General features: G+C 41.9%; 3 protein-coding genes across 4 annotated transcripts; 1 reads left to right on the forward strand and 2 right to left on the reverse strand.

Annotated features, from left to right (window-relative positions):
• The first annotated feature begins 15,214 nt into the window (after positions 1 to 15,214).
• Positions 15,215 to 31,747, forward strand: ZDHHC13 (zDHHC palmitoyltransferase 13). Its single transcript, XM_084207233.1, has 17 exons — positions 15,215 to 15,251; positions 15,828 to 15,961; positions 16,335 to 16,457; positions 16,868 to 16,945; positions 17,381 to 17,525; positions 18,821 to 18,885; positions 19,463 to 19,625; positions 20,472 to 20,597; positions 20,899 to 21,032; positions 21,834 to 21,934; positions 24,336 to 24,460; positions 25,966 to 26,028; positions 26,400 to 26,493; positions 27,883 to 27,966; positions 28,567 to 28,724; positions 29,917 to 30,014; positions 30,525 to 31,747. The coding sequence occupies exons 1-17, from the start codon at positions 15,231 to 15,233 to the stop codon at positions 30,658 to 30,660; spliced, it is 1,848 nt and encodes a 615-aa protein (XP_084063359.1). The 5' UTR covers positions 15,215 to 15,230; the 3' UTR covers positions 30,661 to 31,747.
• CSRP3 (cysteine and glycine rich protein 3) lies at positions 31,594 to 45,669 on the reverse strand. Its single transcript, XM_084207234.1, has 6 exons — positions 45,545 to 45,669; positions 39,369 to 39,499; positions 35,448 to 35,616; positions 33,911 to 34,046; positions 33,354 to 33,447; positions 31,594 to 32,283 (listed from the first exon to the last, which is right to left on the reverse strand). The coding sequence occupies exons 2-6, from the start codon at positions 39,478 to 39,480 to the stop codon at positions 32,204 to 32,206; spliced, it is 591 nt and encodes a 196-aa protein (XP_084063360.1). The 5' UTR covers positions 39,481 to 39,499; positions 45,545 to 45,669; the 3' UTR covers positions 31,594 to 32,203.
• Positions 45,670 to 49,115: 3,446 nt separating this feature from the next.
• E2F8 (E2F transcription factor 8) lies at positions 49,116 to 59,136 on the reverse strand. Of its 2 annotated transcripts, none has more exons than XM_084207793.1 (12): positions 58,914 to 59,136; positions 58,410 to 58,566; positions 57,057 to 57,308; positions 56,206 to 56,367; positions 54,656 to 54,793; positions 54,141 to 54,350; positions 53,534 to 53,618; positions 52,781 to 53,264; positions 51,702 to 51,920; positions 50,734 to 50,863; positions 50,319 to 50,641; positions 49,116 to 49,604 (listed from the first exon to the last, which is right to left on the reverse strand). In XM_084207793.1, the coding sequence occupies exons 1-12, from the start codon at positions 59,013 to 59,015 to the stop codon at positions 49,431 to 49,433; spliced, it is 2,436 nt and encodes an 811-aa protein (XP_084063919.1). In that variant the 5' UTR covers positions 59,016 to 59,136; the 3' UTR covers positions 49,116 to 49,430. The 2 variants fall into 2 exon arrangements, with proteins under 2 accessions (XP_084063919.1, XP_084063918.1); XM_084207792.1 differs by having other exon boundaries at positions 57,003 to 57,308.
• Positions 59,137 to 70,585: the final 11,449 nt, after the last annotated feature.

Below are 70,585 nucleotides of genomic sequence, written 5' to 3' on the forward strand. Positions count from 1 at the left end.
TGGGGGCTTTTGGGCAGCTGGGGGGCTGTGTGGGTGGTGGCGTGAGGATCTGGCCGTGGGGTGGCGGTTCCCTTTGGGAGCAGGGTCTTGCCAGGCCTGAGCGTGTCGTCGTGCATTGGCAGAAGCCGTGGGACGCCGAAGCAAGAGCGGCGGCATCTTGGCGCTGCTGAAGAGTGCAACGGCGAGGCAAGAGCGAGCGTGGAGCTGAAGAGGGAGACGAGGGGCCCTCTGGGCAAAGGGCTTTTCCCGGCCAGGGCGCCTTCAGGGTGCCGCGGCTGGCTTTGCGCTGGGCGACCTCCCTGCGTGCAGGGCTGGGTCTTTGTTGTGGCTGGCCTTTTGCCCTTGTGCTCCTTTGGCTGCCCGGAGAGAGGGGCGACCCTGTAAAGGAGGGCGAGAGCCCCTGTCTCGGCACCGGAGGGGGGAAACGGAGCTCTCCCGGCCCCCAGCCCGGCCGCCCTGTAAGCAGGGCAGGGCTTTTCCCCAGCCCCGGCAGCTTTCTGCCTGCTGCTGGCCCCTGGCCAGCGTGACCCCCTGTACTCGGGGCGTGTCACAGCCCGTGTCCCTGTGCCAGGCCTGAAGCGCTTCAGCGCGTCGAGGCCCCTGTGGCCTCCTCTCAGTGCACGGGCAGGTCGGACGCTTTCCTCTCCCGCGCAGCGTTAGGGATGGCTCCCTAGAGTAGGTTGGCTGCACAGAACTTGCTCCCTCTTCTGGGACTGTCTGTCTCCCCCTCCCCTGTCTTCCCCTTAGTTGGTGTGAGTGAGGAAGTGTGTTTGTGCTTTGGCCCCCCCTTTAGAAAGAGAGCAGTGTAGCTTCGACTTCCCAGGAGGGAAAGAGGAGCTCTGTGCAGCCAGGGGCGGGTGCCCAAAATGCACGGGTGGAGAAAGCGTCCGGCCTCGCCCCTGCTTTCTGAGGACGGTGCGAAGCCGCTTAGCGGCAGCGTGGGGAGCACGACCCGCCTGTAGCCAGGGCCTGGGCGTGCGCCTACGCTGCCGGTGGTGCTGGTGAGCTGCCAGCGTGCGGGCCCTGTACTCGGGGCCCGTGTCAGGACCTTGGCGGCCCCCTTTGTCCCCAGGAGCAGCCCCGCCCAGGTCCCTGTAAGCAGGGCTGGGGGGGAGGCTGCTGTAGCCAGGCGACAGGAACGAGCGCTCCCGGGCCCTTGCCAGGGGGTGGCTTGCAGAAGTGCTGTGCCGCAGGGCACGGTCCCGCCTTTGGCCCTGCTTCGGGCTGGCGCCACATCCCCGGCGGCCTTGTAGAGGAGGCCGCCGTGGCTCTGCAGACGGCTGCGTTGCCGTGCTGCCGCGCTGCGGCCGGGCTCCGGCCCGTCCCTGAGTGGGGCGCAGGCGGGAGCCTGTGCTCCGTAGTGCTTGTTGGGGGGTGCCGGGCAGCAGGGGGCGGCCCCGTAAGTGGGGTTCTGTGCGTCCCCTGGCCTCGGCGGGCGGTTGGAGGGACCCCCTGTAATCAGGCGGGTGTCCCTGGCCCCGGTCTTTCAGAGGCGTGGGGCCAGGAGTCATGGGGCCGGGCGTGTGCCCTCCCTGTCGTCGGGGCTGGGCTCGCGGCCCCTCGGCTTTAGGCCGTGACTTGGACTGCCTGACTCTAGAGTCTGGTTCCTGTTGCCTTGGGGGAAGGCCGAGCTCCGTGGCTCCCTGGGTGTGGACCGGCCTGTAAGCAGGCTGCGGGTCCGGGAGCCTTAGTGCTCCCTTCAGCGTGCAGCCTGTGTGGGGCGCCCGCCCCGTTAGTGGGGAGCGCCCCGGAATCGGAGAGAAGGAGCCTCCGTAGGCCCTGGGGACCAGAGCCGCCCTGTAAGTGGGGGCCAGTGCTCTGGAGTCCCGGGCACTTTGCCGTGCAGGCAGCGGCTTGAGCCCCCTGTAAGCAGGGGTGTGCAGCCTCTTGGCCGCTGCTTTGCGTGCCCAGCTTCCTTTGCCCAGAGGGCCCTGCTCCCAGCACGGCGTGGGACTGCGCCGGACGTCGCGATGGTGAGTCAAGCTGAACGTGGGGGCTTTTGGGCAGCTGGGGGGCTGTGTGGGTGGTGGCGTGAGGATCTGGCCGTGGGGTGGCGGTTCCCTTTGGGAGCAGGGTCTTGCCAGGCCTGAGCGTGTCGTCGTGCATTGGCAGAAGCCGTGGGACGCCGAAGCAAGAGCGGCGGCATCTTGGCGCTGCTGAAGAGTGCAACGGCGAGGCAAGAGCGAGCGTGGAGCTGAAGAGGGAGACGAGGGGCCCTCTGGGCAAAGGGCTTTTCCCGGCCAGGGCGCCTTCAGGGTGCCGCGGCTGGCTTTGCGCTGGGCGACCTCCCTGCGTGCAGGGCTGGGTCTTTGTTGTGGCTGGCCTTTTGCCCTTGTGCTCCTTTGGCTGCCCGGAGAGAGGGGCGACCCTGTAAAGGAGGGCGAGAGCCCCTGTCTCGGCACCGGAGGGGGGAAACGGAGCTCTCCCGGCCCCCAGCCCGGCCGCCCTGTAAGCAGGGCAGGGCTTTTCCCCAGCCCCGGCAGCTTTCTGCCTGCTGCTGGCCCCTGGCCAGCGTGACCCCCTGTACTCGGGGCGTGTCACAGCCCGTGTCCCTGTGCCAGGCCTGAAGCGCTTCAGCGCGTCGAGGCCCCTGTGGCCTCCTCTCAGTGCACGGGCAGGTCGGACGCTTTCCTCTCCCGCGCAGCGTTAGGGATGGCTCCCTAGAGTAGGTTGGCTGCACAGAACTTGCTCCCTCTTCTGGGACTGTCTGTCTCCCCCTCCCCTGTCTTCCCCTTAGTTGGTGTGAGTGAGGAAGTGTGTTTGTGCTTTGGCCCCCCCTTTAGAAAGAGAGCAGTGTAGCTTCGACTTCCCAGGAGGGAAAGAGGAGCTCTGTGCAGCCAGGGGCGGGTGCCCAAAATGCACGGGTGGAGAAAGCGTCCGGCCTCGCCCCTGCTTTCTGAGGACGGTGCGAAGCCGCTTAGCGGCAGCGTGGGGAGCACGACCCGCCTGTAGCCAGGGCCTGGGCGTGCGCCTACGCTGCCGGTGGTGCTGGTGAGCTGCCAGCGTGCGGGCCCTGTACTCGGGGCCCGTGTCAGGACCTTGGCGGCCCCCTTTGTCCCCAGGAGCAGCCCCGCCCAGGTCCCTGTAAGCAGGGCTGGGGGGGAGGCTGCTGTAGCCAGGCGACAGGAACGAGCGCTCCCGGGCCCTTGCCAGGGGGTGGCTTGCAGAAGTGCTGTGCCGCAGGGCACGGTCCCGCCTTTGGCCCTGCTTCGGGCTGGCGCCACATCCCCGGCGGCCTTGTAGAGGAGGCCGCCGTGGCTCTGCAGACGGCTGCGTTGCCGTGCTGCCGCGCTGCGGCCGGGCTCCGGCCCGTCCCTGAGTGGGGCGCAGGACAGGTAGGGATGTAACTATCCATTTTGTTTCAGCTAGTTTGAGCTATAAAGTATGAGACACACATTTTAGTTGAATATTCTAATACATAAATGGAGTACGCCATCACTAATAAATGGGGATTCTGGACAAAGGAGCAAATGCGGATTAATTTCAGGGAAGGTGATTATTGGAGAGCTAACTGTAGTACCTCAACTTTACAAGAAATGATGTCTATTAAATCCCAACCAAAATCATATTGAACTCCATTTTGAAATGTGTTGCGTCTATGGTCTTCTGTTCTTCCCAGATGAAAAAACTCTGTTTTGAGTCGATCTTCAAAATGGTATGGCTAAAGACCTTAGATGCCCCCTTTTTTTTTTTTCCCCCAGAAATATCTGTCTCAAAACCTCTGACTTTTTCCCTTAAGATGCCATATTTTAAAAGAGCACCTTGACATTGAACAGGATATTCCAAACATCATTGATAAATTTACACTAAAAGTAACTTTCTTCCTTGTCATCTTTCTTTTTTTGCAGCTCGGTGCTAACATAGGAAGCAAAGAAGAGAACAGACCACAGGTCTTCCTGGAGCATCTTGAACAAATGTCCTTGTTTATGTTCTAATCATTCACTTTGCCAGAATACCTAACGATGAATAAAAGTTTGTGAAGGTGTTACTAGTAGTGTTATATGGCAATGTCTAGGTGTGATTTATCAAGCAGAATTTGTTTCACATAGATGACACTTGGCAAACAGCAAATGAAGGGGTTTCTTCAGCTCCCAGACTGATGTTACATGTCAGGAATTTAATAAAAAGATAACAAGAAGGATTTTTTTAACAGTGAACTTAATTGCACCCCTACCGTGGAGGTCTGAATCTTATGAATACACAGTGTCTGATTTAGAAAAAAATACATAATGATCACACTTTAAAGAAACATAGGATCATAAATAATTTGCTGATGGAACACAGCCTATTCATTGGCTGAAATGAAGCTGGTAGACAGGACATATGAAAGAGTTTTTTGTGGATCAATCCTTTTTTTTCTGAAGTGATGCTGACAGATGGTGAACTCACCAACTTAGATATTGCATGGTCCATAAGGGTACATAACTTGCTCCATCAAGTTATCCCTTGGAATCATCATCTAAGGGGATTTTCCCCTGCATCTGTGAAAATGTGCCTACCTTTTTCACAGTACTTTTGTATCAGCATTGTTAGGCCTGATCAGCTGGTATGGAGGGTGAATTATCAGCAGCAAGGTGACTGGCCAGGTAATTTGCTTCAATGGATTTTGATGTACTAGATATTTGGAAGACCTGCTTTCGCCCAGTTTGTCAAACACAGCCTTCAAATGGTGCTAGACAATTGTTCAGGCTGTGGATCACATGAAAAAGTACTTTCTGGTGCCTGTACTGGGCCATATGCTCTTTATTCTCTCCCTCAACTTCTTCATCACCTCTCGTGTGTTTCACATGAGCTATATTCAAGGTCCACAGGATGCTTTTCACAGAATCTTCAGGCCTGATGCAGTAAGAATGGTGAATGAAACACAGCTGGGGTGAATTTTCCAGTTTGGAGAATTGTGCACACAAATCCAATGAGAAGGTGTTCTCCCTATGCCTGGAAAAGCCTTCACTAGTATTAGTGTTCTATGTAAACCGCAATTTAGTCTGAAATCAAAGCTTTTTATCTGAGAGGTTTGTATGAAGCACAGATATCTGACATATGCAATTTTTAATATCAGAGGAAAAAGAAAATGTAAGAAGTTTTTAGTTTTACTTGTTTTAATTTTAAATTCCATGCACTTTTTCAAAAAGTCTCAAGCTCAAATGCCAATTGACATATCTCAGTCATCTGTAAGTTAGTATTCATAGAAAATGTGTTTCAAATCAAAAGAGTTTCAAATTTTTTCCCTCAAAGCTTATATGCCTAGATTTATTATTTCTGACATATATTAGATGAAAAGAAGACATTTTTTTACTGTGGGGGTTCGGGAATGCTGGAACAGGTTGCCCAGAGAAGTTGTGTATGTCTTATCCCTTAAAGTATTCAAGGTCAGGTTGGATGGGGCTTTGAACAGCAACAAATGAGATTTGATGGTAGAGAAACAAAGTTTGAATATAGAAGAAACTCAGATTGAAGTATAGGAGCAAGTTTTCTCTCAGCTCTTGGGGGAAATTCAAAGTTGTACAAAATTGCATTTATCTGTGATTTTCACTACTGTAACAGAAAAGTTAACGAAAACTATGCAGAAGATACCAAATTTTAAGATAGATAAGAACTACAGCAAAAAACACATGGGATGGGTTTCAACATGGGACACTCTCTAAGAGAAGATCTCTGCATTTCAACACTTCATCCCGTTAGGATTTCATGAAGGGCCAAAGAAGGCAGCAAAATATCATTCAGGACATTATTTCCTGTAGGTCAGCCTGGCCATTACTAGGAATTGGTGTTTGAACTAATGTCGGTATACCACACACACTTTCCATGCACTGAAAAATTACTGTTTGCAATGAATAAGCAATGAGGATCAAAATGGATTGAAAGCATCTTAAAAATGTCAAGTATTTCAATGTACGTGATCTATGATCAAAATACTTTTTCCACCTTAGTGAGGGAGAAATAAATTCTTCCATATCATCATGGTTTAAAATTGTATCAACCAATGTTTTCTTCTGAAAAGATATCATCAAATTTTTTCTAGTTTTAGAAGAAAATATTCCTAGACATATAGCATGTGAGAACTAAGTCATTTTAAAGAAACAAATGAAATGAAAATATTCTGCAAATATAATTCAAGGAAAAGCTAGGTTTTCAACATGAGGTAGATATTAAACAGAACTTTTGTACCAGATATTTCAATGATGGTACCAGCTCTTTTGCCCACAAAGAGTGGTATTTAGCATTTCATTCTTTTCCAAGTTGTTCATGATCTGCTATGCTGATCTCTGGATGTGCCTAGGTGTGTGTGGAAGGGGGGGGCATGTGAAGGGGAGTGTGTATGTTTGCTGAACACTTGTAGTGGCAGATTCATGCCTCAGCTCCATCATTTTTTTTAGAAACTTCACAGAGAGTGGATATGAAGTTTAATATCCAAAAGAGATTAATTCCCCAGTCCTCCATTTTACTCTACCTTATAAATCATATGCTTTGGTGCATATTTTATCAAATATACTTTCAAGCCACATGGTGGAATGAGAATGTGGAGAATCCCTCCAATGTCTTGCAACTTTGATGCAAACAGATTTTATAGAAAATCATCATTTCTCTTTTAAATACCCCTGGCACAGGCACAATGGTGGTGTCAATCTGTTGGAGTTTTTGTTGCTGTGGAAGTTGTACAAAACGATTGGTTTTTACATTGACCAGTTACTGAATGAATACATTTGAAACTCAACTGGGGTTTCCTTTTTCTAGCAGACTACTTCTAGAACAAGCTTGCAGACTCAAGCTTACTCTTTTTCTCTGTTTTTGTTTCTTTCCTGTATTCTTGGCTTCTTTGCAACTATCTACACAAATTTAGAACTTTTTTCCCAACTAAAATTGTTTCATAGTCCGATAATTATGATATATTTTCTACAAGGATTTTTTAAAATCTTTCCTGGAGTTCAGAAAGTTAAGGACATATGTCTTTTTCTTCCCTTACGAACATTGCAATGAAATTGGTAAATAAAGACCAACTCTTTATTTTTACTTTGAACCCAAGCAGATAATTCCCATACATTGATACATTTTTTGGATCAATATTTGCCATTCTGATATAAGTTGTCACTTCTTAACAATCCACTTTCTGTGACTATGTTGACAACTCTTTCGGTGAAGATCCTAACTGGTCTTAGACACACCTAGGGAGAAATTTGCTCAGCCAGTGTCAGCCTTAAGCATGCCCATGAGAAGATCTTTCTACAGCTGGGGAATTTTCCCATGAAAGGGATTCATTTATGGAAGAGACAGTTATCCTGGAGTTTTACATTCTTCTTGAGCACTACTTAAGGAACTTAAATCCCACGTCCATTTGGATCTCTCTCTGCACAGAACTTTGTCATGCCAATCCTTGAAATGCATCTCTAAGAGAATTCACTAGCACAGAACGAATGAGGGTGGAAGGGGTCTGTGGGCCTCACCAGGTCCAACCCCCCTGCTTAAAGCAGGACACCTAGAGCCTGTTGCCCAGGATTATACCTAGGCCTACTTTTAATATGTTCAAAGATCCAGACTCCACAAGCTTTCTGGGCACTCTGATCCATGCTTCAGTCACCGTCACAGTAAAAAGTCATTTTGTGATGTTCAGAGGCAAGCTCCTGTATTTCAGTGTGTGCCCCCTGCCTCCTGTCTTTTCACTCAGCATCATTGAAAAGACATTGGTTCCCTGCTCTTTGCACTATTCCTTCCGCTATGTATGTGTGCTGCGATGTAGATAAATGTCAAAAACGTCCCTGAAGCTCAGGCAGACAATATTCTCTTCATCTAACAGGCAAGTTGATTCATCAGAGGAGTTGAAAAAGTGCTCAAGCATGAATTTCCCCTGGTAATTCCATGCTGCCAACATTATTTTGTTCTCCTTCATGTGCCTGGCAATGCTTTCCAGGAATAGCTATGCCATCAACTTCCTGGGGATAAAAATGAGGCTGGCTGGCTTGTACTTTCCTGAGTCCTAGTTGCCTTTTTTGAAGATGGGGGACATTTGCTTTCATCCACTTTTTGGGCACTTTCCTCAGTCACCATGATTCTTCCAACATGATTAGGAGTGGCCTCAGAATAACATCTGCTAACACCCTTGAGACCTATGGATCCATCTCAACAGGGCCTGTGGACGTAATGGAATACTAAACCAATTCTGTGACTAGGCCCATAAAAATTTGCATGGGATAATAGGAGATATTAACAGGTACCCGAAGAGTGAGTGAAAAGTTATGGAAGCAATCCAGAAGGACAAAGACTAGAGTTCCCTTTTAAGACAAAGCATCCTATCATGGAGCAGAGCAGCTTTAGATTCAGGTAAGCTTCCCCTCTGAAAGGATGCAGAAGACATGATTTTACCTTATCCAGTAATAACATGTGTTGACCATTCACTTGCAATACAAAAAATTAAATTATTTTGTAAATTATTGTCTCCTAACTAGACAATAATGTACTGGCTGGGTATTTCCCTAACAGATGAGAGCACCTGCTTGATGTCTCTTATGCGTACAGATTTAGGTCATTTGAGTGGGGATTCCTGGTCTTTGAACTTTCTTTCTGATGAATTTGGAATATTTACGGAAGCAAGGACCTGAAGATGAAAACTTCATTTCCCATCAGTGCACTCCAACATCCATGGCTGTAATGCAATTGTTTCTCACCAACTGAGGCAAGAATTTATGATTACAAAGTGGATCGGCTCCAAAAGGAAAGATCAAGGCTGGATAACATTCTCTCTCGGTAAAGCTATTTATCTCAAATGAAGTGACCAAATTATAATCACTCACTGGCCTAAAGCTACAAGGAGGGGGAGATCGAGCAGGTTTCCTTCCACTGCTGTTCTCTTTGTCACCTCAGTGTTTAATATGGGTATAAAGACATTCAAAAAGATAGCTTTGCTGATTTCATCAAATTCTGTCGTAAAAAATAATTTTTTAGCGGCTGAAATGAAAAGAACAAATAAAATGCAATTATTCCATGGAAGAGTGAAATGGTTATTTCTTCATTTTGCATTTGAGGATGTATATTGTGTAACTTTGTCTTGCCTTCATCTACAGGTTTTGTAACTGGCACAGCTTTCCTTATGAATGCACTGTCCTTTCCTAAATAGTGTCATATGGAGGAAGATGCTTCTGAGAAGAGGAGGACTAGGATGTCTTTACTTGACCTTTTATTTTTACTGATGCTTGGTCCTCTGAAATTAATGGGTTTTTAAAATTGAAATGTGTTACTATTGTTCCCACAGGGTAAGCTGCAGACTCCTCCTGTTAGAGCTATCACTAGTCAGCTATATTTCTATCTGCCTTTAAGCAGTTGAATGTTCTGGTCTAAAAATACCACCCTCTATGTAGCCATGCTCTTAGCTGCCAGTGTCATCCAGAATCCCCACAGCCTCCTGCAGAGGACCCTGGTTCTGTGGTCAATTTAGGAAAAAGAATGGTCCATCCATGCTTCCTCATTTAAAATAGAAGGGTATGGTTTTCCTAAACAATTCTCTGCAGTTGAACACTACTTATCTTTGGCGTGTTTCTTCAACTCACTTGCAGGTCATTCATGCATTAGGTTATTGGGAGAATTGCTTCATTTGAAGATGAATGAAAAGGGTATGACACTACTTCTGCGCCTGTGGTATGAGGATACTTTTCACATCCATACAAACTTCCTGCAAATGCAAAAACCTGCATCCTGTATTGTCCTAGCTTATAATATAAAAATGCATTCTATTCCCATCCTCAAGAACTGCTGAAACCAGGAGGGGCATGGTTTTTTCCTTATCTCCTGTTAATAGGCCCATCAATGTCTTGCCACATGACTCAGAGTTAACTCCCTCTGGGAGCCATCTCTGTTTAACAGGTAATCAAGGACCCACTGCATGACTCAGAAGGATATCAGCCCATTGTGAGATGCTCTGCCCACAGGGGAGGAGCTAAGCATCCCCACCTGGATCCAGTCTGGGTTTTGGAACACAACAAGCAGTCTTTCCACTGCATTCCCAGAAGAACGGCCACCTTTACCCACTGGTTTTCCAGAGGACGAGCTGTCAGATGGTTTCTACAGGATCACCACTTCAACAAGACCATATCATCTGGACTGCTGCCACCACCCTAACTAGCAGGGTGTCAGGTTGTATTCTGACTCTGTCAGTGGTTTTTCTTTTGCATTAATGCATGTGTTTGGGTTTTTTCCCCTTCTTCTAATAAATTGTATTTCTGATTTGCAGTCTTCTCACTGATTTTGCTTTTAAAGCAGAACACCCTGTTAAAAGTAATTACACTTTCTCCATAGCTGCAGCTTTTGTGTAGCTCAAGAATCATCTTCTTGCCTAGGCATCAGCAAAAGGAACTCGTGTCCATTGTGACACAGCCCAGCCTCATGGAACTCAGGAGACCATTGTGACAACCTGAAATCTCATGGATCCAAACAGCTGCTTAGGCAAAATAGGGGCTCTTAGAATTATTGAGTCTCTTTCCATAGAAAACCTTTGCAGCCCAAGAAAGGATTACACCCAATGGTCTGATGAATCTATATTGAGATGGTTGTTCCACATCTGGGACATTGCAGGCAATAATACAATTCTGGATGGTACTGAAGAGAGGCATTTGGGATACCTGTCATGTGATACAGGGCCCAAAGCTCTTAGTGTCTGGACACAGCTCTTTAGAAATGTGAAGGAAAGATACCTTTGTCCAGAAGATCTCTGGGTGCAGCAAACCCTGTGGAAGATCACCGAACAAAGGGCTCAGTGCTTGAGAGAACTGGAGGTGGTAGAGATCATTTTCTCAGATGACCAAACAATTAAGAGTCTAGACATGGTAAAATGTACACCAGTGATGTGGCTAGAACTCGTACAATTTGGGTCACAAGAATATGCATCTGCTTTAGCAATGATAAAGTGGAATGAGGGTGATGAGACTGTGATTGCTATAGTGAAAAAGCTTCAGGTATATGCAGATAGCCAGGTGCATGGTCCAACACATGCAAGAATCTCAGCAGTAGTATCAAGTCTGTCAGAGTGCACACAGAAAATGGAAGATAGGATTGAGGACACTGATGCCTTACGTTTTAGCTTTCATATTTTTCAGATTCTATACTGCTTTAGTGTGTAGTTCTAAGCTTCATATTAAGGGATGGTAAGCTTTCTTCACAGAGCATCTAGACAAAACAATTCCTTTCCTAGCTTGGGACCAAGGACAACTGACCCAAATTTCAGACCCAAGAGCATAAAGAACAAGGACTGAAGAGAGAAAAACAAGAAGGATGGGACTTCATAACCTAAAGCTATAATTGGACAATTAATTCCAATATGCCAGAACTTATAAAAGTGAGAGACCTCGTGACTGGTCGTCCATTTTGTGACCATTTTGGGTATGACAGTGTTACAGTGGGAAAAACATGCTGCTTTGGCAGCATGGGTGCATGAAGTGAAAGAGGGCAAGACTCAGAGAGGAAGTGCCACCAGAAAGGAAGCAGCGCCTGTAGCCCATAGCCAAGCTGCCAGACGTAATATAAAATGTTGGATTATTCCCAGCGTTTATAGAGATGGGGCAACTGAGAGGCATTTAAAAAGATTTTATTCCATTATCAGTCTCATAGAAGGGTGAGACATAAAAGATGTAATACTCAACACCATTCTTTTAGGAGCCAACCTATTTCCTGGTTACAATACCTTATAAATGTTTTTCAGCCTGTTAGCTTTTGCCACACAATGCTACTAATACTTCTAACACCAATCCCGTATTATTTAACTCCATGTGGTTTTGCTACAGTGCATCTTTCACAGTTCTAAATCTCAAAAATATCTGGTCTTTTTGCAAGGACATTGTTTGAAACTTGTTTCTAGTTCAATCTCTCTCTCAACAATCTCTATTCCATGGCCTTCCTAAGGAAGCATGCCTTATCTCAGTGCTTGCATTTTGTGAGCTTTCTGTCAGGTTTTGAGAATCCTTTACAAATCCATTTCTCACAGGAAAATAAGATGACATGTCCAATCCCGTTGAAGAAACCTCTAGAATGTATGCTGAGGGAAGGAAGCATAACCAGGACTAGGGGGGCCCTGCCTCTACCTAGGTAGAGGCCATGGAAAACCGCATCTTTTCGACACGGTGGATTCGTTGGCCTGGCACATCAGAACCACAAAAATACAAGGCCTTGCTCAACACTGGTGCGTAGGGCTGATCCCATCAAGACATTGGGTGGCAGAACCTGTTTCTGTTGGTGGGGTGATAGCAGGATCACAGCAATTGACCCTGCTGGAAGCTGGGGTGAGCCTGACTGAAAAAGAGTAGAAGAAACATCCCATTGTGACTGGCCCAGAGGCCCCGTGCATTCTAGGTATAGACTTCCTCCAAAGTGGATATTTCAAAGACCCAGAAGAACTCAGGAGGGCATGTGGGATAGCTGCTGTCGAGAGAGAGGGCATTAAGCAATTTAACACCTTGCTTGGACTATGAGAGAACCCATCTACAGCATGACTTCTGAAGGGGGAAGAGTAAAAAGTGCCAATTGCCACCTCGACAGTGTACCACTGGCAGTACTGAACAAATGGAGATGCTATGACTCCCATCCATAAGATGATCTGGGAGCTGGACAGCCAAGGGTTGGTCATCAAGGCCCACTCACCCTTCAACAGCCCCATCTGGCCTGCAAACAAATCTGAAGGAGAATGGAGATTGACTGTGGACTATTGTGCCTTGAACAAAGTGACTCCACAGTTGAACACTGCTGTGCTAGGCATGCTGGAGGTCCAGTAGGAGCAGGAGTTGAAGGAAGTGAAGTGCTATGCAGCTACTACTGATATGGCAAAGGCATCTTCCTGCATTCCTCTGGCAGCAGAGTGCAGGCCTCAGTTTGTGGTAATCTGGACAGCGCCGCCTGTCTCCCCTAGGAACGCACGCCTACAGCCCGCCCGAGTGGATCAGCCTCAGCCGCTACCATGGCCCCGCGGCCACCGTCTGGTCCCTGAGCGTGCTGCTGTACGTCATGGTCTGCGGGAGCCTTCGAGGACGCCCGTGACATCGTGCTGGGGCAGCTCTCCTTCTGGCAGCAGGTCTCTCCAGGTCGGTGTCCGGCCCCACAAGGGCGGGCTTTGGCAGAGGGCAGAGCGCGGCCCGGCGTGACGTCGATCTGCCCCCGAGGGCCGGCCGCAGGAGGTGGCCCGTGCCGACGGGGTCGGTGTGGCAGGCGTGGCCTTGGCAGGCGGCCGTGTCCCGCTGTGCCACTCTCCCGCCCGGGGCAGAGTCTGTCGGGAGGCCGGCGCGGCCTCGAGCAGACGCAGCACGGCCCGGGCCCCGCGGGCGCCGGGGGCAGCTGGGCAGGAGCCTTCTGCCAGTGACCGGCCCTTTCTGCCTTCTCTCCCCAGAGTGCCAGCATCTGATCCGCTGGTGTTTGGCCAAGCGCCCCGCGAACAGGCCGAAGCTGGATGAGATCTGGCACCAACCTTGGGTGCGGGGCAGGCGTTTTTGACGCCTTGCCGGATCCTCTGCAGCACCCACGTACAGAATCCCACACAGGACCCAGGACCCGAGAAATAAAAGAACAACACCCCTACTGCGGCATGTCAGGTCTGATCCTTGTCAGCAACTTCAGCTAAAGAAACCTCTTGGGAAAAGGGCAAATCCGAGTGCTCCCTTCAGCTTTTGTCAAGTTTCTCATGCCTTTCCCCATCCCAGGATGGTACTTTTGTGTCTTCAAGCACAGGCTGTAGTGCGGGTAGGAGGGGCTTGACCGAGCCAAGAAATGCAACAGTGAAACAACAGCTTCCCTTTTAAAGAGAGGAGGGCTTCTTGGTGTGTCTCCCGAAGTGACACATAGGTCCCTGTGTGCATTGCAAGGGCTTTTGTGGGTCAGGGACAGAGACTTTGCTCTCTTCCTAAAGCTGTGAGAAGAACCAGAAGAGAAAGTGTCATTTCAGGTTGAGCCCCCAGGAACTCTTCCTCTTTCTTTCCCTGTAATGGGAGGCAGGGCTTGGCCTTTGACCAGCTGTGTCCGCAGCATCCTAAGACATGTGCATGGAGCCAGTGGGAGATGTTGAGATGCCAGAGTCACTCCCATGGTGCTGGAATTATTGTACCCCTCCAAAAACATCTTCCTCTGCCTTAAAAACAATCAATGGTGATGGAAAATGCAGTAACTAGATACAGGTTCCCACCTGTGGGCAGTTGCCGTCTAATAAACCTGTGCCATCTTTTGCCTACTGCTCTGACCTACCAAAACAGGGTTTTGGAAATAATTGTGGGGTTTTTTTCCATTAATGTGCCTGCTCTTTCAGTTTTCTTCTCGTTTATGAGGGCTGCTGATGCTCTTGTGCCCTGAATGGCTCTCCCAGTCTCTCCCTAAAAACCTGACCTGAGCCCTTTTCTGATGACCTGTGAGTGGTGACTGTCAGTTATCCAAGGGTCATGACACATTTCCTCCAGGAGCAAGAGGTCCCCATGTCCCCAGAGCCCTAGGATGTTTGAGAGCTGGAGGTCTTCAGTTACCCCATGCTGGGGTTTCTCCTCAGGCCGGGGGTGATGGCATCACTCTGAGGGCTGCCGGCTCCCACCTCACCTGGGAAGCTTGTGGGTGTTCGCCCTGCTTGGGTGTTTTCCCAGTTTATCCCCATTTCTTCGGGGGGTGACCACTTGCCCCTCATAGCTTGCCCTAAAATGGCGGCTCCTCCCTCACGCTGGCGATCGTTATGAGGGGATATTGGGCCTCGGCTGGGGGTGGAAATGGTCCCAAATGGCCTTGAACTCCTGTGGGAACCGGGCCAACAAGGAGGTGACATTACTCCTTTCAGGGAATTGTGAAGACTCAGAAGGTCCCTGCTGAGCCTCCTTTCCTCCAGGCTGAGCTCCCCCAGCTCCCTCAGCCTCTCCTCATCAGAAGTGCTCCATAACCTTCACCAAGGAATCTCTTCCAGCTGCTAAGGCACAAGCCCCGAAAAATTCGCCAGCAGAAAATTTGCCTTGTCTGCCGCCCGGGGGGATCCTGTGTTAAAACAAAGAGTTTTTCGGTGTGGTTACCTGGGTAAAAGGGAAGGAGCCATTTCAGGCGCACCCGAACAAACCGAGGAGCCACCGATCCGCCCGCACAAGCGGCTCTGCAGCGGCAAGGACAGTCTCAGCTAGGGCTCCCCGGGGCTTCCTCGCTTTCTCCCGGCCCCGCCCCGGAGCCGCCCCGCCCGGGCCGCGTTTGCCCGGCCCCGCCCCGCAGCCGTGCCCAGGAAGCGGGAGCAGGAAGCTGCGGACATGGCGGGGAGCGGGCCGGCGGTGAGTGGGGATTCTGCGGGCAGCGCCAGGGCTGGAGCGGGGCTGGGAGCCGGCGCTGTCCGGGCCGGGGGTGCGGAGCGCGGCCGCGGGCCCCTGGCAGGTAGCGAGGGCGGGGCCGGGACGGCCGCGGTGCTCCCGGGGTCTGGCGGGGGCTCCCGGGCAAGAGCCGTCCGTGTCGTGCCCTGCGTGTGCCTTGTCTGTTCCTTCGCGTCGGGTTTCTGGCTGCATGGGTGGCACCGTGGCCACCAAGTGCGTTTCAAACACTGCCCAAGGCCGTAGGTTGTGGTTTCCGGAGCGTAGCGATGTTGTGGGGGAGGCTGTGTCGGGAACCAGCTCTGCAGGGTGCTGAACGCCTCTGTAATTTGTCCTGATGCACCTTAACCTTATCCCTGCTGTCCTCCGCAAATGAAAGGATTGGTCTCTTGCCGGAAGACTTTAACTGTGCTTTGAATTAACATCTTCGTTTCTATTAACAGAACCTACCGTGCCCAGTGAGTGCTTCCGGTAAAGGGGGAGGTGTGTGTTATGTGCAGTCGATAAATAACAATGGTTAATAATTGTTTTGTTAACTATCAGTGTAAAAGCCATTGCCATGGGCCTCATCGACCTCATATGCACAGGAGCCACAGCGTCCATGAGGATAAAGGTCTTCCAGGCCCATATCCCATTGCTGAAGACCCCAGCACCTGTGATATTGTCAAGGCTACACAGTAAGTACATGTTCTGAGTATGCAGGGTGTTGAAATAGATGGGAGTGTCCTCAAATGTGAGCAAGGCTGGATATTTTTACAAAGGAAACGTTTTTAGTTTCATTTTCTCCCTGTAGTGGAAGAAGAAAAATAACTTACTGTTGCTGCTGTAAATAGAAATATTTTGAGCAGCTTTGTTTAAGTAGAAAATTCTACTCATCAAGACACAGCCCCATTGTTTTTACAAGGCTGAATGCAGTGTGGAATTTGTTCCAGTAGGATTTGCTGGGTGATGCTTACAGAGATATATCATTTCTTTAGGATTCAACTGTCTCCAGACTGGAGAATACTGAAAAATGATACGTAAATTGATTTTTTTTCTATCTCAATTAAGGTATGGAATGCTAGAGCGATGCAAAGAACTGGTAGAAGCAGGATATGATGTTCGACAACCAGACAAAGAAAATGTGACTCTTCTTCACTGGGCAGCAATAAACAACAGACAGGAGCTGGTAAAGTAAGCTGGGAGTCCCTGTGACAGTAACACAGTGTATTTTGCCACTGCTACCTATAATCACTTTGAGAAGAGAAGGGTAGAAATTAAAATATTAATGCACTTACCTTAATGAAAACATCACTGAAATATAAAGGTAGCCCATTTCATTATATGTGAAATCATGCGGTACGTGAAATCATTCTGTTACAAAGATGAAAGCTGATTTTAGAAGTACCTCACTAACAACTCTATTTTTTCTTCAACATTTTCTTGACACACCATTATTTACTGCTAAGCCACTTTTGTCCATTTGCTTCTCCAGTGAATTTTTCATTACGAGTCATTTACTCTTTTAGCTATGTTATCTTTAGTATCATGCTTTGCTATTTTATTGTGTCTGTTCCTGACCTTATTGTGCTGTTATTACACAGATATTACATTTCCAAAGGTGCGGTAGTGGATCAGCTTGGTGGAGATTTGAATTCTACACCCCTGCACTGGGCCACCAGGTAGTGCTGCTTGCAACCCGTAACTGCAAATCTGTTGGTATTTAAAGCTTGGTAGTGTTTTCTGAGAGAGCAAAGCACTGCTTGTCTGGAGAAAACATAACCTGAAGTAATTATTCTGGGAAAACTTCTCCAAGTGCAAAGTCTCCTGCTGGAAGATGAGTGCTTTCTTCTGGACTGTCAGTCTTTTGCCTTTTGCAGTCTCTTGGATGACTGCTCACAGGAGAAATTACTGTAGAATAACCACTGTAGTCTAAATTAACGCTTCATCCTAGGCTCATTTATTAGGCTGTATGTATTTAATATGATTTCCTGAATACAGCCATGAGAAGCTGAAATATTTTGTGGGATACCTGTGAGAATTATTAAGGCAATGCTTTCATTAAAATATCAATTTTTAAAATAATCTCTATAGTTTCACTTCGCATATTGTTGTAGACAAGGACACCTTCCGATGGTCGTGTTATTGTTGAAATGTGGAGCGGATCCCAGTCTTATTGATGGGGAAGGATTCAGCAGCCTTCATTTAGCAGTGCTGTTCCAACACATGCCCATCATAGCCTACCTCATAGCAAAAGGCCAGGTATGTTGCTGATGCCCCAGATGTTCTTTTCTGCTTACGAGTAGCTGCCTGTGTGTAGAAGACATTTCAGAGTTAATTGGGTTTTTTCCCTAGATGAAAAACAGTGATTTTACACCTATTTTTATGTGCTAGAAGCACAGACATACTTAGGTATTTTTTTATATTTGTATATATAATTTTTTTTAATGCTGTTCTGTATTCCTGTCGTCCCCCACATGCAGATTCACGTACATTTCAGCATATTTAGGAGTGCTGTTAAGGCTGTATGGATTTGTGGTGCTGTGAAATAACCAATGGCTTTTAAATATGGGAACAAAAAGCAGTATATGATGTGTGGACGTCATGAAGTATTTATGATTTGATTACAGCTTTGTAACTAATATTCTATGCAATTTTTCATAAAATGAAGAATGCAGAAAAAATGATCAGACTAGGTCTGAATTTTCATTAGAAATTTCTGGTTTGTATCCATGGTAGTTGATGTCTCTTAGCTTATATGTGAAATGAGCAGAATTGATGGCAAGTGTAACAACATGCTAATAAAAAGGACAAGAGAGTTCTTATATGATCTAGACTGATTCTGAGAAGCAATCTAGCATTAGGATTTTAAAGTTTGCTAAGTTTATTTTCTTTCTCATGAAGTTCTCTTTAGAGAGAGTAACTGACGTCAGGAATGTGGGCGCAGTGGCATGTATCACGGGCTTAATAAACTTGTTGGCCCACCTATCTTCTACTAAAAATATCCATATGAATAATTCTTTTAAGTAAATCTGCTCTAATGTAGTGATGGATGGAGGCAGAAAGCAAGGAAACCTTTTGTTGTGAAGGAGGAAGAAAATTTAGGTTAGATATTTACCTATATCTTGAGATACGTAATCCTTCTTTGTTGTTTCAATAAACCTGTTTTATGTATTTTCTTTATACCTTTTATGTACATCTATTTACACAAGGAATATGGTTAGCATTGCTTTACAAGCTCCTTCTTACTGATAGTATTTCTTTGCGAAGAGGACAAGAAATGCAGTTGACATGATTCACTTAAAAATACCTTAGTGGAGTGTCTCCCTTAAAAATTTCCTTAAATGGAACCTCAGAATATTCTGAAAGGAATGACAGGCAAGACTTATAGAAGGAGGAAAAAGTTTTAAATGAGTGTTGGCTTCTTGGCTGATATATTTTAAAATCTGTCTTTTTTCAGTTCATTAGTGAAGCTAAGCCAGTTATATAGCCCCAAATTCCACTGTTTCCTGAAATCACTGGTAATCACTTGCTTGTTATGTTTTTCTTATTTTTAGAATATAGACACAACAGACTTCAATGGACAAACACCTTTAATGTTAACAGCACAAAAAGCCATTGGGTAAGTGGAGAATAACTGAAGAAGAGTCTATTGTATTGTACTCAAGAAGCAGTAAGGTGAATTTTTCCTTACTATCTTTTTTTTTAATTGACATTCCTTTCCCTTCCATTTGTATGAAAATATGAGGTATTTCAGAGATCCAGAGTTGGGAATGCTCATTGGATATAGGAAAGAAAGTGAAGGGAATTTCTTACATAAGTTTAGGTTTGTGGCTAAATCATCTGCAGCCTTATTGTATGTTCTGCAAAATGGAAACAAATGGGTGTGGATGTAGTGAAATGCATTTAGAACTAATAAAATGGGGACATACAAGCTATGGTGTTGTTGAAGATATAACCTGTGTTATGTACCTCATATTTGTTAAAATGGTAGGGTAACATCATCTGGAGAAAAACTTCCAGGACAGGTGGGGAATTCTAAACATGGATCTACCATTGATGAGCTGGTTGTGATAAGGCATTATAAATCTGCTGCTGTTTCACAGATGGGAACTGTTGTTTTATAAAGTGTTCAAAAGTTTCATTTCCAGTCCAGATTATTTTCTGTTTGTTAACTTTTATACTTTATTTTCATCTAGACCAGAACCCATGAAGTTTCTCTTAAAGTTTAACCCCTTTCTCAATGCTGTAGACAATGTTCAAAAGAATACTGCACTGCATTGGGCAATAGCCTCAGGAAATACTAGTGCAGTGGATCTGTTGCTGGAAGCTGGTGCCAGCCTGGACATAAAAAATGTTAAGGTAGGATTTCCTTTGGGATATTTTATCCCACGTAGCATGAATGTATAAAATGAATGTAAAGAAAAATCTCAGTCTTCTCCATGTTGGTTGTAAATTGGAGCAGGGTTTGGTTAAGAGTAGGCGTTCTTAGTCTTTCCCAAAAGGGAGTTAGTACCTTTATTGAGGTGTGGCTCAGAGTATGAATGCAGAGATTCTTTGCAAACTTCGTGTGATGAAGAGCCAAACCTTGTGTTCACTGAACCGTAATTGTGTCTTTTGACTTGATTCTGCTCCCTCACCCTTTCTTGCTTCATTTTCTAGGGGTGTTTAATTTCTTTTTCATTTCTTCCTTTGGCTGTTTTATACTTAAAGACGTTGTCATGACGACTTGGGCAGATTTTAAAAATTCCTTTCTTAGTGTCTAGTCAGACTCGTAAAGAATTCAAATTAAGTGAATGTCCTCCTGTGAAAGCTGGTGTTTGGCAATGCCTGCTTGTACATTCAAAAGGTTATCACATATGAAAGGCTTCAACTTAATATTTGTAGAAATTGATAGCATAAATGTTGAAAGTATAGATTCCCATGACTATATAGATATGTTATTGGAAGCAGTCCAACAGATAAACAGCTGCAATCTATCTACAAGTATCAGTGTTCAGAGCTATGATGCTCTGATTTAAGCATGTTGGCACTCTGAATTCAGCTTAATTTTACCTTAAAAAAATAGTGGAGGGGGAGATGGGGCTGGGAAGTAACTGCCCAGTTAATCTTGTTTTAACTATATTAATTTCTTGCTTTTGTTAAAGAGAGAGTATTTAGGTGTAAAGTAATAAATAAATAAATAAATAACCCTGTTTGTTGTTAAAGGGAGAGAGACCGCTTGACATTGCTTACCAAAGTCAGAATCGCTTCATGGTTTACATGCTACAAGAGGAAGAAAAAATGAGAAACAGGAGAAATAACAGGTTACTGAAAATAGTAGAGAAATATGAGGTAATTTCCTGAGTAATAACTAATAGAAATAAAACCAGAGCATGCTGTGTTTAGAGTGACATGCAAATTAACTCTAACAAGTTAACTCTAACTCTTCTGAAATTGGGTGCACGAAATAGAATTCTTTAACAGCACATTGGAGTGGTTTGGGTGAGAGTTTTATGTCATACCTCACCCTTGCTTTCAATGTATTGATGTGTCACCTTGTTCTATCTTATTGTGAGTCTTTCAGCATTTGTCATTACATGAACTGAATACTTTTAAGTAAGACGTGCTTGAGTACTCTGATATATTTTAACAGCTCTTCCTGATGTTAGCATCTTCCTTGACATTCATGTGGGCCATTGGATACATCATGGACTTAAGTTCTGATTCTTGGCTTTTAAAAGGAGGTTTGCTTCTCAGCCTGCTGTTTGTGATATCTCTGTTTGTGAGGTTTGTGGCTTTTTCTCTCTGTTTTTGTACTTAATTGTTGAAGACAATTTAAAAAGGATCTGATGCATAATTCTTTTCAAAGTTTAGTTTCAGTTAACATAAAAGATACTTCCTGAGAAATGGTTGCATGGTGTGTGAAGAATTTAAATGCATGTACTTTTTAGAATGAATGACCATAATAATCAAATAATCAAATCAATAATCAAATAATAATCAATTTTTGTGCACATAATAGTAGTTTCTTGTCATTGAAGGATTTGAAAAAAAAAAACCCAAACCTAGTCTGTTAGCTAATTTTATTGTCAGAGTGTTACTGATGGTCTCTATCTGGTAAACATTGAGATATCTGCTCAAAAATGTCCTTTATCACAACTTTTTCCTGCTATATTCTGTCACAAAATGAGTTTTAATGAACCATCCTCTCTCCTGCTCTCCAGACCTCCCAGTGTTATCCTCAGCTGCTTCTCACTTTTCCTGCCAAAGTCAGTGGTCGCTGATTTGGCAATGCTATCTGTGTGCAAATAGACAGAGATGGAACTTTTCAACCAGTCCTACAGCACTTCTCAGATATATAATATTGTGCTGCAGAAGAGCACTCTTCAGTTTTATTTTTGCATTGTTAAGCCCCTATATGTATGGATAAAGAATGCTTTTGAGTGACAGTTCTTGATTGCTTTGAGCAACTTGAAATAAACCGTGTGCATGAAGTTTTTACAGTTACAAACCAGATGATTAATATTCTATGGATTTATGTTTCAAATATATTTTGAAAAATATTTATTTCTTTTAATGTTCGTTCAGGCAACTCATGGGGCTCAAGAATCTAAGATATCTTCCCACAGCACTTCTGCTAAGTTCAGTATTCTGGATGTCCATGACATGGTTTTTCTGGTTCCTGCCTGATATCCTTTATACTCAAGAAAAGCAATTCTGCTTGGAGTTTCTTGTAAATCTAAACCTGGTTGTGCAAACTGTGATGAGCAGTTCGAGATAATTCCATGTGACTGTTAATGTCACATTGGTTCAATCCCATTGGGAAGGGGAAAAGGGACTTTAAAGTTATACACTGACTAAAATTCTGTACCTTCTTTTGTCTATAGATTTTTGTCTTCTTTATAACCTGACCTATTCCATATGTTACTGGAATATCAGAATGAAGGTGTAATAAAAGTAATGATTTCTGTTAGCATCTACACGTCACTCTTTAATCTTCCTCACTGAGACTGTTGTATAGTGATGTATTTTGTCATATGATATAACTGGGTAACACATATCTTAATAATAATACTGAAAGCATCTCTTCTTTCTAAAATGGTAAGCATTTGACAGTTGGTGATATTCATGCTCCTGCCTTTAAAAACAACATCCTCTACCACCACCTCCCAAAAAAAAAAAGGAGAAATTTCTTTGTGTTCCTGCAAAGTAGACTGTCCGGTGTCCTGTCTATTCACAGGTTACATTGAATCTTTAGTATACTCTGAATTAATTTCTGTCTGACATTTACTTGCTTTGAAGAGCCTTCTCAATGATGATCACAAAAACATTTTAGTAGTTTGAGTAGTCTGTGCTCTCTTTGCAATGCCCTGTTCTTTTATTACACAGTGGGCATCTGTTTATCGATAAAGATGTATGAAAAAGCCTTTAGAAAAATACTTAGAACTGCAAATAATTTTGTACTAAAGCAGCTACAGTGTATTGCTATACAGTTTTAATTAATTTTTAATTCAGCTTTTAAATTACAGTTTCTCTTGTACTGTACCAAATTACGATGCCCTTAATGGAATTATCAGGATTAACTTTGATGAACTGATCAAGTTTATTCTTGCTGGGGATTCACACACATGCTTGTATAAATGGAAGTGGTGTTACTCAATTTTTGTGAGGGTTTAAGGTTTGTTTTATTGGTTTAATCTAAGTTAAAAGGAAAAAAAAAATCCACTGGTAGGGATTTGAGTCAGATGCTTTGCTGGACATAGTGAGCATAGCAATATTTTTGAAGTACTAACCATAGCTTAGTGAGATGGGCCAGTGGATAGGTTTCCATTTCACTGTCCAACCCTTTTTGTCATGAGTGTGTTTTCCTTTTGGAGCTGGTTGCAGATCTGTGTGTTTTAAAAGTTTTCAGGATTTTAGTTAGCTGTATTTGTCTGTCAGACTTCCTCTGGACTGAATGAAAATCCAGCCATTCTAACTGAAGATTTCTCTGAGCTCCAAAAAACCAATACCAGTGCAAATAGACCAGTAGTACCCCCAAGAAACACACCATCATTTTGACTTTTATAATTGCACCCTGCAACTGCATTGTAACAAAAACAACTGGTGTTTGTGCCGGTATTTCAGGAGCTGTCACCTTGATTTTCATTAGAACTGTTTGCAGTGTTGTTAGTTCATAAGACCAAACAGCTTTGAGGTTGCCATCCTGGATTTTTAAAAATTATTTTCTCTGGAGTTCATGAAGTGGCTGAGGAGTCACTGGAGATGCAATCCAGACTTGAGCTCTCTTTCTGGTCCTTGGTGGCAGCAGGGACTGTTCTTTAGCAGCCTGAGCGCTCAAGTTTCATGCAGAACTTTAATTTGTATGAAACTAGTCCCGCTCCATATTCCTTTGTTGCTATGTAGAGACAGTTAATCTTGACATGTTTTTCTTCCCCAGTCATCTGATACACAGATGGTTTTAGTTCATAGTGTAAAAATGGTATTCCTAATGTCCCATTACCTTCAGAAGTGTTTAGTAGTGTGTGCTTGGGCTTTTTTTGTGTGTGACAAAAATAGTTTCAGAATTACTTTCAGTTACATTTTTTGAATGAGTATATAGTTGCTTTTGTCTAAAATGAATGGGACAAGGTAAGACTGAGTAAGAGCCTGTTTGAATTAGGGTGGGTGCAGCAGCCAAACGAATCTCACAGCTGCCAGAAGCTTTATAGCTCTGTATGTCTGACTGATATTGTTTAAATAAAGTACAAAAGAGGGAAAAAAATAAATCAAATTTGTTTCATACCTCTGAAATATTCAAAAGCAGAAGTCTGGAGAACTTTTAAGGAGGATGACATGGAGCCATATTGTGATGCAGGTTTATACAGTTGTAGCAGTCTTCTTCAGCCTTCAAACTGGACAGAATATTCCATTTCTCTGATAAGAAGGCCTTGGAAGGACAGAGAGGATCCCACTGTATTAGCGAAAGTAATTTTTTCCTTCTTGTGTCTTGCTTGTAAAGTAGTATTAACTAAATTCAGAATGTTTTCCTTGTTTGACAAATAGTGGTGTTATGAGTTATAAGAATATAGTCCTTAACCTGACTATCACATACCACAAATGTAATTCTTAAAATCACTGTTGTGTTCAGCATGATGGGTCATCTCTATTATTTCTATAAAACCTGGAGTACTGATCCTGGGTATATAAAGACTTCAGAAGAAGAAAGAAAAGAGGTAGGTGATTTTGTAAAAACAAATGGAAGGGCTGGTGTGGTGCAACATGTATCAGCCACTTCTGGTGGTTGCTTGTCATCATGTGCAGCTTTGTTAAACTGGAAAGCAGTGAAATATTCTTCCTTAAAGAGGTTTTAGCAATGTTGTTTAACAACACAGATCTTGAAGAATTTCTCCTTCTACTGCTTGTTTCCTTATCTTCCTTTTCATGTTTTGCGGAGATGATCAAAACTCCACAACTTTGTGAAAATTGTAAGGCCAGTATGTTTATTACAGCACTAGACGCATGTGGAGATTCCTCTCCTTAAAAAGGATTCGTACTTCTGAGAACTTCAAGTCCCTTTTTATCCCACTCTCAAATACATAAGCATACAATTTCACAATAAGTTCATACATATTCATTTTTACAAATTGTGCGTCACATTTGCTGCTAGTTCTTCTTTATCAGAAAGAATTCTTAGGTCAGGTTGACCTGCCCTCTCAGCAGTCTCTCTGTCTGTTTCTGTCTCCCTCTGTCTCCCCCCCCTTATCTCTGTCCTTCACTGAAGCAGTTTCTCTGAGCCTAGGCTTTTTGCGAGAACAGGCAGTCAGACTAAATAGCTATGTTTTCAAACTACAGACTTAACTTAAAGATGTACATTTCACCTAAATCAAAATAGATTTCTACTCTAAAGAATTTCTATTCTGTCTCAGTCCTGCTATAATTTCCTTGCCTCTATCTTCTCATTGAAATGTGAGCTTTGGCCAAAGATTGTACAGACCCACTGGTGTTATCTGTGACGTGAATTCACACAGACCTTCACTTACAAAAAAATAGAAGTTTTGCATGGTTTCTGCTTCAGTTGTCTACGGTTAGAAAGAAATAGTCACTGTGCTTTCCTGTATATGATATGCTAGTAATTATTTAAATTTTATCATGTGCTTTGAGGATGTGTATAATGTTTTTTGTACTTGAACATCATGCAACTCATGTGCTATTTCCCAACTGTTTTATAGTAGCCAAAAGAAATCATGGGCAGCCAATCAGTACAGAATTTAGTGTCTGGTCTCTCCAGCCTATGGGTTAAGGAAAGCATTTTCTTTGTGATCTCATGGCTCTTATTGAGGTTGTATTTTCCAGTTGCCAGGGAGAATAAACTGTATTTTTAACATATTGCCACAGGACTCGTTAACGTTGTGTCCTTGTAAAGGAGCAGGCTTCATCTCCCTGAAGTCTGGCTGACTATATGAGAGGTGCCATCTCATTTTAAAGAATATTTAATTCACATAATTTATTAATTTTGGCAACACACAAATACTTTTCTGAGTAATCTTGTGTGCGTGAAGCTGCATTAGTCTTTACTGGTTTGTTTTTTCTTGTGCACCTCATTAAATAGCGAGTTCTTATTCCTGTTCATGCTTAGCACTTAAAATACTTACAAACTGCAAAAGTCCTAATGTAGAAATCTTCATAGCACCTATGGAAATGTTATCCAAATGCAAGCACAAAATACTTTATCTTTCAGAACATTATAGCTCTTGCAGAAGCTGATTGCTTGGACTTCAGAACATTTTGCACATCGTGTCTTGTAAGTAGGGCTTTTGTACTTTTTTTTTTTTTGTGAACCTGCCTTTTACTCAATACTGCCATAAAAATCCTTATTACTCGCTGCCTGTCATTAAAGTGTTACACAAATAGTTTGTTATATATTGTTTAGATTTATTTCTTTTATGGTAATAAGAGATGCTTTGAGATCGTTGGACTCTAATCTTAATTTTTTAAAATGCAGTCTTTTTTTTTTTTTTAGTTAAGGTGTATGGTTCTTATCTATGTTTTGTGTTGTGAGGTGTATGACACAGTAGTTATGCAAAATGTGGTAACTATAAGATGATGCCTTAAATTTTGAGCAAAGTAGATGCTTCTGCTATGAGTGTGTTCTTTCCCTTCATCCTCACCTAGGTAAGGAAGCCTTTGAGATCTGTACATTGCCTTGCTTGTCAAGCATGTGTAGCCAGATATGATCAGCATTCTCTGTGGACTGGACAGTGCGTAGGTGAGAGTGTGTTGTTTTATCAAATTTGAAAATGCCACATATTTTAAAAGTTGCAGAGATAACATTTATCCCCTTGAAGAGAGAGCACACATGACACAAGAATATCCTTGTGATACTGAAGGACTCTGATAGGTGCCAGAGGGAAATCAGATGGAAGAGATAAAAGCAAATATTATTTAGGGGTTGTTAGAGTGGTCACCCTAAGAATACACACCATGCAATCTGTAACTCTTTCTTTGGAGAGAGAAGGAAGAGGGGATATGATGGAGACTTCGAAAAAGAAAATTAAAAAATCATTAAGATGGTGGCTTAAGTGAATGCAGACTTATTAGCCAAGCATGTCATAGTAGAACTAGGGATTTAAAATTGGTAAAGGAAAAATGTCTCTATATGGCAGGCAGGGAAATTTTGGAGCATGCTGCTGTAAGGGTTTGCAGACACAGGCAATGTCAGCAGGTTCAGAAAGGGATTAGACAAACTTTTTTGGACAATCTGTCCAGGAGTAGATACTAAAAGAACCAGACAAGTGTGCACAGTCTGACATTTTAATGCAGTAGCTGTGGATGAGGAGAATGAACTGCAGGAATTGGCTGGACTTGTGTGTCCTCCTGAACTTCCATTGCCCTTTGTCACTGTTAGGGGCAATTCTGAGTGGAGCAGCTGTACCACTGAGTTAACCCTGCAGGGCATTTCCATCTTCTTGTGTTCTTCCCTCTCACCCTCTCTCTTCCTTTCTGGCTTATTACTGGTGATGCTCAAGATAGGAAGGTGAGAGCTTCACATTTGTAACAATATATTTTTCACTCTTTTTTTTTGCCAACAGCCTTTTTCCTAGTGGTAAATGCTATTTTTGCAGTGTTTGCTATTCACAAGATGCTGAGACATCCTTCTGATGTGTTGTCTCAAAGCTTTGAGCAATATCATTGTAATTAAAAAATCATATATCTTTATGTAACAGTTTTTCTGACAGAGGTCTAGGGGTTTTTTTACGTGTATGTTTTCAATTCTGAAGCACACAGTGTTCAGCAAATTGAATAGCTTAGACTTCTCAGTATATGACACAATTTTATTGTGCATGGTAGGGAGTTATGGTTGCTTAATTAGGTCACACCAGACTAAAGGAGCTGAAGGCATGCTCTGAAGGAGAGACAAATCCTGGTTGACTTTATCAGAACTAATTCTATTATATAAATTGGGATGGCTTACAGGACAAAGTTGAGAGAGAGAGAGAGATCAGCCTTGCCAAGCTCTCTTGTGGATGGCAGAGGTTAAAATAAGAAATGGTTTTGACTCTTTATTCCTGCTAACTTTAGTAGAAATGCAAGTACTGCTGAATTTTAAAATGTCCAACTTTAAAAATTTTTTTTCTTTTTTTTCCCTCAATTTCAGGCATTGGGAACCATTATTACTACCTGTTGTTCCTGTTTTTCCTGGCGATGACTGGTGTCTGGCTGCTTTATGGAACTCTTCAGTGTATGTATCCATGAATTTAGTTTTATTTAGCTTTCAAATCCATCTCTAGCAGGAAGCATTTTTTTAGAGAGGAAATAGGGAAGCCGTGTGGCAGAAGGTCAGGTGACAGGTTCTAATCTGGATCCTCTTCACTGTAACAGAAAATGTGTTTTTAAATACATTATTGCAAAAGCTTGATTTTTTTTTTTTTTGTTTTAATTTGGAAATATTCATATTAAATGCAGACATTTCTTTTTGGTTTTAAAGTAGTTTAAAGAGAAAAAAGGTATATTGTTAATGAATCTGGATTGTTACTTTGTAAAATTAAAAAAATTATTGGAAAGGAGAGGCAAACCCATTTAATTTAGTTGCTGTGGATGAATTGCTATAGCACCAACCTTTAAAAATAAGGATGTTTTTCCGTGGATCATGAACACAGAGTGTAAAGATTATGCAGCCAGAATAGCAAGCATCTGTGTGGGTGCTTTTAGGTGGCAACGGGGTAGATGAAACATGGTATTTCTAGAGGATGTTGCTATGTAATATTAATTTCATGCAAATAATCTTTCCTCAGCTCTTAAGGGCTTAAAAACACAATTAACTGATTGTGTGTCTTGTCAGATTGGTCCAACCACTGTGCAGCAAATTTCCATCAAGATGGAGCATGGACATACTTCACCCAGACAGTGTCCTGCTCTCCCTGGGTTTCCTACATTTCCTCAGTAGCTTGTTTCCACACCCTGTGGGCCTCTGTGTGGTTCACTGTTCAGCTTTATCAGGTAATATTTTCCTTCAGTTTATGCTTCTTGTCAAATCTCTTCTCTGGATGATTTGCTCCCATAAAAACTCTGTGCTTGATCTTCCTGATTACTGTCAGAACAACATGCTTGTCTTAAATCTCAGGGCAGACCTTGAAGTTTCACAGGTTCAGCTTGTGCACTCAGCATTTCTCTGCTGGAAGTAGAATCACAGTCTGCAAATCATTCCTATAACTGAGCTCTAGGTTTACTACTCAAAATTCCAAGCCTTTAAAAAGTTGTATTTAGAGACAAGAAATCTATTTGACTAATAGAACTGGTATTAATGCCCCCCAAAACTGCATGAAAGCTCAGTAACACAATTATTCCTGAGTTGAAAATGCTGTGGCAGAGCTCAGTCATTTGTCATTAGACTGTATTAAATCCCACTGCTACTGTAAAAATATATGACCTGGATTTTATCTTGTTGAGGACTGTCAAATTTCTTGGTTTTGTTTTTCTCAGAGAAAAGCTTGGCTATGCAAACAAAATTGAGAAGAGGTGTCTTAAAACATCTGTGAAACAGCTTGTTTAGCAGCTCCTAGGAAAGAGGTGTCTTTGAAATATGTGTTAAGCACACTGAGCTAAGGGCTTGTTTTACATCTTGTTTAGTAAAAAAAACCCAAAAAGCAAAAAGCTCCACAATCTTAGATGTGTACTGCTAGATTTTTGCAATGTCCAAGACAGTGGGATATCATGCTGGAAAAAGATAGGGAGGATTAACTACTTAACACAGTTTAACTACCGTGTTTCATACGCAGTGATTTGAAAACATACTGCTTTAATGGCATTTAGTGTCACTGTGGATCAAGGTATCTTTTTCTACCATTTTTTGTGGTAGAATGTAGACAAAAATCGGAGGAGATTGGTGCTTAACTGTGATAGATCCTATACTTCTGCAGACAGCTGTGAAAATACAGTCTTCACAGACATCCCAATTGACCTTGTCTTCTCTGGAAGCTGGTTCTTGCCAGGTTCCGTTTTAGCCCAAGTGACATTTAAAGACGTACTTTTCATCATACTTTCCATGCTAACCATAGCACTGGTTACTTATTTGTTAGACATGTCCAGGCTCTTCCGCCCTACTCCCTTCTTAGTAGTATCTTTTGCTCACTAGGATTTTAATTTGTGATGTTCAGGTTGTAACCATTACTTACGGTTTTTTTCCAATCAGATTGTGTTCCTGGGGTTGACCTCACATGAAAGAATGAATCTCTTGGTACAGAGAAAATCCTCTAAGCATCCTGTTTCACTCAGGAGGACTCCATACAAGTGGGTATTAATGAGTAGAGTGTTTTAAACATGTTATCTCTTCAGTACCGTTTTGCTTCCATGCTTCATAAATACAAAACCACTGGTTTTGGTGTGAGGGTATCCTGTCCAAAAATTTGTTCATCACTCTCTGTTGTGTAGTATCAAAAAGAGAATTAAGGTATGAACTGGTCCCTTTCTGACTTCTCCTGCAGTATTTAGGTCTATTAATAGATAAATCGGTATCAAGGTTTCCCTGTTTCCTCAGGTATACTAACAGGTGGGATCTTAGTAACTGTGGGGCATTGTGTGAGTTCAACTTAATCTACTCTTATGTGTTAATGTAAAACATGTTGTAAAACTTCAGCAAAGGAATAATGCTCAGTTGAGAGCTCTTCTGTTTCTTCTCCCTGAGCTGCCTGCCTTGACAGGTTAATAGCTTAAGTGCTGTCTCATGGTGAAGTGGTATTTTTCATGCTTGCAGTCTTCTTTTCTTAGGTTTATGAATGCATATTCTTCTCTTTTTTTCAGCCTTGGATGCTTCCAGAACATTGCAGACTTTTTTCAGTGCAGTTGCTTTGGTATGTTCAAACCCAACTTAATTGACTGGACCAAGCAATACAAACTTTTTCATCTGGCAAAGGAGAAAAATGTTCATTCTGTGTAAAATTTTGCTTAATTTCTAAAGCGGTTGAGCTGAAAGCTAAATAAAACTAGATATTTTGTTAATTTCTACAAATTCTTCTGAAGCTGCTTGGTTTTATTTTTTATTATTGTTTCAAATATTAAGCTTACCTTACATAAGATACAGGAGATTTGTATATGGAACAGTCACTGTGTGTCTGTGAGCTGAAACTATTTAAAATTTTATGTGAGGAGATGACACAAATATATATATTTTTAAAGGTAAGTTTTGGGGGCAGAATTTCAAAATCATGTTGGTAACATTTGCTTTACTTTTCTGTTAACAAAAGACAATTAAATTTGAAAATTAAGGTGAATGTTCATGTTTAAAAACCTAATATTACAATTACAATGTAATTTTATTGCTTATGCTATGAAAATCTCTATTAAGTCTTTGTATTTGAAGAGTTTACTTGTAATAAAATAGAGCTTTCATATTTGTAAGTGTGTTTTTGCAAATTGAAATAGAGTCAAGGGATATGTGACTAGTGAGATATTTAAGAGTGGGTGGGCACAAAACCATAAGAAGGAGCCTGATTCTTTTCCTTATGTTTTTCACATACATATGCCCTGTTAGGGTATGAAAATGGGTAAGTTTATGATGGAAAATAGCAATGCACATAAAAAGAGGGAATTGTTCCCCACTGCTTCTGTAATAGCTAATGTCAGCCACGTTCCCAAGAAAAGGAGGGGCCAGTTATACAGTGTGATATGAATGTAAGTCAAAATAGGTAACAATAAAAACCAGCAGGGAAAGAGTTCAAGATCAGGAAATTAAAGCCAGATACCATCTAGAATGGACATCGTAAGTACTGTAGCGAAATGCAATTCTTGTGAGGGGTTTCATTCATCTTGGTGAAATCCATTTATCTGAAACATTGTGGAATGTGTAAGCACAAGCAAATACAAATAAAAATAATGTGAAGCAGTAAGTACTTTATTGCAGCTTGAAAACAGACAAAACTTATAACACTGTATCCTGAGAAAATGTTGGGGTTTTTTTTTTTTTAGAAATACCTCCCTCAGAGAAGATAATTTCAAATCCTTTTTAATTGTCTCAAAGCAAATAATATCTATTTGTTCTAACACAATTGCCAGCATAATCAAAACTCAACTAGGAGACTGGTGGAAATACAGACAGGTTAACATTGTGAAAAAAAGAAAATAGAATCTAACTGGGAACACCTGGACCCTTGGCTCCAGAAGGGATCCCTGTCATAATGGGGCACTATGAGTCTAAAATTCCAGTCTAAAATGTGACAAGTACTAGTTTAAGAAGCAATAAAGTTCCATGAGGTTCCTTGTCTTTATGTACTAAACACAAACATGAGTCTAGTGTTATCATTGTACCTTTTTAATCTACTCTAAGAATTTCTTAAGATTCAACTCAATTTTTTTTCCTGCAAGGAGGAAAATCCTAATCAAATGCCCTAAGTACTTAACATTATGTGTTGTTTAATGTTTTACTTGACAGCTATCACTTGGTGTCATCAACAGCAGTTTGAGTCTGTTGCATCCATTTCTTCTCATTCGCACTCTTTCTTTTCCACTTGAGTGAGGCCACCAAACCCAATTCCTTTGGGACCGAAGTTTTTTGCATAGCAAACTGCAAAAGAAAGAGTGGGAGGGCAAATCGTACTTTGAAGGCTCTCAGAGGTAAATGTCTTTTGGTTTTCATTTTTAAAAGGAAGGAAATCTGAAATAGTGTATTTCCCATAAGTTTATCCATGTCTTAATAGTGAAATTGGTATTACATATTTTAATTACACAGAAGCTGCATCTGGTGATTTCAAAGAAAGTTAAGAAATTATCTATTTTTTTTAGATCTAAGTAATACTTTCATTAAAGCTACTTTCCTATCTGAAAATGCTCAGTAAAACTTGGTCTGATGAGGAATACAGAGTAAGCTAGAGAATTTTAAGAAGAACTGGAGCATAATCCAGAAACTATCGATGGGCATTCAAGTAATTCCATTTGAACTCAATATTAGTTAATGTGTGTATAGTTGTTTATCACAACTCTGCTAAGTGGTAAGGGTGAGCATATTTCTCCAAATACGCCAATTTGATCCACTTGTGGTTGGCAGACTATACCCAAAGTCACAGAACTCCAGTATTCTTCTTTAGGGTTCTCTATAAAGTTTAGCTTTGGATATAAAAGCTTCATGTACTTTATTTCTAGGAGTCAAGTGAATTCTGTGAACTTTGTGAATCTGAGAAGAACATCTAGATGTGTAATTTACCATTTTTGCATTATCCTCTGTGCTACCAGTGCAGTGGAAATATCTTTAAAACTTTACTGGCAAGAATTCTGATTTGGAGGACCAAAGATCTGTGTCTTTGTGGATTTTTTTATTTTAGTGAATGAGACTCTGCAGGTACAAGAGCCTGCCCAGCAGATATGGCCAGTGCTCTGTTAGAAGGTCTGACAGATTTGAGAGGCTGTCCCATCTGTAGAAAAATTATAGCTTTAAAATTTAAGTGTTAATTGTAGAAGCTGAAACTGCAATTGTTAACATAGCTCTTTGCTTTCAGAAGGTTGTTAAAAAGGGACAGAAATGAAATTTCCTGGGGGTGTTAAGTGTACAGCAAGGTAAATCACAATGGCAATCTTAGGTCTAAAGAGATTAACTTTAGTTTGACTCTGTACCCCAGTTCAGCTCCCTGCAACTCTCACCTTTACAATAGAGCTCTCCATCCTTGTCTGTGACGTTCGTGGATTCTAAGCTCTTCCCACAAATGGCGCAGCGGAAGCAGGTCTTGTGCCAAGGCTGAGTAAGGGGAGACATTTCATTGGTGTGGCACAGAAAGTGCACAGCCAGCAGGTACAAGAAACAAAGAAGTACTGCTTTGTGTGGTGCGGAAAGGTTAAAATTCATTTGTAATTCTTGTGGCTTCCATTTTTAGTCATTCTGGGTTAGCCTTTTTTCAGTTACGTTGTCTAATATATCTTCAATTGCCACTACACATACATGTTTATAAATATACCCAGAGATGGAGGAAGAGCCAGCTAGTACAGTAATCTGTGCTTGGCCCTCAGACATCAGTAAGAATCAAAAAATTGAAAAATATTTACAAAAAGTACAAGATTTTAAACCTGTTGTAGCAATTTGCAAATTCATCCTTGTGTTTTCTTTATGAATGAAAATTTAAATTATAGAGGACCTTTAGTTATAGTTTCTCACCACTATAAAATGGTAGTGTTTTTTCCCTAGTGCTGAAGTCACTACTTACTTTTCCTCCTCCCATGATCTTTTCTGCAGCATACACTGATTTGCCACAACGGGGACATTTATCCACATCTATCATCTTTTTGGCAAACTTTGAGGCATTAGTTGGTGTTGAGGGGCGAGCAGGCTTTGGTGACCCCCTAAAACAGAAGTTTTTAAAGCTGCTTAAAAATATTATCTTCTTTAGAAAAAGGATTTAATTATTTTTTTAGTAAGGCATAAAAAATACTAAATTGCTTGTCTTTGACATGAAAAGGGGATAAAAAAAGAAGAAAATTGAAGTATTCTGTTGAATTCTGTGTTATATGATTGAGAAGGGGGTACTGTTAGCTCTGATATTACCGGTTCTGGGCTAAATACATGGAGCTGGCAGCAGCCACATGCACAAAAGATTATATTTAATGAAAATTTAAGTAAAAAACAATTTTCTCGCATTGTGAGACAACAGGGAAAGTACAAGGGAAAGATGTCTCTAGTCTTTGTAACTGGTTATCTGCTGGTACTCATCAAACTGAAAATAAAAATTCAGGTTTTGCATGCCATAGTTCCATTAAACAGTGAAACATTTGGACAGGGAATTGGGGTTCTTACCTGGCCTAGGGTCAAAAGGTCATCAGAAAAGTAGCTTTGTTTTTTTATTTCTGGACTTTGTGCTTTAAATCTTTGTGCATAAAGCCTGTCATAGAATGATTCCTGAATTATCAGATAGTTGGACTGAAACAGGTAATTTTATCCACAAGACGCAACAGTTTTGGGTGCAGAGCTCTGCCCGTAATGGATTTGAATGGTATAAGGAGCTACAGTTAAATACATTGTTTAAGCTTTTATTTCCTGCACAGCATATTGGTTAATTGGTTTCTTTATAGTAGACCACCAGAGGGAGGAAGAAGCATTGTTGATTGATTTAGAAATGTGCAACTTTGAGAATTGCAGGAAAATCCTATAAAAATGAACTGTCAGAGCTAATGATGTGCTTTTGGAAGATGGTATCCCATTAGAACTTTTTTGTGTTCAAACACATTCTCAGTGTGTTTGTAAGTGTTATTAGAACCACATGGAGGATAATGTGATTTCCCCCATTGAGAAATGTTAAAAATGTTTTTTCCCCCATTGAGAGGAGCGCTAACAGTATGGGGTAGTGTGATTATTCTCTAAGAGTAAAATGTTAACTGTATTTTAGCCTCTAATAGGAAAAAAAAAAAAATCTTTTTCTACGGTCAATGTGACTTTACCGCTGTGCTACAAATGGCAGATTACAATTGCAGTGAATATTTCCATGTGTGGTGACATATAAAGGCTGCTTCTGCAGGATAATTACCTATTGAAGGAGGGTATAATTTGTAAAGGAGGTTTAAAGAGACTGAGCATCATTAACAACTGTAAATTACAGTGTCTATGGAAGGAAAGGGTGTAGGAAAGTCTGCTCTGCTCCTTATGCTAGATGTTGTTCATTCTGTTGAAACAGAATGAAATATATAAAACACCCTGGTAAGAGACAAGTAGGATCAGGAAAATGGAGCTGTCACTGGCGTTTGACTCACTGCTGCAGGTTCAAGCCCAGGTGGTCTCCGGTGTCAGTGCTGAGGCATCCAGCCCCTTGTCCAAAGCCAACCCCTTTGGGGCCGTATTTTCTCCCATAACAGGTTTTGCAGTAGATTTCAGATTCATGAGCTGCTACTGTGGTGCTGTCCAGAGCCTTCCTGCAAGCCACTGAAAACAGGGAGAGAAAGGCACATATCAGCATTTGCCTTTTCAAAATTGAATTTCTGTGGTTTAAAATAATTGCAATTAGTATTTCTTTTTGTTTAGCTGTAAAAATGTGGGGAAAGGAGCCAGTCAGTATAAAACTTGTCAGTATAAAACTTGACTGAGCTGTTGCTGAAGTAAGGGGGAGATATGTTTATGTGCACGTAACCTGTTCTTCTTTTGCCATCTGAAGTTATCCTGTAACCCCAGGGAAATCTAGATCTGTGAAGCTTAAAATGGGCTTGAGATTGAAATTGGGCATCCTGAATTCCCAAACCTTAAAAAAGGGGGGAAAGAAGGTTGCAGGGACTTTGATCTGAACTTCTCAGAGTACTTGCTCTGAGTCTGTGGTGGCTTTCTCAGCTCAGCCCAGGCTGTTTTGACGTGGTGTGTTTCTGAGAGAGGGTTTAACATTGACTCTTGTCTGGAGTCAGACAGCACATGTTGGGGTTTTTTTATAATTGTTTGTTGGAGCTGTGGCACCAAGGTAAATCAGGTGTCAGTTCTGTCAGACTTCCTCCAGATGACAGGAGTGTGGTTGTAGCCATTCCCAAACAGTGCTCTTACAAATCATCTTTGGTACAGAGAACGACAGCTTAGCTTAGCTCACTAAGAAAGGTCTGGCAGACTTTTGGACAGAAGGTGTCATAGGAATGCCCAGCTTTCATCAGGGAATACAAATACAAATTACAAATTATGTCCTCTACAGCACTACTAATAATGAATGAGGAAAAAATATGGTAGCTACACTCCTCACTACTTAGTGAGGAGTGTATGCCTGTGTTTGCTGCACCACTTAGGGAACTCAGTGTGAGACAGCCTGCACCCCACAGAGAGAGAGAGAGGACGGTGTTTCAATTCAGAGTCTCTCTTGAAAACCAGGATTTTCCGGTATGCTAAAAAATTATTATTTCAGTACTTCTTAGAAACTGTTCACTGTTCAACAGTGGTTGATTAGATGTGGGGAAAAAATAGGCAAAAACTTTCTCTCCAGGTTCCTTAGAACAAATGCTTACCCTGCAGAGACCATTCCAGTCATGGGCTATTGATAGCTTGGAAAACAAAGTTGCTGAGTTCACATGTGCAACAGAAAGCTGTGAAATACAGAAGTATTGAAAGTGGCTGGAAGTGCAAGATCTGGAGGAGCTACCTGAGGGTTTGATTAGCCCCTTTCACCCAAGTTTACTTTAAATGTCTTCCCCTGAAACCAGTTGATCCACCATAGGGAATTTACACCCTGGAACCTCTGCGGCTTTAATTATAGACTCCTAGAATGATTTGGGTTGGAAGGGACTTAAAAGATCATGCAGTTCCAACCCCCAGACCAGGTTGCTGTTAAGGGGCAGTATAACTAGTTATACATCCCCAGCTCTCTGGTTCTTTGTGGCTTTCCTCATCCCTGTATTGCATGGAGGGAGAAATCATTTGCGAAGACCTTTATAGTTAACAGAAGTAAAATGAGGCACTTCTGTACTACACTCTATCTTTGAGATGATAATTGTATTTGCTGAGGGAGTTAAGGGATGATGGAAACTCTAGCAGTAGATGGTGTTTCTATTTCTGGTGCCTTAGGGATAGGGTATCAGTTCACCATGACAGATGGAGCAAAAGCCCTTGAAGTGCTATTGTTGAAATAACTTTGAGACCTGTCATCTGCCAACAGATCCTGTTCTCCTGCTGGCACTGAGGAGATCCAGGCTGATGGCATGAGATCCTGCCTAATGTCCACCACAGCTGAACTTTGGGTAAAACCTGTCAGTGAAACATAAGTCTGCAGGTAAAGCGGAGCCTGCACGGGAAGGAGGGATTGCTGGAAACAAATTTCTCTCTTGCAATACTTGTAGGGAAAAACTATGGAGCAGAGAGAGTGAGTGTTATAAATAATTTAGCTTGTCTGATTCTTCCTGTATTAACAGGTTGCTTTGAGTTGTTTATAATTCTGGTGAAATTGAACTCTCTGATAAAAAATACTGATGTGCTTTATGTACCTGGTCAAATATCAAATATGAAATAGAGGATATATTTAAAATAGTTTTATATAGAAATATACAAAAGTGCAGCTAAACTAACTGTTTCCATGCCTGAGTTTAGGCTGGGGAGAATTGGTTTTCTTCTGTTGAGAAATGAAATCCTAGAAATGGTTCATAGAAAAGCCCATGAATGTGATACATGATCCTGAGGCATCGAGAGCTGCTGGATAGTGTATGTGAATCATGGGGGAAAGTAAAGCCAATTAACATACCTTTTATATGCCAGCTGGGCAATTTAGATGCATCTTTAGGTTTCGACCTTTAACATATTTCTGATGGGAATGCTATTTTTAGTATCTAACCTATAAATAATTAATTCAGACTTAAAACATGGGGCAAATAAAGGAACATTTTAAAAAACCAACCAAACAAACAAAAAAAACCCCACAACAAAATACACCACCAACCAACTAAGAAAAGGCCCACAACAAACCAAATATTTGATAGAGCTAATGAATGTAAGTTGTTTATCATGAATGACTAAAAGGAAATATTTCAGTTGTACTAAGAACGAAGACCGCACTTGAGAAATATTCATAACTATGCTCTAATAGGGCAGATGTTTATTTTTATTTACTATTTATTGTTATAGGCGGAACATGGAAGCATTAAGAAAGTTTTAGTTGAGACTGAGATTTTCCTTTTACCATTCTGTAAGAATTGGCTGAATGTTGTCAGTTAACTGAAAATTTTATGAGGGAATCCTTTCTTACTTGGCCTTTTAGGCATCACTAAAGGCATCGTTTGGATGTTTAGGCATCACTTGTAGGGCACCTGGAGAAAGGCAAAGACAGCTTAGGTGTGTATTTTGGTCTCATTCTGCAAAGAGGATGTAAAATTAGCTAAGCTGTATCAGCTAAGCATGTAAAATTAGTCTGATGCCTCCAAATAAGAAGTCTCTATCCCTCCAGAGAGGGAGGGAAAAAATTGGATTCAGTGGCTCCTAAACTGTCACGATGGGAGTTGTACTGCAAAGGTACCAATCCCAAGTATTGTCTGCAAGATAAACTCTTCAGATCTCTTTAGTTCTTAGCAATTTGTTTGCTCTCTCCCTCTCCACAAAGGGCAAACAGAGCTGAATTGGTACGTTCTCTCTGAATTTACTTTTTTTTAACAAATTTCTGCCTCTTCTGCAGAGAAAGCAAAATTCCTGGAAGCCAAAGACCACCCAAAGATCACAGAAGAGTGTGGAGGGGAAGAGTCAGTGAAATGAGACTACATGCAATACAGGAAGGAGGCTGAGGTAAGTGCAGAGTGTTGGTAGGAGGTTTTGATGACATCAGGGTCATCAGTGTGAAACAAATTAATGTCAGGATTTACTGCGAAAGTAATCATCTCCTAAAAGTAAAGAAGTAATCATCCTTCTGTCTGATGAGTGCTGTTTGTTTAGTTCTGCTGGGCTTTTTAACCTGAAGGAAACCTGCGGTGTGGCACATTGTTGGACAGAAGGAAGGGTGTCCTGGAGATGGACTTAGATACTGTGATTCTGCAGCACCTTCATGTCCCTGAGAAAATTCATCTCATGTTTGGACAAAGAAAGGCCAGGATCCCAAGTGGCATAGTGCTCCAGGTAAAGGCAGCAAAACTTCCTGCCAAGTAATACAAAAATAAATGTTCTGGCTTTAGTGGAAGAGTTATGCAGAGCTATGAGGGTGCTATGATGTTAAACTATTCAGGCCAGCTTACTGCAGAGGAAGCATGACTTGTGGAAACTCCTTCCATTGCACTGGATTTCCTCAGCATGGTACACTGTCTTTTCACAGGCCCCACACTTGGCTCCTCCTCCCCAGTTCGGCATCCTTATCTGAAGGGTTAACCTAGGAAATCAAATTACATAAATAAATGCAACAGCAAATGTAAATTCTTTTAAATGGAACAGCTTGACTTAAAAAAAAATTTTTTTCCTCCCTTTCCAGTCAACTGCTACCGCATACTTGCAGTATCCTTCATACCTGTGTGTTAGCAGAAGTGAGAATGCTACCTTGGTGCTTTGGGGACACGGATAGTCTAAATCTCTGTGATACTCTTGTAAAAAAGGATGCTCCTTAGCTTGATGTCACCCTGATTTTTTAAGATTTTCTAAGCCTTCTGATGTTGACATTTTTGTAGCGAACTTTCTGACACACTTTCTGTAAATAACCCATTGTTTTGTATTCTTTTATAGAGGAAGAGAAATTTGACAGACTGTTAGTTCGTCCAGTGTCATTGGAGAGGTGGCACTGTCACTCTCCAATCCACTATCACTTTTAGAAAACTATAAATGTTATAGTCAAAAAATAAACTTCCCCTTTTCTCTTCACCTGGAGAACAGTGGTGTGCTCTTGTGTTCTTTCGTGTCCTATAGTGACAGCTTGGTATATTGTGATGGTAAATATGTGAAATGATGGCAAAATATTTCAGTGAAAAGGTGCTAGGATCACTCAACCCTCTTTGGAAAAGAGGATCTAGGGTTTGTTTTCCATCAAATAGTCGTTTTCTTTCAACACTGCCCTTTCCTGTACTCCAATATAACCTTTTCTGAGTTCCTCATGAAACAGCCACAAGATCTCTGTGCTGCACAGCCATTGTAAAGTAATAATGGACAGGTTCCTGAGGTGCTTAAAGTGTGGGTTTTTTCTTTGTCAATTGCATTTAAAATCTAAACATCAGAGAAGAAAAAGAGCCACGGTTTCTGTTCCAGTTCTTGCTATTCCAGTTAGCACTGGAGTGCCTTACCCAAGGTCACACAGGACGGCAGGAGCCCAGCCCAGGTCTCCTGATGTCAGGCTGAGTGCTTTTCCCTGTGACTGTGCTGTCACACACCTGGAACAACCCCAGCCCCCAGTCTGCCCTTCTGTTTTCTTGTTTGAGTCATTGTTTCTGGAAAGACTGGGACGTCATCTTGTCATCTGCACACCAAATTATCGGGTTATTCCAAGCTCCTGGCACGGGCCTTCCTCCTCCTTCTTGGAAAACCAGTCACCTTCTTATTATAGTTATTTTGAAGCCTGCTTGTGCTATTTGTGTTTGATTAAATTCACCAAAAGGTACTTTTAACTAAGAGGAGGATTTTGAAGGTTGAATCAGGCCTGCTACCTGAGAATTTTCTTCTGAGGTCAGGTGATAGAGAGAGGGGAATTTATCACAACAGTAATGTAACAGAGCTGGTATTTTCAATTAGTTGCATTTTAGACTAACATTTTACCATATATTTACATTGGTCTAATGTCCTGTGCTTATCATCATCTCAGTGACTTCTGCACTTTAATGTTCCAAATTTCAGAATGAAATGAACAACGTCTACGTGCTAGCTCTTCACTCTGAGAGGAATCCATTCTGACTGCTAAAACAAAAAATCCTGCAGTGGTATGAAAGAGTTGTCTGTCCAGCAAAAGGAAGGGACACACTCTGAGACAATAGCCTTGGAGACATGGAAACGGGGGCAGGTTTTGCAGTCTGTGTTTGATAACTGTGCAGATACCAGCATATCCACACATCTCTGCCTCACCACAGCAGTTATTGGCATATCCTTAACCCTGTGTAATTAAATAGTCACTGTTGTGACTGCTACCCTCAGTAGACAGGCTACCTGTTATCCTCATGCAAGGTCCAGCCTCTCCTCTTTGTGAGGCTGATTTCTGCTCAGTTGAGCACCCTCCCCAGCTCAGCCAGCCCAGCCGTTGCCTTCTGCTGTCACATAGCAGCAGCATCATTAATCTCTTCCAGACCCTCCCAGCTCTCTTGGGGGGCTGCTCAGGAGCAGAACTGCTCTGGCAGTTCCAAAGCAGTAATGGTGCAGAAAGGAAATGAAAACTCAGCTTTCTTCTTACTCTGTTTATCTGTAATGTAACAAGTGAGAAGCAAAAAAACTGATGTAGCTGAAATAAGAAACAAAACTAACTGGGCACAATGAACAGGTGATGAATTTGAGCTCTCTTACTCAGTGAGGCCTTCACTGAACAGCGCTCTTCAATTGGTTTTTCAATTTCTTTTAAATGTGAGATAAAGGAACAAAAAGGAATCTTTCATGTAGGTAAAATCTTATTCTCACTCTGCCAGTCTATATTTTCTTATGTTTTTAAAGTACTTTTGTATTGGTGCCATTTTTTCTTTCTCTTATGAAAACAGTTCAAGTGATGCTTTAAACATTTTAAAAGAAGGAAGAGCAACTGTGGATAAAAATCAGTTTCGTGACACTTCCTTGCAAATTAAAATGAGATTTTTGTGTCTACAGTGTTCCTTTTCAGATCAGGTTTCCAGTGGAATCCCTTCCCAGCTGAGGCAGCAATGACGGCTGGCTGGGAGGAGAGTGGTTTATACCTCTGGTCTCTGTAAAGCTGCTTCCTCTCTCTTAGGTCTCCTCAAAGGCACACCAAGCCTCCAAAACTGTGGTAGCAAGGATAGTTGTTGGAAAGTAACTACGATTACATCATCAGCTGAAGGGGAAAAAGTAATCTCTGAAAAAGTCTGATTAAGTGTGATAGTGAACCTTGTGCTGTCAAGGGCTGTGGTTAAAGCTCTTAGAAGGATCATTGTTCTTGAGGCTAATTATAGTAACATGACTGGGCATGCATACACATTTTCAATTTTTTTTTTTTTTTTTGGCATTACCTGATGCAAAGCTGTAGGAGAAAGAAGAAAGGCATGGCATAAATATTTCTGTAAGGATACTGGTGTAAGAACAGCAGTGTATGCCATGATATCTGTGCTGGCTGGAGGAACAGCTGGATGAGGTACCAGGGCACATATGTGCTCTTCCTGTCTGGGCTTTGCTCATCCCTCTGAAGCTGATTGGCCATCCCTGGGGATGCTGCCTGTGCAGCAGGGTCACCATGAGAAGGTAATGTCCACTGGGGGGGGTGGCACTCACAGTTTTGTACTCATCTAAATTATACAGTGGATAAAGCTCCATCCTTTCAATAGAAATAGAACTCAGCCTCCCATTTGTCATCAGAAAAAAATAGATCCAAAGTCTCCACTTCCCATAATTTCATTGGGTGTCAGTGTCTAAATCCCCATGAAACTCCCTTATTGTCTTAATCTGGTTAACTTTTCATATCTGCTCATCACATGGTACTTGTTATATTCTGGTGATTGGGTGGGAAGTAGAACAGACTGATCCTAAAGGTAAGATGTGTTACACAGAAACTTCTGAGTGTTAGTTGCGACGTGTGGGCACACAGGGTGCTGTTAAGCTGGTGGAGTGTTCTTGGGCTTGCTCAAATGCTGTTCAGCAGCTTGTGCCATTCCTCAGAATGTAACTTCTATATGGAACAGAATTTATACATCAGATGTGCAGCCAAGGATTCATGCCTCCCATTATTTAGAGCTTGTATCACTACTTTGTAGGTTGGGCTTGGAGCAAGGAAGCCTTTGAAGTGTTGGTGTGCTCTGCACAGTTGTGAGCTGTCTTCTTTTGGGCTGTTAGTCATACTTCCAAATCTGGGTGTCACATCACTGCCACAGAGGGTCTCTCTCTAATCAAACTGCCGTTGGTAAGGATAAAATCCAAAAATGTATTTTGATCCATTGATCTAAATGGGTGGTGGATGCAGTTTGGGCCTGATGAAATGTGGAGGAGTAAAAGGCAATGCTAATGCCTGACTGTCCTGCAGGTGAAAAATGTAATTAATTAATAGATTAATTGGAATTAATTCTGGTGCTTCCTTGCTAAACACAAGGTTTTCCTTTCTATGTGCTCATGCATTTGACAGTCTAGAGCTCAGGTCTTATCTGAATGGACTGCAGAGTTGTGTATTGTGTGGCTGGCAGTTATCTCTTTGCCACATGTGCTGCAGGATGGCTTTGAAGGGGATAAACAGAATGGGGAATATTGGCAGTAGAAGTGCTGAGTGGGGAGTGGTGGGCAGGGTGTGCCCTGCATCTCTCTGCATTTTAGTCCCAGCTAAGCTGCTTGGTCTAGACTCAGATGATAAGAAAACTCATTCCTTGATTCCTTACCTAACACACAAGCAATAATAATACAAAACTCACACACTGCTGGCTACATTGAAATGCAAAGTATCAAGGCCATATTTGAAATTAATTTCCCAGCTGAAGTCTGTGGGAATGCCAGTGCAGCCAGAACTTCACTCTGGTATCTAATCACAGCTCTGCTGTGATATGTCCTGTGACCACCATGACTCATTTGACCGTCCCTAGAGGTACTCACCCCACCAGCACCATGGGGATAACAAGCTATGTCTTTCTTTATATAATAGCAATAGAATGCTGGTGTGGTTTTTCTCTGCAACTGACACTCACCGTGAGGTTTTCTTTTGATGTGTCTGTATTTGAGATGCCACTGCATCTCAAACAGCCTGTAAGTGTTTCTGTCAAAATCCAGCCCCTTGTGGAACATGCTTCTCCCTCAGCAGGAGAGATTCACAAGAGAGGGAAGGCTTGTGTTTGAAGACTGAGCTCATTTGATGGAGATGTGATCTGGTTATGTATTTGTAATTGTATTTCTGATATTCCAATGCATTCACAGCAGGCTGTGGCTACAGGTAAATTTTATTGGTCAGTGTCATACACTGAGCTTCCACCATGATCTCATAATAACCAGCATTTTCCCCTTACATCTGCAGTAAAGCAACATAGAGGTCAAGGTGTGGGAATTCCAACACTAGAAAGTAAATATCGATTTTTCATTGACACTGGTCACACTAAGTTACACATTGTACCTTGAAACAAAAGATTTTAAATTACTTGATGTGAAGCACATGTGCATTGCTGAGAGCAGATAGTGCCCCATTCCCTTGCTTTTATCTCTGTTCTTCCACTTTTTTTATTATTTTCTAGCCTAGTGATGCCACATTTCCTTTTAAATTTCCTTGATGCACGATTTTGCAGAAATCTAAGATTGCATCTCCAAAAAATACAGTATCTGACACTAGAATAAGGTTCTTCATTCTGACTTTAGAAACCAATTACACCCCATATTTACATGCTTGTATATTCACACTCATTGTTCAGTCTGGTTCATGTGGCTGTGGAAAGCTGCATCCTGCTGTACAAATGACTCATTCAATTTTCCAGGCCTAATCCTGGACTATCAGCTTTCACTATTCCTTCCACAAGATCCTTCTCTAAATGCTTCTCCCTACATTAAGTTCTTTAAGTGCCATGCAAAACTGCTACAGACTTTGAAATAGCACTGCGATGATTGAGATAAGGCACAGAATTATTTCATCTACATGCACAGCTTTATTCTCTGAAATACTTTTAACTTTAGGCAGAAAACTTTTCATAGTAAGACCATGTTTGTATTTATGTTTTTTTTTAAATTTTGGGTGGGGTTTTTTCTGAAGATTTGACCAATCATGCTCTCTTCAAATGCTTGAATGATGGATTTGGGAATAATTCTTTCATCCTCCATTCTTAGCTAGCCATTTCTTTTCAAGTCTGCCCAGAAGTTTTCCTCTTACTTGATATGAAACCAATTGGTCACCAACATTAAACATTTTGAAGATCTTTGGGGGATTTGTTTTGGTTTTTACTTCTAGGATACCATTATGAAAGCATACAAATTTGTATGCTGTGTACATGCGCTTTCTAAAGACTGTTTGCAGACAAATCATTCTGTAGCTTTGTAACAAAATTGTTAAACATTCTGAAACTTCTGTTATCCAGTCTTGCCTAGTCCAAATGAGTGTCTCTAATGAGGATCCCCCCCCCAACCCTGCTCTTGCAGCACCCGTAGCTGCTCGCCTGGCTGAGCCAGAAGAATCTCTCTTTCTACTGGCTGTGCCAAACCTAAAACACTGCTTTGTAGGACTCATATTTCTGTACTATACCTACGTGGTTTTCTTTGTAAGGCAGCAAATAACTTCTATCATCTGTTAGGAGTAAAAAAATACCCAAACCCTTGGGACTCTACTCACCGGAGTCACTTGAATAGTCTTCTTCTTTTCTTGGGTCTCAAAGAGTTTGAACAGGAGGGGTTCCTGCTCTCTTTAAATGCAGTGACCACTTCTGCCAGCCCTATAAGCTGGGAGGGGAGTGAGAGTTTCAGGGATCTGAGCAATGCCATTGCTATCACCAAGCTGAAAATAACCTCTGACAAAAGCCTGGCATTTTGTTCCCTTATGTCTGCTTGTGAGTAGGTGGACAGCAATGCAGCCCCTTGGATTACACGTAAAGGACATTCCTAACTGCAGCCTAACAAATCAGAAATAAAGGTTAAAGTTTTATAGTTGCTCTACTGCATTGCTTAAATGTGAATCATAAAATAACAGTTCTTGAAATGATGATCTTGTTATTAATGGTCACATTGCCAAAAGTAATTTACCAAAGTAATTGTTAAAAATAATACATCAAAACTTGTTTGTAGCACCTCCAGGAAAATAACAGTTTTAAACTAAATAGCACTTTGGTCTGCAGTTCATGGTTTGAGAGATACACATGGTTTGCCTTCTAGGGTACAGAGTATTATGCTTTTACCTCAAATTTTTAATTTTTTACTGCTTTCAGGCATTAAGGTGGATAGATAATACATATAATATTTAGCCTCTGTAATTATTACACTTATCTTTGCCATGCCTGACTGAGCCCCTTGGAAATGGATGAGGCTGCAGATGTGTTAGATATGTGGGCAGTAAAGTATGAACTTTTTTACAGGGCTTTAAAGGTTTAGAAGCTAATTCTCATTTTTCTGAGCAGATGCCTGAATTTAGCAACTTTGTTCAGGATTATGGACTTTGCTGTGTATGAAAGGACCCATCCCAGGGGTTAAATACCAGACTTCTCAAGCTGAAAGTCTCAACTTGCAGACTTTCATGGAAGCATAAGAAAATTAGATGCCAAATCCACATCAGACTCACATCAGACTTTAGGATTTAGGGGTCTGTTGCCTGAGGCTGCTGAGAAAACTCTTAGGAACCTATAAATCAGTTTGCTGTTGAGTCTGGCACAGATTTTATAATGCAGAGACAGGCCCTTGCTGTAAAGTTGAAGGACTATTTCTTTTGTGAGTAGAGGAGCTGTACTCCATCTCTTCTGGGTGGTTCTCCCCAGATAGTTAATGGAACTATTCTATATCAGATAAAGCCATGCAGAGGTGTTGCCATCTTATTGCAGGGGTTCTATACAGTTGTCTCCTTATCACAAAAGTTTCACACCTTCTTGGTGTTTTCTTGTGGCCAGCTCCTCAGAACACCAACTCTCTTCTTGACAAAGCAGCCAACTGACTCCAGTTCCCTTCTCAACCAGCCACCCCACTCTTTTACAGCACTCTTCTTCTCACTGGTTACAGCTGTGGCCTGTTAAAGTCAGGCCTGCTCCTAATCTTTGCTAATTGGCCCAGCTGCAACTCCTTAGGGGTAAGAGTACTTTCTACACTATCTTTGTTTTCTTATATTCTATCCCCCTACATGGAGGGGACAGTGCAGTGTGTGGTATGAGGGTTCCTTGTAAGAGGGAAGCAAGGAGGGGTTGGGGAAGGCTGAACTCCCTCTTGGAATACATGGAAAGCACTGAGAAGCTTCTTAAATTTTTGTTTGTGCCCTTGGTGACTTACGTTAGGACCCCTGACATTTAAAAGGGATGAACCTTCTGTAATGTTTACTCATATTTTATAGATCATGTACTTGGATGGATTTGCACCATAACCAACTGCAGGGAACTCTATGAAGAAACCTTTTGACCCAAAATGTAAGTATTTTCCCTTTGGTTTTGGGAGAGGATTTAAAGAAAAAATGCAGGTGATGAACTTTTCGTTTTCCTGGTGTTTGGTACTGCCTAATTTCTGTGCCGCTGTGTGCCCCTCTAAGGATTGTTGAAAGGCTCTTTACAGCTCCAAGAAACAGCTGGATCGATACAGGTTACTTGGGATTACCTATCATTCCAGGTTAACTGTGGCTAGCAGCACCTGGGGTTGGAAGAAAAGACTCAAGATATGCAACTGGAATTGCATATGCATGAACTGGAGTGAGAAAGTAGTTTTCTATAAATCAGTGGAATGGATTAAAAAACCCTACCCTAAGAGCTGGAATATAGCAACTCCAAAGTAAAGCCAGCCTGGGAATCAGAGGGACTTCCCCAGAGCACATCAGACACTCAGGGCACGTTCCAGGGGAGGTGAGGCAAGGTGGGAAGAGCAGTGAGCTGGGCTGCCAGAGAGAAATGCAGGTCTGCTGGGGAAGGAGACCCTTAGAGCTGAGAAGGCAGTGGCTTTTCAGCCTGCAAAACCAGCACACAGGAAGAAAAGTGCTTGTGAAAAAGCAACTGCTGTGTGTCAGGAGCCAAGGGACCCTGGACAGAAAGTCAGGAAACACGCTCACTTTCCAAAATACGCTTTCTCAGCACCATGTGTGACAAGACCATTTCACCAAGCCTAATTACTGTAGTTTCCTAGTCTGTCAGCTGTAGTGCTCAAAAATGAAAGGGGTGAAGTTTGTTTCCACTGAGTAATGCCAGTTTCTAAAATCTTTGCCTTTATATTTCCAGAATGAAGTTGTTAGCAGGTGTAAGGAAGATCAGTTATCTTGTTGGAAAAGAAAAATCTACTTAGTGCTCTAGTGAGAAGTCTTCTCTCTTCCCGCTATTATTCTTCTTTCCCCCTCATTTAGGAATATTTCAATAGTGAAATATTCTGTCAGGTGTATTTTTTATTAGAACTTTGCACTATTAAACAGCAGATGAGTTTGTTTTACTGTGGTAGCTGTTTTAATGATATTTTTTTGTGCAATCCAAGCCTGAATCTTGGGCTTTGCTACCATTTCTTCTATCCCAGGTTGGTTTACCAAGCACATTTCACCTGGGAAGGCAGATACTCTGTATTTTTATTCAATTTGTCAGCTATTACTTGTTATCTCAGTGTGAACTGTATGAAGAGTCTTCATCTTTCTTCCTCCAGTGTATATGAGACACGGCTGCCCATATTTAAATTCAAGTGGTTTGACTGAACCTGTTTGAAACTTCTGTGACATTTGGACACATGTTCTGTTATGCTCCAGGGTGATACCGTACTTCCTTTTTTGTTCAGACTTGTCTTTAGGAGTTGGAAATCTGCTGATAAGAGTTCAGAAGTTACATTGAGTTACTTAATTCACTTTTTCACAAAACATTATTTTTTCCCTCTTCTTTCAAAACACAGCAACCCCTGCCTGACAAAAAAAGAATTAAGAGATGCCAGCAAATATGCAATGTATGCATATGCAATGTGTAACTTAGGTAATCTAGTCTGATCAAACAGAAAAAGTCAGTGTAGAGTTTTATGTAAGTTTAATCTGAACAAATCAATTTTAAAATACAGTATAAATAATTCTTAACTTATATAAAAATTGATTAAGAAATTTCAGAGTTATTTTTTGTGCTTCTTGCTAACTTTACAAAAGAGCATTATTAAACAGAGAAGCAAAACATTTTACCTGTGGCCTTTTTGCTAAGACATCAAATATTTACACACTCACAGTACTTTTTTTTTTTGGTGCAAAATATGTACTGACTGATAGACTGTACCTTTCTGTACAAAGACAATTTCAGCTTACTTTGCATAGAAGAAATCAACACATACTCACAAAACACCCCACTAGAATCATAACTTTGCTGTTAAAATACTCCAGGTAAGCCTTTTGGAAAAATTCATTAGGCATTCACTTTCTCCTTAAGAGTCAGTTTTATTTTCCAAAGCATCAATTAAGGCTATTCCAGCATTGAGGTCATGGCAATACATGTCCAAACCATTGTCCATCATACAATGCCAGATGTGTGCAGTGTGTTACCAGCAATTTTGCCTGCTAACACAATCAGAAATTCCCTATCCCAAAATTAGTCTTCTGAAACTTCAAGTTTTCGTTGAGGAATATATAGAGTTCCTTGAGAGGTTCTCTGGGTACCATCTGAGTTTCCAGATAGTACAGGTTCTGTGTTTGGCCCTCCTGGTGTGCGGAAAAAGTTCTCTGAAACTCCCTGAGTCTCCTGAGGTTCCTTTGGCTGAAGGAACTGAAGAGAAAAGAGAAAGTTACTTTCATTTATGGGGGAATAAAAAGTAAATCCTACTTCTAAGTTTCTGCAGGATGTTAGCAAACTTTTTTTCCCCTAAAATTTAAAACCTGAATTTTTTACTGAGAAGGATATACCTGCATTCCTTTATATATATATAAAAATACATAAAAACATGATTTTTCTAATCCCCTTCTTTTTTAACACAAACAGATATTAGGAAGTACAGTATTACTTAAAATATACAGAGAAACTTCCTGTGGGGGAAAAAATATTTAAAATCCTGTACAGTCCTATCCTATTAAAAGAATAGCTATTATTAAACACAAGAACTTGAGGGTAGATTAGGGAAGTAACAAGAAGGAAAGAAAATAACAAAGGAACAATTTTTTAATAAGCACAATATCAGTTTGTGATTATCAAAATATCTCTCAGATATGTAAAATCCTCCCTCTAAAACAGTTGTTTCTTCACATCTTGTCATCTTCCAGTTGGCTCCACTTCCACCACAAATAAGTCACTTATCTTCCTTGCTAACCTCTCATTTCTACTGTACTTAGGCTGGCCTTCATTGCTAGCTCTTTTTGGGCAGTGCTGATTTCTAAAGATCAAAAAGAAATGTTTATTTATAGATTTTAGCTGCTGTAAGGGAATTACTGCACTGCACTTCCCATTCAACCCACCATGGTGGAGTTGCAATATGTTTTAACTCACCTTCCCTTCTTGCACATTTGTGCTCCCTGAGCTATGGCTGATATTTTCTGACTGGGAAGAGACTGGCACGTGCTGTAGAACGGGATTTGCAGGAACTTGCACACCAGCAGGTATTAGTCCTATGTGTTGCAGCATAAAGTTCAGAGCTGAAGAGCTTGGATTTGGGGCAGAGCTGGTACTGCTGGAACTGGAATTGAGGCAGGAGTTGCTCAGTACAGATGCAGCAGCTATGGAATTTGGTGACAGCATTATGTTCAAGGGTGTTATATGAAAAGCAGGAATATTGACTGTCTTCAGTTCTGAGGCTGGCATTGGAATGACACCTGGAACAGAAACATCAAGTGTTGAAAGGAATTAGGACAAGCTGGCTCTGGCCCTTGAGCTGGCCCCCATGCCTGTTTCCCTGGACACTCACCAGTGATGGGAGAGCTGTAGGCTGTGTGCTGCAGAGAACACACCCCAGCCTTCTCTTTAGTGGAGCACTCTGCCTTGTTGCCATGGGTGCAGTGAGTCAGAGGAATAAGATAACCAGATGGAAAAAAAGTCTAAGAGAAAGAAAGAGACAGCACCTTTAGCACAGACATGTAAGAAACAAACCCCAAAAGTTTTCTCCAAAACTGCAACCCTCCCTTGCCTTGTTCTTATTCTTTATCCTCCATGTCCCCAGGATGCCATATCCCATGGCTGCACTACTTTCTGTCTGAAATTAGACACAACAGCCTCAAGGACATGCTCTTTCAATTAAAACCACACAGAAGTCAGCTGGCTCCATTTCCAGCTGATACTTTTGGTGGGGAACTGGAAATCCACCCGAGATTAACACAGTGCAATTTGACCAGATGGAAAAGAAACCCTGATACTGAATACTATTTTTCCAGAAGAAACATTCTGGACCCAGTAAATCATCACACCACCTCATTCTTGGGTTGTATTTTTCATAAAACAAATATTGGATGACAAAACTTATGCATTTACATATTGTTTTTGTCAACAGAACTGTTCAGGTTCTCTACAGCAATCATTCTTAAGTGCAGAATACTGAATTTTACTGATGAAGAGAGTTCCATGTGATTCTGTTTCAAAGCATTTGACAGTAAGTATATGCAAAGAAAGGACGGGGGAGGTAAGGGATCTCAGTATTGCCCTCAGCTCCTTAGTGTGACCTTCATTCCAATGGAAGCCTGAAAGCCTCTTTATGTCCTCTTTTTTGTGTACTCAATGCAGAAACAGAAATCCTACATTCCTACAAAATAAGGTTTTAAAAGCACACTAAAATGAATTCAGCCAAAGACAACCTATGTAGCTGTAGTTTGCTGTAGTTTTGTTTCTTCTGCAGAGACTCCAAGTAGTGTTTTTCCCAGGGAATGGCAAGACAAATCTTACCTCTGGAGCAGAAATGGCAAATGCCACAGGTATGTCTTGTTTTGTTTTGATTTTATCTTCATCTTCTGTAATATTTTCTTTTGTACATTGGTCACAGCAACTTGCAATGCTTTGATCTACTGTTTTGGTTTCATTCTGTCTATCTTCCTGGACATTGTCTATTTCATGATTCGTTTGTGAGCTATTGGAAGGTGGTTTTTCATTCTTAGTGGATTCTCCCTTTGAAAAAAACACATACAAAAAGAAAGGCACGTGTTGTAAGGCTTAACAATCTCAATTAGAGCCCTACAACGACTAGAAAGAAAGCTTTTTACTTCCTCTTCAGTCCCAAGTTTTTACTATAAAAATTTCTGGTCACTAGTACAGCCAGGTCCATGTTATCACATCTTGTTTCTTCCCAGCAAGTGGATGTTGGATAGCATGTGCTGTCATAACACACCCATAACATATGATGACTGTTTAAGCAAGCCAAATTTACAGCAGATTTATAATTTACAGAGATGATAAAACAATCAGCAACTGAGGAGTAGAGAGCAATCCAGCCCCAATTTCTCCATATACATCAAGTTTATCTGAACCTCTTATTCTCTTCATGTGCTGTTCTATTATGCCTCCAACAAACCAACACTGGCTAGAAATATATAGAAGGCATGAGGATTTTGGGATGTTCCCTGTCCCTGTGACTTTTATACATCCACTTTCCCTCCTAACATCTCTAAAGCCAGGAATGGATGCCAGCAAGTTTACAGAATCCTAGAATTCAAGGGACCTTGAAGATCTCTTGCTTCCAACCTTGCTCTCAACCTGACCTACTCCAAAATCATGTATCAGTAGGTAAGTTTTGACATAGTGTTTTGTGAGCTGCTTTATTTTCACTACACCTGTACACTTTGTCTTCTTAGATACAAACCCCAGCCCCTCAAGCATCAGCAGGCATAGCAAATGAAACACCATCTCTTTGAGCCTGCTGTTATTTAAAACGCCTACACTCACTGGCAGGCTCCTACATCACTTTGAAAATGAGTAGGTGGCAACATCACTAAGCCATAAAATGGCATTTTAAAACTAATTTAACTTACCAAAGAAGTGTCAAGGCTTTCCTCATCACTTTTACGCCTTTTAATTAAATTACTCTCTGGTAGTGCTTGTGATCTTTTAAGGCACCGCTGAGATGAAGTTTCTGATTTCATTTCAGGTCTTTCTTCAGCTGCCAAGGAGTTTGTAGGCTCATCCGGACCTCTCTGAGCGTCCCCTTCCTCAGTGGTTATTTTATTTAATATTTTTGAATTACTACTCTTTATTCCAGTTACGTTAGCACATGGCAGAGGCTGCAACATGAAGCCTGGGCTGTAGGTTGTCACCGTGTGGGCTTGGGAAGGGTGCAGATAGATTGCATATGAAACCCCAGACTGAGGATGAGGTAGGATGACTGGTGACATGGAGCTGTGGCTTGCAGGGCACGCCCCGAGGGGCTGGCTCAGAGCTGGCTGCTGAGAGGGCTCAGGCTTAGGGACAGCCTCAGGCGAGGACAGGGCACATTTCATTTGCATCTCTTCTACTGTCCTTTAGCAAAAAAACAAACAAATCCCAAATGTGTTTTAATTCCTTCATGCAGAAATTAATGTTCTGACAAATTATCTTCTCTAATATATGATATAATCTTCTGTAATACAAAGACTTACCATGAACCTGTACTTCTCAATCCACTAAAGAGAAAATAAATTAAAAACTAGCCTGCAGTACTCAAGGTTACTGGTTTTTGCAGGTTATTGCCCCACTCAAACTGAGCATAACTTTAACTTGTTCTCACCTGTCAACTTGTGCAAACTTACTTGGATTGTCCTTCCAGCTGATGTTTAGTGATTGCTGGAAACTGAGCTATTGTATTTGGGAAAACTGGTAAACTTTGATAAGTACCTGGTTGGAGGAGAACAACAACATATCAAAACAGTGAATTCATTAATTCAAAGTAAAAATTTAACTTGAGGAGACTGCATTATGTCATGTAACATTTAATGAAATACTTATCCTCAAACTCAGCCCAGATTTGATTTGATGAACTGACATCAGCTTATATCAAATAAATTTTAAAGGACCCAGAGAGGATCCCTAGCAAGAACATGAACACAGCCAGGTAATTTTCTGGCCATGTTTTGGAATACAGAACTGCTTAGATAGTATGATCCAAAGCAGAGTTTCTACAACAAAGCAGGTTCAGAGAAGATCCAATATTCAGTGACTCTAGACAAACAAAAGGTTTGTAGCCATTTCTGCATTTTTGACAGTTCTTAAGATGTATTTTTTGAAAGGATGCACCACCCACACATCTACATGTCCTGTGAGAAGAGGGCGAGCCCAAATATTTAATGCAAGACTACATCTGACTTCAAAACAAAGAAAAAGAAGTTTCTAAAAGAAAAACTATGAAAAGATACATACTGGCACTTATTTTAACTGGGCTGGTTGGAGCAGACTGGATCTTTCTTCTGTCATTCTCTATACTCTTAACTAATTTTATTAGAGATGAATGCCGAGTGAAGTTTTGCTTTCCTTTTGAAGGAAAAAGGGCTTTTGAGCATTGCTCTTTGGAAGTGATGGATTCTGAAATAGGTGGGGAACAGGTTGTAGAAGTTGCTTCAAGTTTTATATCTGAAAAACAGGAAAAAATAAGAAAATATGTATCATATACAGATTCAGTAATTAAAAGCATTTATTTGAACTTGGCTTATAATTCTTGAAGTACCAACAGCAGCAAACATGGAAATTCAAGAATCTCAATAGCTGAACATCCACTGTGTGCAAATAGATACTGGTGCTGATAAGGACAGTGATGTGACTAGTAAAAGATTTTCTGCTTAGTTATTCTGTCTTTTGGTCAAACATTTCTAGTAGAGAAAATGAAAAAACCAATCAATATCATCAGCAGAACAAAAGGAAATTACACATACGCCTACCCTGAGTATTTGGCAAGACCTCAGGTCCTGTCCACTTGAATGCTGGTTTTCTACCTCTCTCCTCTGTAACATGGACTTTTTTGATAAGCTTAAGGCTGCTGAGAACATTTGCTATGTCATAAAGTCTTCTAATTTTGGCTGAAATAAAAGAAAGAAATGGAAAGTGTAGCAACTGCAATTAACAAGTAGCATGTATCAGATAAAGAAATGTTGTAACACCCTTTAAGCAGCTAAAAGGAAAAAGCTTTTAAAAAATCAAAAGAACAATTTTGTGGAACAGGTATTTATACAATGAAATAACATTGTGATACAAAGTTTACATGTAAAATGGAAAACAGAGATACAGATCTAGAAGACACTGCAAAGTTTATTATGCTAAATATGGAAAAAAGAACATTTTCAAAACAAGTTCATTTCTGTGCAATGATCAAACCTAGACAAATCCTGTAGTAAATATAAGTAGATTAAAAGGCAGGTACACACATGCAATGGCAAACGTGGGAAGTGGAGGGAAGAGACACACTAAAATCCAACAGGATAATCATCCTGCATATCTTCCCTGTCTCTAGGTTGAGCTATTAGGGAAAAGTTTTAGGTAGAAGTCAAACTACAAGTGAGTTCTAGAGCAAAGTGAATGTGCTTAAGTCGTGGAATTTTTGTCTTCATAACCAAGAATGTGGTAAAACATGGGATTGGTACTTGAAATACAGGTAGACAGATGGAATGCCCTGAAAATGCTTTTATTGTGAGACAGGCTCTTCTTATGGAAGAATAAAAGCAAGCAAAAAACCCTACTGAGTAGCCACCCACCCTCTCTATGTTGCTGTGAGGTAGTGGAAAGGAAATAATGAACTGAAACCAGCAAGGATCAGTATTCGCATAGACACAATTCCACCAAAAAAAACCTTCAAAACCAAAACTAAAAATAACCCAAACAAGCAAAGGAATCTGAGAATTAAGGAAGAGTCTAATCTTCAATGAAACCCACAACTATCCCTCAAAAGCAGCACATTTTTAAGTATTATATGTCTACTGACCCAGACCTAGAAATATCATTCATTTGAATGGAGAGGAAGGGGAGGAAGTGTGCAGGGAACTGAGAGAAGGGTAAAAAGAATGAAGAAATAATTGGCAGTTAGAGCAAAGGGTTTCACTTCCTCTGACATGCAAGTTGGTCACAGGACTTTTACAGAATTTCTTTAGATTTCTACCAAATTAGTTATGGGGCCAGAACACAAATTTTGCATGATTCTGGGGCATCTTTGGCGAAATGATGCTGAAAATTTTGACAGGCTGCTTGAGGAAAGAAAAATTGTTACTAATATGGAGGCTTGTGACAATACTTTAGGAGGGAGGATTTAATGGACTTTTCCTCTCAGGTGGGCATTATGCATCAATAGCCATACAAAAATTATAACCTGCAGAAGGTGTTTAGTGAGTTCTTGGAGGCTCAAATAAACATTTGTGGCAGGAAAAATAAGACAGTGTTTTTCCTTATATGAAGTAGTACTGGGATAATTCATTTAGCTTACACTTGCTGTTGTACTTACTTTTAAACTTGCTTTTATCTAAGTCTTCTAACTGATCTTCTCCAATCAGGATTTTAGCAGCAACTTCAAGGCTCACTATTTGAGGTGTTGATACAAGAAACAGCATGACAAATTTTTGACTCATCACTCGTAAGGACTTGTATTTCCTGCCATTCACTGATGCTGCAGTAGACAGGAAAAAGGATTAAAGTATTCAGTGACACACCAGCTACAAACATAAAACACTGAAGAAATTTGTCAGTAATAATAATTGTAATAATAACACAGAGACCAGGGCCAATGCTGACTCCAGAATCACCTTTTCTATGTGACAGGAAACAGATGATTGGGTGGATACCAAGTCTGACTACAAAGAAGAGACAGTGATGCATCCCACATATACGTTTCCCATTGTCTGATAACTTGTACTCTTAAAGATGCTTAACCCTTAATTAAAATTTCTTCCATGAATCAAAGCTAAATTAATAAAATAAAATGAGTAATTTATGCCTCAAGTTTCTATAACATACAGTAGTAACTTCTGGTTTCTATAACAATTCAGTGGTAATGGCAATTGAATTATATGTTGGTGTATTTGATAGTTTCACCTGATGTAGAAACAAATTACAAGAACTGAATGAATAAGACAAGTGAATGAGTGCAGAGCACTTTTTCTCACTACAAACAGTTGTGGTGCCTTTGGGGCAGCTCCACCTCAGAAAAAAAAAAGGAAGGCTAATAAATGGGTTTTTTTCCATGTTAATAGAAATGTATCATTTTAAGTACATGTAATTCTTGTCATTATAGGGAATTATTACCAGCACGAAATTCCACTCCTGGGAGCTCGACAAAAGACATTTCTGACTGCTCACTTGAGCCAAAAGAACTTGCCATTTCTTCATTCCTTTCACCGTCAGGATCAAATTCATGCTCATACTCTCTTCTCTTGATCATCTGGATTTGCTGTATGTATTTGTTCTCTTCCCCCACCTTTTTCAGGGCCTGCAGGGTCTGGGGGAGGTTGTGGCGCCCGTGCCAGACGTATCTGTTCCTGGCCAGGCGGCTCACCATGTGCAGGCTCTCCAGCACGTTCACAATGTCATAGATGCGCCTGCGCTCCACATCTGCAGGGGGAAAGGTGAACCTGACAGCTCTGCCATGGAACACAGGTGCACTCCTGCATTACCTGCAGCACAGAGTCCTGTCCTTACTCTTAGTATACTTCCAAATAATTTGTGGAAGTATACTAAGAGTATTCCAATTCCACAGCATAAACTGAAAATAGCCCTCCCAGGTCTTGCCAGCAAGGAAAACACAAATCTTGCTTCATATATGCAAGGACTTGCTGTTCCAGAGTTATACTTGGCTTTTAGCATTCCTTTAGAAATAAAACTTACTGTTGCCAGAAGAGCCATTACATGGGTTTCAATCCAGCTTTAGAAAAAACATACCATTTTTAATTATTCACTGCATTAATTCTAGATTGTGTCCTTAAATAACCTTAGAAACTCGTGGTAGGAAACTGTATTATAACTTCTTTTTACATGACATTTTATTAGCACACTCTTCTCATTTGTCTGATAAACTCTTGGTTTTGACCAGACATTTCCTAAAATATATGTCCTTTTGTACAAAGTATACAAAAATGTAAATCATACAGCTTTAAAATTTTTAAACTATTATCCATATATAAGCTGTAGAATACTGTAACTCCATAACTTTTTTTGATTTAAAAAAGCTTCAGCTTGATGTTAGAAATGTAGACTCTGCAGAAATTATTGGTGCAACATAAAAAATAGTGATATAGAATGAGAAAGTTAATATACCATCAAGAACAGAAAGAAGATTCTTGCTTTGATGTCATGATTGGACAGGAAGCTGTGGGCTCAGTTTGAGAAATGCTAGTTCCTGCTGCAAAAATCTAACCACTAATCTTAGGTATCATCTCTGAATAAAAAAACCTGCAACTGGTTATTTGTGATATAAGCAATAATTTGGATGTTCAATATGAAACAGAATTCAGAGTTTCTCAGTTCAATTCACTGAGGAAACATCAGCATTCTAAAAGAATTGCTCTGGGAAAAGCAGTTTAAAACTGGGTTTAAATAAATTTGAGAACAGAGTAAGCATCCAAAATTGTATGGAGCAAAAACACATGAACAAAAATGGCAGGTAATGGGTAAATTTGCATGAAGAAATATTTAATAGGATGAACACCAACTTACGTAGCTCTTCAGTGACTTCATCAAGGCAAATGTAACTTTTCTGTGAAGGGCTGGGGTAATCAGGATACCGAGCTAAGAATTTATGACACAGTAATCCGAGACTTTTCTCTTTGCGACTTGGCTGAGATTTTTCATATTCATCCCCCAATAAGTGCTCCTACATGGGAATAATGAAAAGAGATTGTGAGGTTTTTGACAATGTGTAAGCAGATATTTAACAGCTTAACAGTGAGCACTGTCAAAGGGCCAGTGTTCTCCCTTTGTCCTCATCAGCTGTGAAGTAAAACCAGAATATTACCTGTTAAATGTAGCTAGTCAATATCATTACTTATATTTGGTAAATGCTCCAAAACCAAAACTTAAAAAAAAAAAGTGCTGTGTCATTGTATAATTTTTATACTGAATAAACAGCCATCAGCTAACTAGACCAAAAAAAAAAAAAAAAAAAAAAAGGAGAGAAAGAGAGAAAATAAAAAAATAAATACAGACAACTTTACAACATACCTGCAAACAGTGTTTTGTCTGTAGGACCTCACTTGAACTGTCTGACAGTTGCCTTCTCTGTTCTCTGCTCCTAATCTCAGGACTGGCTGCACTAATCAGCATTTTCAAGTTGGAAGTAGGTGTCCATGGATCTGCTGGAGGGGTTTCCTTCGGTTTTGGGGGTGTGGTTAGAGGCTGACAGTCGGGCTGTCTCTCTGTCAGTACTAACTGTGAGGTAGACGCTTGTTTCAAAGGGGTTTTCAGTACATTTTTGCATGAATCAGAATGTTCATTTTCCTACATATCAATGAAAAGAACAACGGTGATATTAAAACCCAGGTGTAGCATGATCCTTTTATCAATAATAGTGAAAGAGGGATAGAGATCCATCACATTTTTTGGGTAGCTCCGAGTCAAGGGTTCCAGTCCTACTCTGAACCAATGAGTCCCTTCCCTGAAACCATTTCTGTGCCTGTAGCTTAAGGCTCAGGTCCCCTGGCATTTATTCCTCGGGTAATTTTCCTTTTCCTTCCTCTGAGGCAAATACAATCAAAACATACATTAATCCATAGCAGAGAGCTATAAATAATAGCTGAAACATGTAATGACCCGGGAGCGGGCTGATGTTGCTTGTAAATTCTTGTTGAGCTAAAGACACCAGCGTGCATGTCAGGGAACTCTTATCCTTTAGAATGTAATCGCCTCAACTCCGGCGACCAGCCCGGTATTTGTAGTCATGGAAGTTGGCTAACAAGCTCTTAACTTTTACTTTAACTTAGTGAACTTTAACAAGCTCTCAGCTCTCTCAACAAACTTCGGAGCGGAGTAAGGGGTGGAATGTGATGGCGGGACTTGCCGAGACAGAACCTGAGAGGAGAAGATAAAGCCGGGAAAGACAAGGAAAGGGTGCCCGGGCGGGCTGGGTCAGGGACCGATCCGCTCCCTGCAGTTTCCCTCCTCTTGCCTCTACTTTTCGCGCCGTGTCTCCGCGCATGCGCGGTCGGCCCCGCAAAGCCCTCCAAGAAATGGGTCGGGGGTCTGTGGTGGTCCCGGAGCCCCCTTCGGGGAGGTGCCCGGGGCTCCGGGCAGGCTGGCCAGCCTGGAATTGTGAGGGAAGCGGGCTCGGAACAGCGCCGCCCCACCTCCGCGGGACCCTCTTCCAATCGCAACTTCTCTGTCACGGCACCACAGAATGCCCGAGACAAACGCGCTCTGACCATCATTATCCCTGCTCCTCTACACACACCTTCCGTTAAGGGAAAAACAAAGAGGAGAGAAGAGTCAGGAGGAAGAAGTGTTCTTCATGGACCCCGTGTATAAAGGTCGTGAGAGATGAAGTTTCAGGAACTCTTGTTGTGGACAGAAATTAAACCGAAGGTAAAATACGCTCGGTTTCTGCCATCCCGCGCTTTCTACGCGCGATCGTTCCGACCGAAGCGGTTTCATCCCCGCGGGCAGCGGGGCTGTCACCGCCCCGCGGGAAGCGGCAGCCCCGAGGGTCGGCTGCTCTCGCTCACCGGAGGAATTACCTTGTCGCCGGCCCCCATCTCCCCGCCCGCCGGCCGCATTCTCCCGCCGCCTCAGGAGGCGACACCCGCCGCTCCCGCCGCGCCGCTCTGCATCGCAGGTCCCGCCGGCTCTGCAGGGCAGGAGGAGGGAGAGAGGCACTGGATGGGGACCCCGCGACGGGCCGGTTCCCGCTGTTCTCCGCGGCCGCCAGGCTCGTCCCGCCGCCTCCCGGCCCGGCCCGCGCGCGCCCGCCGCCCAACGGCCCCGGCCCCGCCCCGCCCCGCCCGCCACGGCCTAGCACCGCCCATAGGCACTGCTGGCGGCGCGTTTAAACAGAGGACGCTACCCCTGCGCCCTCCCGCTCCCGCCGCGCACCCCACGGTCCGGGAGCGACGGCGACTCCCAGGCGCAGCGCTGTCGCCGCCGCCTGCCCCGGCCCAGCCGAAGCGCGGGGCCGCTCCCGGTGCCGATTTGAATTCAACGCGCGGAGCCGCCGCGGGCGGGTGGGGCGGGCGCGGCAGCCAATCGGCTCCCGGCGCCGCTCCCCGCGCGGCCAATGGGAGCGCGGCGCTGCGCGGCCTCTACCTCCTCCTCCCGCCTCCCGCTGCTGGGCGAGCGCCGGCGGGGCTCGGGCCGGGGCTTTGGCGGGTTCCCTCCCTCGCTCCCTCCCTGCCGCCCTCCCGCCCCAACGGCCGCGGGGTCGCGGGGCGGAGCGGGCGGGGGGCGCCGGGCGGTTTAGCGGAGCCCATTTACCCGCCGCTGCCGCCGGCCTCGCCCCGTCCCGTCCTGTCCGTCAGGGGCCGCGCGGGCTCCGCGCGCCCCTCGCGCCTTCCCCCGCCGGCCGCGGGCCCCGCGCCCCGCGCGCCCCTCACGGGGTCCCGCCCGCCCCTCCGGCGCCCGTTCGCGAGGTCCCCACGGCCGCCGCGCTCCTCGGAAGCCACCGCGCACGATGTGTTTAAAACACACCGCGCTTCGCGGTAAGACCACAGCGCACTTCGTTTCCGTGCCTCCAGGCTGAGCACTCCAGGCTGAGCTCCACAGCCGGGGCCGGGGCCGGACACCGGCTGGAGAGACTCCCCCGGCCAGCAAAAAGAGGATAAAAGGTGAATGGCTGAGCCGGTGAGGGGCTCGCAGCTGCGTGGGAGCGCTTCAATCGCCCCTGGTCAAGGGGTGGTATTGCCACCCAGATAAGGGTCCCAGCCGTCTGGTGCCGCTTATCGCAAAATCACAGAACCAACTAGGCTGGAAAAGACCTCTGAGATCAGCAAGTCCAATTTATGGCCAACATATGGCAGTGGCCGTGGCTATGGCAGTGAGCGCCACGTCCTTAAACACCTTCAGGGACAGCGAGTCACTCCAGCACCTCCTTGGGCACCCCATTCCAATATCTGATCACCCTTCATGTGAAGAAATTCCTCCTAACGCCCAACCAAAAACCCCTGTTGCATTTTGAGACATCTTGTCCTGTTCCTTGTTCCCTGGGAGCAGAGCCCGACACCCGCCAGGCTGCACCCTCCTGTCAGGGGCTTGTCGAGAGTGATAAGGGTGCCCCTGACCTCATTGCAGAGGTAACAGTACTTTTGTTCTGCAGGCAGGAGTCTGGGATTTAAATCCACCTCGTCTTGGCTGGTTTTTATACTAGAGCCAGGATTTTTCCAAACCTTTTGATGTAACTCTGCAATTTCTTCTGAAAGGGAAGTCTGAAAGCTTGTAAACTCAGATGAAAAATTTGACCCCAAAGGGACCTTTACTCCTTGGTGTCACTAGCCATGTAGCAGTCAAGGGTTATTCTCTTGCAGTACCCAAGTGCCTTAAAAACTGGGATTTGGGTGGACATTTGCTCTTTTTCCTTGTTCATGCTTTGATACAATTACTGTGTATTGGTTTCTTTCTATAAAATGTGCACTAGAAGGTGTGATTATTGTAACCCAGAGCTGGTGTGTAACTCACAAGTAGTACAAATGTAAATACTAAAAAAATAATGTGTGTTTTTTCTTTACCCCCACAATGCCAGGCATGACCACATAGAATTTGAGTTACTTAAATGAGGAGCACTCATACGTTTCAAAAGTCAAACCGGGGAGGGGTGCGGGAAAAATCAGGCTTTAACATTCAAGCTGTCATTAGAACATTTATTTAATTTGTGTTGAGCTTTGAAAATTACCTTTATCACCTAATCAAGAAGCCATTATCTCTGTTCAAACAACACACTCTTGTGACCTTTGTTCAGGAGACTTCTTTCCTTCAAGTTAGCTTTGCAATCTGCCCATTACAACAGTATCAGACATTTTAAAGTAAAAATTCAAGGATTTTCCAAGGATATTACATCTACTGAAATAATTATTCTGTTAGTAACTTCTGTGCCTCTTTTACCATGAAAGTGCCTTTGCATTTCTGAGATTATGGAATTACATGGAGCAATAAAGGGCATTCTCACTTGCAGCCATCAACTGAAACTCTTTGTATTTCCCTCTGCTCTTGCTTGACTTGCATGAGAAACTGCAATTATGTTCTCTGCCACATACCTCTTAAAGGAAAAAGAACAAAGATTAAAAATTTTAATGTCCCTGGCATGACAACCAAAAGCACCAGCAGCTAGTTAATAATGGGCCCTTTCATGTATAACCTTGAAGCCTTTTGTGTGATGATCTTTGTCCAGGAGTTTGCTGTTTTCAGGTATTGTGCTGAATCAAGACACCACCTGATGCCAGAAACCAGAGATGGAGAGTGATAGGTGATTTTATCTATGCTAGTTCAGCTAAAGAGTTACTTGAAGCATTGCCATGTGGATTAAAGAGAATGTTTGACATATCCTAGTGGTTTGGTCAAATCAACTCACTGATAAAGTGGTAAATAAGCAAAGAATTTGTGAAATTAAGTGCTTCCAATACCTCTATTCTAGTTAAGCATCCCTCCTCATCTGTCTTTAGAAATTTTCCTCTCCCAGAAACAGCTTTAGCAATGCATTGTGCTAAAGGAAGCACTAATCTGGTTTGCTCTGCATGCCGTGCTCAAGTTGTATTTCTTGTATGAACACATGTTGTCAATAATGGATTTGTTTCAGTGTGATCACAAGGAAGCAAAGTTCAGCATCAAATGCTCGTGTGCTTCCTAGATGTGGTGCTGCACTTTTGTCAAGAGGAATTGTAATTAATGGCTCACATAAAGAGAAAATACACACAGAATTTTACTGGAGTCATTCTTATTAGCTAATTCCATGTATAAGGCCACTTACAGAATGCCCAGGTGCAATCTTCATCCTGGGGGTTACTCAAAAGCTCTCTGGATGTGATCCTGAGCAAGGGGCTTTAGTGACCACATTTCTAAGAATACTCTGTTGTAAAGTTCCAGTTAATAATTAAATTAAAAAAAAAAATCACTGATAGTAATGTGAATTGAAAAAATATTTTGTGATCTCTACAACCTTCAGAAAGCTGAACTTTCTGTGGCTTTATGCCCTGCTGTCAGAGTGCTCAGGCTATTTTAGGCTGCTTTCCTCAAGGAGCTACTTTGTTATTTCTCTTTCTAGGGCTGGAATTGTGAATTTGAACATCATAGCTGCCAGGAGGAGATTTGCAATGAAGTGCCTCGAGTTCAGCATCCAGTTTCACTGTTGAAACACTGCTTGTGGGAAGCCTGGCAAGTGATGCTGTTTGTTGCATATGTCTCTTTCAAATGTCATGATGTCTGGTAATGTTTCTTTCATTCAAGTTAATTTTAAAAGGCAGTTGATACCTTTCATTTATTATACCTTAGTTTTAGTGTCTGATGGGCTTCAAAGAGAAACTGCAGCCTTCTGTAGGTATGTACTTCTAGGGAAGAAGTTACTGATATAAGCAGACCCCCAAATACCTCATAAATCTCTCAGTAGATTGGGTTAAATATTTTATGTATTTTAAGTATAAATGATGAAATTATTGCCTTCAATAAAAATGAAAAGAAGGCAGAGGAGTACAAGGCAGTAGTCAGAAACCATAGTGTTTCCTTATTCACAGGCTGCTGCAATGCTAATCTCTCACTTCAAAATTGTGACGAAATCTGGATTATAACATTTATCCTTTTCTTCTCCTTGTCTTCATTCAGGGCTGTGGTGTAACAAAAATATATCTTCATTTCTGAGCTATGAATAAAGTTTTGCAGAGCGTGCAGATAACTTCAGGCTGTGCCTCTTGCAGGAGTGGTAAAAGCACTTGGGTTCACTAGAGGTCTCACTTGTTTTACTCCTCCCTGTCTGCAAGAGACCGCTGCTCCTCACAGAGATGTGCTGGCAGGCTGTGCTCCCATCATGTTATTTACCCAGCAAAATGACATCTGTAATTCTCTACAGGGTATAGCAGCACTAAGTGGCTTTTAAATGATTAAGGAAAAAAACCCCAAAAAACCAAAACCAAACACTCGAAAACAAAAAAAAACCCACCCAAACCTTTTAAAGATTAAACTGAAAAATGATGGCAAATAGATCAAATAAATTACATGTGGCAGACTTAAAATATAATGTCTAAAAGCAATCTGGATTTTTGTCAGACAGTATCTCCCTAGGCCAGAAGCATGTTGTCAGAGAATCCTAAAATGGTTTGGTTTGGAAGGGACCTTCAAGCTCATCCAGTTCCACCCTCCTGCTATGGGCAGGGACACTTTCCAGTTTCTCAGTGCACCATCCAACGTGGCCTGGAGCAGTTCCATGGAGAGCTTCTCTGGGAAACTGCATATCCTGGGCGGTCTGTAAGATTAGCCCCACAGCAGACAGGCACAGCTGTAGCTGCACGCAGGCACCCAAAGGAATTACTGCTGCCATGTGCCAGCCTGGGAACTGGTGTGGTGGCACGGAAAAGTGACAGGGGAGGAATAATTGGCAGCCCCAAATCCGGGTGTGGGAGCAGCTCTCAGTGCAGGGCACAGCACCAGGTCAGGAGGTGGCAGTGCCTGCTCCACAGGGCCCTGTGGAGTGCTCTACTCCAGCCCTCCCAATTCTGTATTCATTAGTCTGCATAAAATTAAATCATATTAAGGCATATTATTGAACAAGCTGATTAAATTTAACTGGAGTTTATTTGCTTTCAGTTGTGACACTATCCTTTAAAATTAGGCAAATTAAATCAGCTGGTCAAGCTCTGAGGTGAAGGCTGAGAATGAAACAAACCCAAAACATTATGAAAACCTGGATTCCTAAAGAAACAAATGCCTTTTTCAGGCATGCTTATTTCAGGGAATGCTAATTAAAACTTAATGCATGCACCAGAAACTACACTGCAAGAATATTAATAGCATGGTATGAAGAAAAATAGAGATACAGTGTTTCAGTGCTTCACTTCTGTAGGAATATTTTTCCTGCTAGGATGAATTATTAGGAAAGGAAGATAACAGCTCAGAAACGTGTGTTTATTTAAGATCAAACACAGGGCACTTTCTTAGCTCTGGAACATCTAGAGCTAAGAGTTTAGAGTACTCAGTAAAGAGCATGTTTGTACTTCAAATGCAATTTACTTTTTGTAGTCAAACATTTCACAGGTAATACCATCCAAATTATTTTAGTCTACTTTAGATTTTTTTGTTTCAACGTTTCAGAGGTAAGTTATCTCCACTAGGAATTGAGACTCATGGCCATTTAAATGAGTCAGTATTTTGGAGAAATTAAGAGGCATTCTGCTTACCAAAGGGAAATATACACACAAGTCTTTCCACAAGAGTTATTTCCTGAAAGGGTAAGTTGGAGCAAAGGTCTGCTTGCTTCATGTCCTTGAAGTAGAAGATTACATTTTAAAAAATTATTTATTCACTCAAGTTTTTTATGTGTAGAAAAAAAAAAAGATTGCTATTATATTGTTTTCTGTGGGAGCCTTTGGAAGATCTTATTTCCCTAAGTGATGTGCTACTGAAAATGCTTCATTTATTTTGTATTTGTTCTGTTGTATTTGTAGTCGAATCCATCATGGATTCTTAAAGCATCCTACGAAGCATTTTTATTAAGACCTGATACCAATTTGTTCTTGTCAACAAGCAGCATCTAAGTTCTTATTTAAGAGGATTCCTACTGCACAGACACATCCAAAAGTTAATGTTTGTTTAAAATGCAGATTCTTACACAAATTCCTTCCCCCTTCAGTTCTTTAGCTGAGAAATGACACATGTAATTTTCAATGGCATTTCAATAGCAGAATACTTTGTACTGTGGGATTAACAAAACAGACTACACTGACATTGCACAGACACTCTTCACTCCTCTGGTTCAACTGAATAGATTCTCAATATTCTCATGCTGAATTGTTTGCCATAACTCATTGAGTCAGAATAATGTTACATTCACATCAAGACATTTTCCTGTACTGCAAAATGACTGGTTTCAGAGGATTTGCATCAGGAAGGAATTTAGTTTGAGAACATTAATAGTATTTTCTATTTGAAGACTTTTCTCCAAGTCAGTATAATTATCCTTTTCCTGAGTTTTTGTGCCATATCATATTTGAAAGCTGTTTCTTTGAATTTGCTCTTTACATGTCTCACTTAAACCTTCTGTCCAGCTCTGCCTTTCTATCTTGGGCCACCTTTTCATCTTCTTGCTCTGAAGGTTCTCTTGCTCTAACTTCTGATGGCTCATTAGTTCCACACTGACCCTCTTTTAAGCTTGCTCTTGGGTACTCCCACCCACAAGGGGTGTGTTCTTGCAGGCTGCCTACAACAAGTACATGGCAGGCACCCACCCAAGGATGCGAGTGTGCATTGTAATCATCTCTAAGTTTGTGATGTATGGCTGAACACATTGGACAAGGACTCAGCATTCCTCTTTCCTTCCTTCTGGCATCTTCCCAGCTGAAAGGACTGACTACAGAATGACCTTCTGCTTTTCCAAAGTTGTTCAGCACCATATGCCCTGTATCCAGACTTCCTTGTAATAAGTAGGTATGAAAGGCAGACTCTTGGCTTGTCTGTGCTGTGGATTCCACGTTGTGGAATGGGTAATAAAAATTCCTGGCTTCTTGGAAATGGCATGCATTATAATGACATAAAGGGAATAGGGGATTCCAATCTTCTTCCGTGCGCAATTAAAAGCAAAATTCTGTTAGGAGTTGAACACAGACTTTTCTCTCCATTAGCTAGTTTTCCATGTCTTTTGCATGCAAAGAGAGTTGTTCAGCACTGCACACATAACCTTTTTCTTTTTCCCCCTATGAGAATACTGCTTGAGTGCAATAAATCCACCACAAAGCCCATAATACCCGAAATAAACTTTACTTGCACCTGCCATATTCTATTCCAAATGCCATCTCTATTGAAACACTCCTCTATATTCTGTATGTAGCATCTCAACCAAGCTGAATTATTTCATCTGCCATGAAGGGATTAAACATGTCAACAGTAATTATCTTTTCCTTAATCTCTGGCAGTTGCTTTTCCTTAAATATGCTCATTATAACTTTCTCACTGAATCTCTTGCTGCACAAATCAACCAAGGTATCACTTGCTGGCATAGGATGTGCTGACACGTGTCCGCTCTTGCAAACAGAAGATGGTCAAGAGGGTTTTACTCATAAATTCTAGTCTGTGTTGTTCTAGTTAAAATCCCAGTGGATTGCTTGGAAGCCTGTTAGGCTGCTGGAAAATGATTCTAACCTACAAGAGGACTGAGAATTTTTGCAGAGCTTTGTGTTATTAATATGGAATACTTAGTGCTTTGAATTCTAATGGCAGTCAAGCTTTACTTTTAACTAGAAGAACTGGCAGAGGTGAGTGAGGACAAGAGAGCAAGCAAGAATAATTACTAACTTGATATTTAAATTTCATAGATTTTTTAAAGGTACATGACCCCCAAGCAGTGGCTCCTGAGAGTTTCAGTTTATATAGCGACTGAATAATATTGTGTAGAAAAAATATTTCAAGTGCTGTTTTTCAAAACCTATTAGTAATTCTTGCTGTTAAAATCAGTTTAACTCCATGTCATGATTAATTAAGTAAACTTAGATGCTACATACAAGTTTAGTTATGTAATATGACTGTAAAATATAATTTACCAATGCCTTAAAATAAAGGTTTTGATAAAAATATCACAGAAGTCAAAAGAAATAAAAAATTCTGTTACTATCAAGTTTTAAAGGGTGGTGCTTTTTTAATATTAAAGCCATGTTTCACTCTCTTGGAATACTTGTATTAGAAAAAAAGAGCATCATCAAATATACATTAACCTAAAACTGCATGAAAAGATAACTACAATCCTCTGTTATTAAAGGAAACTTGTGTTTATTACATTTACACGATATTCCTGCTGAAAGGCTAGCAATTAAAGCTAATAACTAGACAAATACATTAAGGGCTTTTTTCTGGGCATTACAATATTCCAGATAAGGTTTTTGGCATAGGCAGTACAATGCAGTAAAATACTTGTGCTCCAGGAAGGCATAGAGGATGACAAATACACATTGTAGTGCGCCCATCAAAATAAAATCCTGTTTGCTCTGCTTGGCAGCCTCTCCAGTTCTTCACAGAAATGATAAATCTGAGGATATTTTCTTGGGAAAACCCAAAGGAAAAAGAAAACAAGAGCCTTAAATGCATTTGAATATTCATTTCTTAGCTATCTTGTTCTGATTTGTTTCTTCCCCCTCGGAGAATGCAGTAAAATGTGTGGTGCTCTAACAAAGAGCCTTTTTTGTCCTTCTGAATAATCTGACACAGGAAAAATCTGCATCCAGTGACGATTATGATGAACTGGGGTTTTCACTGCTCGCTGTACTCCAGAATGTGGCCTGTCAGTCAGGTAGGGGTGAGGTGCAGCATTGGCTCCTTTTCCCTCTGAAGGGACTGATACAGTGTTTAGCCACAATGGAGAGTTGTCCATTAAAATGACAGGGGCCTGGAAAGACACTCAGCAGGCTGAGCTCCGAGATGATGCATAATGGGCTGTTAACAGGCAGGCAGACACCTTTTCCAAGGACTATCTATCCACGCTGAGCATCTTCACCAGCCAGGAATGCCTTAGTTTAATAAAGGGAAGCTCCTCTTGAGAGATCTTTGTGGCACAAAATTATGTTCTGCAACGTGTGGTTTGTCACCAGGCTGGGACAGCAATCAGCTGGTTTTACACCTATTTCCTCCTGCTGTTTTTGTCCGAGTTACAGCGGCATCCAGGAGCATCAGCTGAAATAAAAAGTCTGTTTTCATATGGTGTTCATGACCATAAAATACAGAAGGATAGATTTTCCAGCAATCAGGTGCTTATTGGAAAGATGGGCTTAGATCTTCTAGAGTCCCTGCTCTCTTCAGTTGATTGCAGACTTAAGGTACTGAGTCCCTTCCCCCTGGCCAAGCCCATTCCAACTTCTCAGTCCAGCCTCCCCAAACAGCTGCCTCTAGCTGTGCCTGAGATTATTTTAAAATTTCTTCTTTATAAATAAGCAACTATTTATTGGGCCAAAGAGTGAAAAAGAATTAGAATGTGTCACAGCACCTTCATCTGTGAGAATGTACTCCTGGTGCCTTCAGTGATTACTTCACACAAAATACCTGTTTAGCATAGAGAAGAATGGCATGTGGATTCCCTCATTTTTTCATTGCAATGTTTTTCTTTCCCTGTCCTAATAAAAAGTCAGTTATGCTCTACAAGTGACAGAGCTTCAACAGAAGAATGTCCTCCTGTGCTTAAGGCCGTTGTAAGGAAATAGGACAGAGAAGTTCAAATGTCCCTGTGTAGAGAAGAACTTCAACTGTCTTACTAGGGAGGATTTCCCTAGATGAATTTTGTGGGATGGTGCAGAGGTACTTTATTCTACAAGATGGCATAGACTAAAAAATCCTGAGGGAAAGAAGGTGCTGCTTATCAAAATTACAGAGGCTTGGGAGGGTGAGGGTTCAGCTTACTGAGTATGTTAAGAGCTCAGCTTTTTACCATCTCTGGAGCTTGTAGTAGCAAGAATATGACCTCTTTATTAATTTAGCCTTGATACCCATTGCTTCCTTAATCTATTTAAATTACTATCTTTACATTAAGAAAAGGTAAATTATGAAGTGTTTTTTATCTTGGTGCAGGGGGCGCAGAAATTGCAAGGTTCAGACACATCTCTGTTCTCTGGTTCCCCACATTCAACAAATCTGTGGAGGAACATATTCAACAAATCTGTGGAAATCAGCACCACTGCTGGTTTTTAGTTCACATCTCAACAGCTGGATTTCATCTGAGCACATGGTCAAAGAGA

This window comes from Fringilla coelebs (genome assembly GCF_963513975.1).
Source record: "Fringilla coelebs genome assembly, chromosome: 6".
NCBI classification, from domain to species: domain Eukaryota; kingdom Metazoa; phylum Chordata; class Aves; order Passeriformes; family Fringillidae; genus Fringilla; species Fringilla coelebs.

Excerpts from the sequence above, each read along its gene's own strand:
- ZDHHC13 (XM_084207233.1), top strand. The coding sequence starts at position 15,231 with ATGGCGGGGAGCGGGCCGGCG. Across the intron at positions 21,935-24,335 it reads GTTTTTCTGGTTCCTGCCTG|ATACCACAAATGTAATTCTT; the intron begins ATATCCTTTATA and ends CCTGACTATCAC. Across the intron at positions 28,725-29,916 it reads TCACTGTTCAGCTTTATCAG|ATTGTGTTCCTGGGGTTGAC; the intron begins GTAATATTTTCC and ends TTTTCCAATCAG.
- CSRP3 (XM_084207234.1), bottom strand. The coding sequence starts at position 39,480 with ATGCCGAACTGGGGAGGAGGAGCCAAGTGTGGGGCCTGTGAAAAGACA. Across the intron at positions 34,047-35,447 it reads CTGGGCTTGAACCTGCAGCA|GGGGTCACCAAAGCCTGCTC; the intron begins GTGAGTCAAACG and ends CTTCTGTTTTAG. Across the intron at positions 32,284-33,353 it reads TGGAGAGCTCTATTGTAAAG|TTTGCTATGCAAAAAACTTC; the intron begins GTGAGAGTTGCA and ends TTTCTTTTGCAG.
- E2F8 (XM_084207792.1), bottom strand. The coding sequence starts at position 59,015 with ATGCTGATTAGTGCAGCCAGTCCTGAGATTAGGAGCAGAGAACAGAGA. Across the intron at positions 57,309-58,409 it reads TGAAGTCACTGAAGAGCTAC|ATGTGGAGCGCAGGCGCATC; the intron begins GTAAGTTGGTGT and ends TTCCCCCTGCAG. Across the intron at positions 51,921-52,780 it reads AAAGCCTTGACACTTCTTTG|GGAGAATCCACTAAGAATGA; the intron begins GTAAGTTAAATT and ends TTTTTTTCAAAG.